Source organism: Pogoniulus pusillus, unplaced genomic scaffold (assembly GCF_015220805.1).
Source record: "Pogoniulus pusillus isolate bPogPus1 unplaced genomic scaffold, bPogPus1.pri scaffold_64_arrow_ctg1, whole genome shotgun sequence".
Classification (NCBI taxonomy): Eukaryota; Metazoa; Chordata; class Aves; order Piciformes; family Lybiidae; genus Pogoniulus; species Pogoniulus pusillus.
Window position 1 is genome coordinate 20,525 of NW_026974714.1, and position 66,432 is coordinate 86,956.

Genomic DNA, 66,432 nt, shown 5'->3' on the forward strand with positions numbered 1-66,432 from the left:
TGCAAATGCCTGTGAATGCAGCTGGGGCTGCTCCAGAACTGTGTTTAGCACAAGCTCATGAATTCTTAGGTATAAAGACTTTAGGCATTGTACATTGTCTGGAGCCCTCTCTCTACAAAAGCTCTAAGCTCTACCAAATCCTTTTATTATCTTTCCCTCCCTTGGTTGGTTTTGGGTTTTGTTCATTTGATAGCGTTCACCTTAATAGAAAATACTGCATCACTGTAACTGCTTCCCTACGTTTCCCAAGCTGTGTTTCTCTGAGTGCTACCTGTGTGCCAGCCAAAGTCATCGACTACATGATCTGCAGACCATAACCCTGAGACTCAGTTCACGTTTGTGTGCACTGCTGCTGCCCTGGGAGCAGGATGCCACTGGATACCACCACCCTGTCAGACACATTCAGTGGCCTCTGGAAACAAAGTGCTGCAGCAGAATGGGTGTAATGCTGGCTAACAGCCCTGGGCTGGCATGTGGTGGGAGAAAGTCCTGCAGAGGCCGAAGAGCTGAGCCCAAGCCCTGGGCTCATTTCTTGTGCCCAGAGGCTGTGGCTTCGCAAGGCTCAGGTCCAGCTCTGGGGCTGCGAGAGAGCAGCTTTCCTCTGGGCCCTGCGCTGCCTCTGCCAAGGCCAGCTCCGAGCTGCAGCCAGCAGCTTCTGCTCCTTCTGGAGGAAGGTGCCCATGGGAGCCTGGTGCCAACCCTTGAGCGATGGCCCTGGCAGAGCAGCCTGGCTTTTCCCTCTGCCTCTGGAGCTCTGCAGCTGTCTGCTGGCCAGAGCACACCGGGGAGCTGTGCTGAGGACACGCAGAGGGGGCCCTGAGGGGAGGCTGCTGTGGAGGGGCTGTGTGAGACCTGCTGCTCCTGTCCCTAGGCTGGATGGGCAGAGCCAGGCCCCAATGCTGGTCCAGCAGATCTTTGGGGGTTCCCTGCGGTCCCGTGGTGAGCGCTGGTGCCAGCTGCTGGGCCTGTGGCTCTCAGGGCTGCCTCCCTTCTGGGAGCACTGCTGAGTGTGTGCAAACCATCCCCAGCTGCAGCTGCTGGCTCTGGTGGTCCCTGCAGACCCTGAGCCCTGCTGTGGGCATGGAAACATCTGTTGGCTGTGGCTCCCCACTTCACTGCCAGCAGCAAAGCCGCCCCTGCTGCCAGCTGCCTAGCAGCACTGCCTGTGCCAGGGCACGGTGGAGTTGGCAGCTTTCCTCCTGGCCAGGCTGTGAACCCTGGTGCTGCTGTCCCAGAGCCCAGATGCAGAGAGGGGGTAGCCTGCAGCCGCCTGGGCTGGGCTGGGCTGGGCTGGGCTGTGCTGGGGTGGGTGCGTGCAGAGGCCATGCCAGGCTGTGGCCACTGCTCTTTCTTTTGCAGTGCTGTGCTTGCAGTGCCAGAACACCTCGGGCACCTACGAGCCTTACCTGGACCTGGCACTGGAGATCGGGGTAGGGCTGGGCAGGGGCTCTGCTCTGCTGGGCTGCTCTTGCAGCTGCACCATGGCTGCTCTCAGGGCTCCTGCAGCTGCCAGTGCCAAGGCACAGCACGGGCGGGAGGGAAGCAGCTGCCGCTGTTGCGCTGCCTTCTCTGCCTGGCAGGCCAGTGGCTGCTGGGGGCCCTGCAGCCGCCCCTCGTGGGGCTGGGCAGTGCCCAGCTGGTGGCACTCAGGGCTTTGCTGTGGTCTGCGGCCCTGTGCCCGTGCTCTGCGTGATCTCTCGGGGCTGTGGCGTGGGCAGGCCGCCGGCCCTGAGCTCTGCTCTGCCCTTGCAGGAGGCCACAAGCGTGGTGCAGGCGCTGGAGCAGTTTGTGCAGCCAGAGCTGCTGTGCGGGGAGAATGCCTACATGTGTGCCAGGTGATGCGGGGCTGCGGGCGCCAGGGGCCCGGCTGTGCTGCTGGCAGGCAGCTGGGTGGTGGCACAGCTTGCAGAGCTGGAGCTCTCCCTGTGCAGGTGCCAGCAGAAGGTGTCTGCCCGCAAAGGCTTCAGCATCCACCAAGCTGCCAACGTCCTCACAGTGGCACTGAAGCGCTTTGCCCCTTTTGGGGAGGGAAGATCACAAAGGTGAGTGCTTGGCAAGCCAGGGCTGAGGCTGTCTCCTGGCCCAAGCTCCTGCTGCCCAGAGCAGGCTGGCAGGGCTCCTGTGCCCAGCCTGAGCTCTGCCACAGTCCTGCAGCCCTTGCCCAGCTCTGCGGTGCAGGGGCAGTTTGGCTTCTCGGCCACCTTCCTCAGCACCACCTCTGCCCAGGGAGGGTGCGTGCCCTTCCCCTGGGAGGTGGCACTGCTAGGCCAGCTGAGCTGCTCTGTCTGCACTGAGGCCATGCCCTGTGCAGGCTCCTGAGCCAGCCTCTCCTGCAGGCCGTGGCGTACCCCATGCTGCTGAACGTCCGCCCCTACCTGTCTGTGCCGCGCGGGGACCCGCGCCAATAAAAAAAATGTGATGGTTTGGGGTTACCCCGCCCCCCACACTTTTGTATTGCCCCAGCTAACTCAGACGGACCCTGGGAATATAGATGAAGCAATTTATTTACAGCTAGCAAAATTTACAAGCAGCTATTTACAATATTTACAGTTATATACAGTTATATACAGAAATATTCAAGGATGAACAATACAAAAGCACAACTCCCCTCCCAGAAACCTGAGTCCCCAGGAGGGGCTCTCAAACCACCCAACACCTCCCCCGGCCCTCTCAACTTACCCAGTTCTCAGGAAGAAAAGAGGTGCAGCCAAGAGGTTAGGGAGCAAGGTTAGTAGGAGCAGGGTTAATGAGATGTGACCAGGTCTAAGGCCAAAGCAAGAGTGAGAAACAAAATGGAGAAAAAGTCTTTCCTTCCCAGAGTTCTCAGCGTAACTGTGAGAGAAGTAGACACAATGTTTTTCATTTCACTGCCATTATCTAGTTATGTTACCAAAACATCCCAGCTTGCTTCAAACTAGCACACGGGGGGTCGGCACCTGCTGGCTCTCAGGGCTTGGTGGCCTGGGCAGCTGTGAGTTGCTGAGCCAGGCTGGGGCAGAGGGCCAGAGCTGCTCGCCAGGTGGCTGCCCTGTGCTGTGGTGTTTGTGAGGGCACAGGGCATGGTGGGCAGGGGAGGCTGTAGAGGTGCCAGCAGGCAGCGCTGCCCAGCACAGCCTGGACCCATCGTGAGCTGTGTTGGTTTGAGGCTAATTGGAATATCTGCATGAGAAAGATTAGATGCTAGGCTGTGAGAAGGAAACAGTGGAGATGTCTGCTGCACTCCTAGGCTTGCTGAGGTGTGTAAGAGCAAGCACACAGGCACAGGGAAGACAGTCAGGGCCTGGCTGTCGGAGTCTGTCGCTGTCTGTGTTTTCTCCTGGGCTTCTGCCGCTCTGCTGGGATCTGTGTAACCCAACCAATCCTTCTGCTTCTAACGCCCCTTGCCCATCCTCCCAACTCACCTTGCACGTAAGGCAGACCCTGGATGAGAGTGGGGGGTGGAAAGAAGGTGGCAGGGTGGTTGGGAGCCCCTCCTGGGCACTCTGGTTTGTGGGAGGGCTGTTGTGTTTCTGTATCACTTTTAACTTGTCTACTTCTGTCTGTAAGTGTTGTAGATCTCTGCTGGTGCACTGTGCCAAGCTGTGGCTATGAAGCTTCATCCCTTGAGTGCCAGCCAGCTGGGTCTAGTCTGGCTGCATTCATTGTGTAGGGGGCAGGTAACTCCCAAAGCATCCCATGAGAGCAGGTGTCGGGGAGGTTGGGCTGGACGAGGGCTGGGAAGAAAGACAGCTCCCTGGGCTTGGGTTCTTAGCCTGCATCGAGGGCAAAGCAGGGGATGGCCTCCAGAAGGGAAAGATGGCCTGGAAAAGGGCAGCATCAGGAGGGGCAGAGAGGAGATGGGGGAGAAGTCAGCAACATCTGCTTCTGCAGTCCAGCTGTGCCCAGCCTGCTGGCTCACACCCTGCAGGAGGCTCGGGGGACAGCAGCCAGGGACAAGCTCCTCGTGCATGCCAGCCCCTTTTCTCCGCCACTAGAGGGAGAGAGCACACTGGGAGATGAGCTGTGCTGTCTTGGCTACCTCCTTCTGCTCAGCTGTCACAGGTTGGAAAAGAGACATTTAGAGCCCAGGTAAGAAGGGTGAAATAACGAGAGCTGCTGTAATTACCCGAGGCCAGGTCAGAGCCATCAGAGCCATCCAGCAGGTGCTGTGTTGAGAGGACAGGACTGAGCAGTTCCTCCTCTCTCTAAAGGCTGCAAACGTTTCCTGTCTAATCAGTAACACAAGCTGGGGAGGAGCTGCCACGAGCCAGAGGAGCTGATGGCTTCATCAGGGTGGCAACAGCTCTGCCTTTGACGTGTGAGCAATTGACTGTGGCTTTGGGAGTTTGGTTTTTCTTCATGCTGTCTTCCATGCAGTCACCTTCAGGCCTGTTCTGGTCTTGTTTCAGGCTGTGCTGAGGCAGAGCACAATGCTGGTACTGCGGACAGCCCCCAGCTGCTGCTCTGGCAATCAAGACAAATGTAAAGCAATCACTGCAGGCTCCAGCAGCTTTTACTCTTGTGAGTGGCTCTGAGCGAAAACTTGAGGCAGCTGAGTCCTCGTGGCTGGATGGTTGGGTTGTGCCTGGTGAATGTGGGGCAGGCTGTGGATGGAGACTGCCTGGACTTCAGCAAAGCCTTTGCCACCGTCTGCCACAAGCTCCTGGCCAAGCTGGCAGCTCCTGGCTTGGACAGCTTCACTCTGTCTCTGGGTCAAGAACTGTCTGGAAGGCAGGGCCCAGGGAGTGGTGGTGAATGGTGCCACATGCAGTTGGCAGCTGGCACTGGTGGTGTCCCCCAGGAATCAGTGCTGGGCCCAGTCCTGTTCAGTATCTTTTTTGATGATCTGGACGAGGGGATTGAGTCCAGCATCAGTAAGTTTGCAGAGGACAGCAAGCTAGGAGCAGGTGTTGATCCGTAGGAGGGTAGCAGAGCCTGCAGAGGGACCTGGCCAGGCTGGATGGGTGGGCAGAGGCCAATGGGATGGGACTGAACCAGGCCAAGTGCACAGGGTTCTGCGCTTCGGCCACAGCAACCCCAAGCAGCTACAGGCTGGGGACAGAGTGTCTGAGAGCAGCCAGGAAGAAGGGAGCTGGGGTACTGGTAGAGAGTAGCTGCAGATGAGGCAGCAGTGTGCCCAGGTGGCCAAGAGAGCCAGTGGCATCCTGGGCTGGCTCAGGAACAGTGTGGCCAACAGGACGAGGGAGGTTCTTCTGCCCCTGTGCTCAGCACTGCTCAGGCCACCCCTTGAGTGCTGTGTCCAGTTCTGGGCCCCTCAATTCAAGAGAGATGTTGAGGTGCTGGAAGGTGCCCAGAAAGGGTGACAAAGGTGGGGAGGTGCCGGAGCACAGACCCTGAGGGGAGGCTGAGGGAGCTGGGGGTGTGCAGCCTGGAGAAGAGGAGGCTCAGGGGTGAGCTCATTGCTGTCTACAACTACCTGAAGGGAGGCTGTAGCCAGGTGGGGTTGGTCTCTTCTCCCAGGCAGGCAGCAACAGATCAAGGGACACAGCCTCAAGCTGTGCCAGGGGAGGTCTAGGCTGGATGTTAGGAGGAAGTTGTGATTGGCATTGGAATGGGCTGCCCAGGGAGGTGGTGGAGTGGCCGTGCCTGGAGGTGTTCAAGAAAAGACTGGCTGGGCACTTAGTGCCATGGTCTGGTTGACTGGAAAGGGCTGGGTGCTAGGTTGGACTGGCTGAGCTTGGAGGTCTCTTGCAACCTGGTTGATTCCAGGGTTCTATGAACAGCAAGAACTGCTGGAAAACTGAAGCAAAGAGTTCCTCCTGTCTGCCCACCGTCAGAGTGGCTCTTCCTGCATGGGGAAAGCACAGAGGTGAGCAGCAGAGCTGCAAGAGAACTGCTGCAGATGGAAAGCAGGTGGGAAGCAACCCTTGTGCAAGGGCGTTCTGATTGTCACTGACTGCAGCCCTCTGTAAAAATAGGCTTCAGCAAAAAGCTTGTGGCATTTGCATGGCTGTTGAGGTCTGTCAGAGTGCAGGGCACAGAGGGGTTTGTGTCCTGTCTTACTGTGCTGGACTGTAGCTTGCACTGAAATTGCATCTCTAGAAACAGGTAAGCTCTTGGCTGCACAAGTGAGGTGCCCAGAGCGCAGAGAAGCTGAGGCTCCCTCTGCAGTGGTATTTCAGTGCGCTCCACTGCTTGCAGTGTACCTGCAGTCTGGGTGCCTGTTCCTTCCCTAGCGGACAGGCCTGAGCTCACAGCTGCACCCTCACCCCACAGCAGCCTGGGCAGTGCCTGGGGGAGGCCCAGCAGAAGCTCCTGGCACCCCTGGCTGCACCCTGGCAGTGTGGCAGACGGAGCAGGCCGCTTGCCCCAAGACCACAAGCAGCACCATGCTGGAGAGAAAAGGGAGCTCTGCCCTTGCAGAGGAGCTGCTGTGCTGCACAGGTGGCCCAAGAGCCCAAGCACCCCTCCAGGGAGTGCAGAGTGCCAGCTGAGAAGAGCAGGCCACTGCCAGGGCTGTCCAGATCACTGTGCCAGTGCCATCTTTATTTGCATCAGCACCTACTCCACAAGAAACCAATCCCCGCTCTGGGCTGCGCATCCAGGCTTGCACTCAGCCTGCTGCTAAGGCTGGACAGTTCCCCTCTGCTCAGCAGCCTGCAGGCCACGGGGCCCTGCCCCTTGGTCTAGCTCTGCTCTGGGCACTTCCTGCCTCTCTCCACACCAACTGCTCACTGTCAGACAGGCTCCTGCCTCTCCACACCCCAGCACCCTGCGTGCTTAGCAGGATGTAGCAAAGGGTCACAGCTGGGAGTCCAGCCTTGGAGAAGGTGTTGGACCTTGCAGCCATGTAAGGCCCTGACTGAGAGCAATGCCCACCCAAGGGACTTTCAAGAGCAAACCTAAACCAGGGGTGTCCGTCATAGCAAATTCCAATGTCTGCTCAGTAAAACTTCCACACCTTTAAACAATAGTTTGTATTTGCTTTATTTGACTATGCCAAAAAACCAACTTTCCCCCCCCCCAAACAGTGAGTCTGCAACTAGGTTGATGCAGGTCTGCTCAGCACCACTGACAACATCACTGCAGCACAGCAGCCATTTATGTGTTTAGACAGAAGAATAAATAACCTAGAGCTAAGCCACACAAGGATCAGAAACACCTTTTTGTCCAAGGTTGCCAAATCTAGCCCAGAATATGCCCAACTGCCTCGTAGCAGAGCGCAACACACCGCAGCCATCCCGTTCCTTACGCCGGGTCAGAGAGTGGCAGGGCCTGTGGTTCAGAGCCACCTCTCCTGCAGAGCAGGCACCATCGAGAGGTCTCCACCTGTCTGTGTTCCTTCAGAACAAGAAGCTGAGCCTGGCAGTAAGGGCATAACCTCACAGCCGCAGGAACCACTCCGCAGCGAGAGGACATCAGCTCCTGCTGCCAGCTGCTGCTGCTGCTTGGCTGCCTGCTTCCGCCTGGCACTGCTCAGGGCCTCCCTGATGGAGCCTTCTCGGTTTAGGAGGTGGGTGAAAGGGGAGACAAACTTCTCACTCTCCTCTTGAGTGCTCTCCTCTGCAGTCCCTGCGCAGGGTGGGCAGGTGGCGGCTGTGCCTCAGCAGGCTGCTCGCTGCCTCTTGCTCTCCTTCCTCTCTGCCCTGTGCTTCTGCCTGCACGGAGCTCATCTCTCCTGCCTGAGCAGCAGCAAGAGCAGAGGCAGGGATCGTTGTGAGGGGAAGCTCAGAAGAAACCCCGACAAATCCCCCTGCTTTGGCCTCCATTTGCAGTGGCAGCTCTCAAGGCTTTTTCCGTTGGCAAATGCTGCCCAAGCTCCCCAGCTGGACTGGGCCTTGCTCCAGGCCTGGCACAGCTCTGCTGCCCTGACAGCAGCACCAAGTGATGCTGGCAGCACCAGGACACCTAAGGACTGCCCCACAGAAGCTGAGCCCCACCAGAGCAGGGTCCCCACCTGTCCTATCTCACCAGCTGTGCTCCAGCCTGCTCCAGCTCGGACAGCTTCTGCCGAAGCTCCAGCACCTGCTTCTCCTTCACAAGCAGTAGCTGCCTCAGCAGCTGCTCCTGGCCTCGGCGCCTGGGGCATTGCAGCAGCAGCTGCAGCTGAGGCACCAGAGGTGGCAGAGGGAGCTGCACTGGACTCCTCTGGCTGCAAACAGAACAAAACCTCTTACGCTGCAACTCGTGATGGAGTCAGGGAACCAGGGAACTCTTTTGGGCTGCAAAGAGCCCCCAGGGCAGCAATGCCCAACCCTCAGCCTAACACCTGTGGCCATGGAGCAGCCAGCAAACTGACCCAGGCAGCTGCAGGCTGAGGACTGCCAGGGCTGCCAGAAGACCTCCCATCTGCAGGCAGAGGTCTCACTGGCCAAGCTGGATCAGTGCCTGCACTCTGACATCCAGTGCATGCAGCTCCTCCAGAGGGAAAATCCTGTGCCATGTCGAGCGCAGGAGGAACAACTCTGCCGAGTGTCTCTGTCACCTGAAACACCAAAAGAGCCCCAGGGGCTCCTTCAGCTCACTCCAGCAGTGCCTGAAGCTCTGCTGGCAGCAGGAAGGTTTCCTTTCTTTCCTGTCTCTCTCAGCACTTGGCCATTCGCACAGCCTGGCCTGGCTCTGCAGCCTGTAGCAGCAGTGCAGCTCACACCCCCGCGCCCCTGGCATCAGACAGAGAGGCTCAGCTCTGCAACTGCTCTTCCCAGGCCCTTGCCAGGCTCTACCACTCTCCATCAGCACCCGAGGAGCACTTCCTGACCCCTTGCCCATGACCAAATTCTCCTCTCCCTTGCCCGGTTTCCCTGGAGAAAGTACAGCGACAAAGCTCTTGCGAAGCCACAGCTTCTGGGCACAAGAACTGAGCCCAGGGCTTGTTGGCTCAGCTCTTCGGCCCCTGCAGGACTTTCTCCCCACCACATGCCAGCCCAGGGCTGTTAGCCAGCATTACACCCACTCTGCTGCAGCAGCAGAGCCATCTGTGAGCCACAAGACCAAAGCTCCTCATAGGGCCAGTGCCCACTTTGTTTGCTCACACCAGCAGCAGGGACACTCTCCCACAGCCCAGAGCCAGGGCAGGGATTTAGCAAAGGCAACCAATGGGGATGGTTCAGCAGCCAAGAGCACCCAGCCCTGGGCACAGAGTTCATTCCCCAGGCACAGACTCTCTTCACCCAACTCCCCTGGGCAGTGCAGAGACCTTCTGGAAGGCAGACACAAAGGTTTCCACAGCTTTGGGGCAAAGGCCTTCAGGTATTCTCCTCCCACGTCTTGAGGATGGAATCCATCAGGTAGAGAGCAGGGAGCTTCTGTGCTGGGGGAGGCCTGCAGGGAGGAGAAGAAAGGGAGAGGTTTAGCACAGCAGAGGCACAGCTGAAGAATTTTAAAGAGAGAGAGTGGCAGGCCCAGAGCCCTCTTTTGGGTTCCACTACAAACAGCAAGTCGCTGGCCTTGGGTTTCCTGCTGGTGCCAAAAGGCAATCTGGCAGAGGGCTGCTGAGCTCAGAGCAGAAGGGGACCCTGGAGCAGCCAAGGCTCTGTGCCAGGAGTCACTGCCACTGTGCCTCAGCCTGCGCAGGCAGTCGGGCAGGGAAGCAGCAGAGCCTGGGAAGGAAGCTGCTGGCAGCCACGGCACAGGAAGGGAGCTCAGCACTGCTCCCTGCTGCAGAGCACCAGCTCCTCAGGGCAGCACAGAGTCAGCAGTGCAGTGGGGCTGGACCGTTGAGGTTTTCTCTTGCAGGCAGAGCCAGCCCCTGGGACAGGCTTGCAGACAGCTCTGACACCGCAGAGCTCAGGGCAGGCTGGAAGCCACCCCTCAGCCACTGCTGCCCTGCTCTGCCACCGCTCTGCCCTCAGCACGACATCTCCCCAGCCCCTGCTAGCCCCCGAGGCCACCCCAGGCTGCTGTCCCAGCGCTCCCCCAGCAGCACAGGCAGCAGCAGCAGGCAGTGGAAGGTGCAAAACCTTGGCCACTCGTGCTTCCACCAGGGACACGATGCTGCTGCCAAGGCCACTTTCTGCTGTGCCAGGAGGGTCAGCCTGGCGATGGAGGATTTGCTGCTGCGTGTCAGGCCCTGCAGCTGTGCCCAGTAGTCCTGGCACACAGCTGCTGAGCCCTCTCTGCTGGGTGCTGGCGACCCAGCAGGGCAGCTTTGGCAAGGGTGGGGGCTTCCACTGCACAGCTCTGGCTCCATCCCAAACAGGCTGTGGGCCACAGGGACTCCAGCCTCCTCCAGCCCAGGCGGCTTCTCCCCTGGCAGCAGCCCTGGGCCCTAGACAAAGGAAGAGGTTGATGGAGAAGTGCAGGAGCCAAGGGCATGGCAACCCTGCCCTGCCCAGCCCCTCCCTGGCACAGCAGGCTAGAGGGGCAGCAGGTGCCAGCACCCGGGGGCGCTGGCCAAGAGCAGCCTTCAGGACTCACCTGGCCCATCCCTGCTGAGGACAGGGGCTCCTTGGTGACAGATTTCCTGTCCTCGCTGTGGGACACCGCCAGTGCAGCCGGGCAGGCTGGAGGCAGCCTTGGCATTGGGCCCCTGCCAGCCTCTCCTGGGGCTGGGCACCCTGGGGAAGGCAGAGAAGGGCTGGCGTTAAGTGCCAGGGCTTGAGCCACTGCCAGAGACGCGCAGGAGAAAGAGGAGCCAGAAGCTGCAGGGGTGAGGTGGTCCTGGTGCAGAGTAAAGCCATGCAAGGGGCTGGCCCTCTCCCTGCCACCCTCCTCTGAGCCAGGGCATGCAGAGGGCGTTGGGGCTACCTGGGCCAAGCTCTTTCCCGCAGGCAGCCCTGTGCTGCCAGCCCTGTCCCAGCTGCTGGCAGCAGAGACAGAGGGCAGCAGGCAGAGGCACTCTCACCTCTGGTAGAAGAGCAGGTAGGGCTGCTGCCCCAGGACCTCTTGGATGCCCGCGGGGCACACCCGCTCGTCGTCATCAGGTACCACTGCCCACTGCTGGCCTGCAGGAGGAGCAGAGAGAAGGGGGCTGGGCTGTGCCCGGGGACCTTCGTGGCAGCAAGCACGGGCAGAGCTCCTCTGCCCAGAGCCCAGAGGAGGCCCAGGCCAGGCAAGGGGGCTCCGCCAGAGCGGCACCTCCACGCTTCCTGCGGCAGGGCACGGCCTGTGTCCCCCCCACGCACCTCTGCTGAGCAGCCTCCTTGCTGTGGCCCTCCAGGGACCCACCAGCACCCCTTAGCCCTGAGGGGTGCCACGACAGCAGCCTGGGCTCACCTTCACGTAGCAGTAGTAGTGCCCTGCGTGGCAGCTGTGCCCAGAGTGCACCAGCACCGCATAGAGGCTGTAGAGGACGGGGTCCCCGCGCGGCACAGACAGGTAGGGGCGGGACGTTCAGCAGCATGGGTACGCCACGGCCTGCAGGGAGAGGCTGGCTCAGGAGCCTGGCACGGGGCATGGCCTCAGTGCAGACAGAGCAGCTCAGCTGGCCTAGCAGTGCCACCTCCCAGGGGAAGGGCACGCACCCTCCCTGGGCAGAGGTGGTGCTGAGGAATGTGGCCGGAGAAGCCAAACTGCCCCTGCACCGCAGAGCTGGGCAAGGGCTGCAGGACTGTGGCAGAGCTCAGGCTGGGCACAGGAGCCCTGCCAGCCTGCTCTGGGCAGCAGGAGCTTGGGCCAGGAGACAGCCTCAGCCCTGGCTTGCCAAGCACTCACCTTTGTGATCTTCCCTCCCCCAAAAGGGGCAAAGCGCTTCAGTGCCACTGTGAGGACGTTGGCAGCTTGGTGGATGCTGAAGCCTTTGCGGGCAGACACCTTCTGCTGGCACCTGCACAGGGAGAGCTCCAGCTCTGCAAGCTGTGCCACCACCCAGCTGCCTGCCAGCAGCACAGCCGGGCCCCTGGCGCCCGCAGCCCCGCACTCACCTGGCACACATGTAGGCATTTCTCCCCGCACAGCAGCTCTGGCTGCACAAACTGCTCCAGCGCCTGCACCACGCTTGTGGCCTCCTGCAAGGGCAGAGCAGAGCTCAGGGCACCGGCGGCCTGCCCACGCCACAGCCCCGAGAGATCACGCAGAGCACGGGCACAGGGCCGCAGACCACAGCAAAGCCCTGAGTGCCACCAGCTGGGCACTGCCCAGCCCCACGAGGGGCGGCTGCAGGGCCCCCAGCAGCCACTGGCCTGCCAGCAGAGAAGGCAGCGCAACAGCGGCAGCTGCTTCCCTCCCGCCCGTGCTGTGCCTTGGCACTGGCAGCTGCAGGAGCCCTGAGAGCAGCCATGGTGCAGCTGCAAGAGCAGCCCCAGCAGAGCAGAGCCCCTGCCCAGCCCTACCGCGATCTCCAGTGCCAGGTCCAGGTAAGGCTCGTAGGTGCCCGAGGTGTTCTGGCACTGCAAGCACAGCACTGCAAAAGAAAGAGCAGTGGCCACAGCCTGGCATGGCCTCTGCACGCACCCACCCCAGCACAGCCCAGCCCAGCCCAGCCCAGCCCAGCCCAGCCCAGGCGGCTGCAGGCTACCCCCTCTCTGCATCTGGGGCTCTGGGGACAGCAGCACCAGGGTTCACAGCCTGGCCAGGAGGAAAGCTGCCAACTCCACCGTGCCCTGGCACAGGCAGTGCTGCTAGGCAGCTGGGCAGCAGGGGCGGCTTTGCTGCTGGCAGTGAAGTGGGGAGCCACAGCCAACAGATGTTTCCATGCCCACAGCAGGGCTCAGGGTCTGCAGGGACCACCAGAGCCAGCAGCTGTAGCTGGGGATGGTTTGCACACACTCAGCAGTGCTCCCAGAAGGGAGGCAGCCCTGAGAGCCACAGGCCCAGCAGCTGGCACCAGCACTCACCACGGGACCGCAGGGAACCCCCAAAGATCTGCTGGACCAGCGTTGGGGCCTGGCTCTGCCATCCAGCCTAGGGACAGGAGCAGCAGGTCTCACACAGCCCCTCCACAGCAGCCTCCCCTCAGGGCCCCCTCTGCGTGTCCTCAGCACAGCTCCCCGGTGTGCTCTGGCCAGCAGACAGCTGCAGAGCTCCAGAGGCAGAGGGAAAAGCCAGGCTGCTCTGCCAGGGCCATCGCTCAAGGGTTGGCAACCAGGCTCCCATGGGCACCTTCCTCCAGAAGGAGCAGAAGCTGCTGGCTGCAGCTCGGAGCTGCCTTGGCAGAGGCAGCGCTGGGCCCAGAGGAAAGCTGCTCTCTCGCAGCCCCAGAGCTGGACCTGAGCCTTGCGAAGCCACAGCCTCTGGGCACAAGAAATGAGCCCAGGGCTTGGGCTCAGCTCTCGGCCTCTGCAGGACTTTCTCCCACCACATGCCAGCCCAGGGCTGTTAGCCAGCATTACACCCTTCTGCTGCAGCACTTTGTTTCCAAAGGCCACTGAATGTGTCTGGACAGGGTGGTGGTATCCAGTGGCATCCTGCTCCCAGGGCAGCAGCAGTGCACACAAACGTGAACTGAGTCTCAGGGTTATGGTCTGCAGATCATGTAGTCGATGACTTTGGCTGGCACAACAGGTAGCACTCAGAGAAACACAGCTTGGGAAACGTAGGGAAGCAGTTACAGTGATGCAGTATTTTCTATTAAGGTGAACCGCTATCAATGAACAAAACCCAACAACCAACCAAGGGAGGGAAAGATAATAAAAGGATTTGGTAGAGCTTAGAGCTTTTGTAGAGAGAGGGCTCCAGACAATGTACAATGCCTAAAAGTCTTTATACCTAAGAATTCATGAGCTTGTGCTAACACAGTTCTGGAGCACCCCAGCTGCATTCACAGGCATTTGCAAGAGGGAAATAGATTCAAGCATGCCACGTGGTGGTCTGAAACAAAAGCAACCAGTCCACACTTCTGCACACAGCATCACTCAGTACCTGCTCAAATGATGCAACAGGATCTGACACCTCTCACTACAGACCTTTGTCTGTCTGCAGTGACCAATAGAGGCAGCAAACAAGACTCTTAGAACAGTTCCGCTTCCAACTGACCTGCAAAAGCCTTTTGCGTAGGAAGTAAACGAGGGGTGCACAAACAGTGGCAGCAAAATGCTCCACCAAACAGCTCAGGTTGGGCAACACAGCTCCAGGCAGCTACAGCAAGATGGACCTTGAAAAGCCTCTGGTGCTCTCTGCAAGTGGCAAAGCTGTGCAAACACTGCACAGCAAAATCTGGGACAGGAAGCATTAGAAGGGAGAACAGGAAACAAAACCCAAACGTAGGGTTCAAGAAAAACTGAGTACAGAAGAAACAACCTGGGAGCTGTGGCACAACACAAACGTTCCTGAGGGAACTGTCTGCTGTGAGAGCTGAAAGCTTTGGTTGCTGTCCAAGTGCTGCTGCACAACCAAGGCTTCCTGCTGACACGGCTGAGGCGCCTCTGGCCGTGGACCCTTTTCCTGATGACGCTGGAGCTGGAAACCATTTCTCACTCGTGTCATCTTCTCCGCAGCTGCACTGTAACACAAACAATGCTCTTGATCCACAACAGCACCCAGGGGAGAGGCTGTTTGGCAGGACAGCTGAAAATGCCAGCCCCCAGGGGACTCCCCACGCTGCCACTGCCTGCCCTGGGATGCTCCACTGCAGCTCCTCCCGATGTGCAATGCTGGCATTTGCTGCTGCAGGAAACCCTTTCTGGGGAAAGGCTGCTGGGAACTCTGGCCAAGGCCCCGTGCTCATCTTTTAGCCTCTGGCTGCCTGCCTGCAGCGCTGGTGGCACCTGTGGGCAGCGAACCGTCGTCGTTACCGACTGTGACAGCACGAGTCAAAGCAGCAAGGCTGCACAGGCACTGGGGGTGAAAAACCATCTTGAGCCAATGCAGCAGCTGAGTCAGCTCTCCCCCTTCCTACTGGCCATGCGGCACCACCTCACCTTGCAGCAGGCCAAAGTGAAGGGGTACAGCTGAGGAGGCTCCTGTTGCAGGGGCTCAAACTTGGGTGCTCAGCAAAAGCATTTACAGCAGCACGAGAAGGCACTAAAAGCTTCCATCTCAGTGACAAAACCAACACCTCTCCTGCCTCCTGCTGCTTTCAATGGACTTCACACCCAAGGTGCGGGATGAAAGCTCAACAGCCATGCACAAGGAAGCAAGGGAGTCTCATTTGCTTCGTTTCCCAACCCATGTTGCCATGTCTGCCTTCCAAGGAGACCTCAAAGCAGCTCCGGCAACATCGCAGAGCCCTTTCAACTCACTGCCTAGGCAGCTGCAGCAGCCTACAGCTCTCAGCTGTGGACAAGCAGCCCCACAGAGCGGCGTCTTTTCTGCTAACCAGGGCCACAGAAAAGCTGTCCTTGCAGCTTAGAGCTTTAGCACAGCCCAGTCTGCACACCTCTGCAGAGAAGGTTGCAGGCCAGAGTACACTAACAGGTAGGAGAGGCAGCAAGAGAAGCTTTGAGAACCGTGGACCCACCGAAGTGTCAGGGCTGGAAGGGGACCCCAAGGGTCACCCAGTGCCGACCGCCCTGCCACGGGCAGGGACCCCTCACACTAGATCAGGCTGCTCACAGCCACATGCAGCCTGGCCCTCACACACTGGCACAGCTGCACAAGGCTTGCACTCGATGCTCTCCAAGGGCATCTCCAAGCCAAACGCCTCGGTGCTGCTGGGGCAGCGCTGCAGCACATGGCGGCCGCCTCCGGGCACCTCCGCTGGCTGCTTCTCGCCCCGGAGCCGCAGCAGGGCAGCTGAGGGGGCCGCCCGGAGCGGGGCTCTGGCCGGCCACGGCGGCTCCCGACGGCGCCTCCCGCCTGCGGCACCTGCGGCTGCAGCCTCCCGCGGCGGCGCCGGGGCGCGCAGGGGCCAGCCCCGCTCGCCGCTGGGCTCCGCAGAGCGGCGCTGGGAGCCTGGCAGGAAGGGCGGAAGTGGCGCAGTGACGCCGCGCCCACGGGCGCCATCTTTGCTTTGGGCGGCACCTGGCTCCCGCCCGGCGGCGAGGGCGGGAGGCAGCGGCCAAGCTCCAGCTGCAAGCCCTTTGCTCTCCTCACTCTCTCTGTGGCAGCGTTCAGGACAGGAGCTCACTTTGCCCAGCTCAGCTCTGCTCCAACAGGGCGCTGCCCATGGGGGCAGATCTGGCGCAGCTGCAGGGGCTCTCTGCTACCACCTGCCCCTGGGCAACAGCCACTGCAGGCACAGAGCCTGCACCTGCCAGGGGGGCACAGATGGCTGCAGAACCTTTGCCCCCTTCCTTTCCCCCCAGGGGAAAGCTTCGGAACAGCCTCCTCCTGCTGACCTTTCCCTGGAGCTCCTCTGCTCAGCTCAGCCCAAGCCCTTCCTGCTCTGCCGGTGCAGCCTTCAGCCCACCAAGGCCACTCGGCAGCACTGGCAGCTGCCAGGGCACAAGAGCATGCTGCTGGCCCACGCTCGCTCTGCACCTCTGGCCGGCATCACTGCTGGGCTCCACTGGGTGGCGTCTGTCAGCTTTGGGGAGCATTCCCTCCTGTGCCAGCTGAATGCAAGCACCGCAGGGCTGCCCAGGGCCCGGGGCTCTTCTCAGGCCACCATCCCTGACGGCACTCAGCTGCCCTCTGCCCCTGGGCACCAACCAACTCAGCTACAGCCAGCTGGAAAGGTCCAACTCTTAGCAAAGGCTTCTTCAAGAGCAGCAACCCCTGTCCTGAAACTCTGCACCAGCTGGGCAGGGAGGAGGACTTGTCTGAGCTGCCAGCTGGCTCCCAGCCTGCCAGCTCTGCAGGAGAATCTCTGCTCTGCACGGCAACAAAAGCAGCTCCTGCTGCACACCCAAATGTTGCTGCACAGCAAACTGTTGGGCACGACCAGCTCTTACCTGCTGACTCCGAGCAGAATTGCTGCCAGCTGCTGCTGCTGCTGCTGCTTGGCTGCCTGCTTCCGCCTGGCACTGCTCAGGGCCTCCCTGATGGAGCCTTCTGGTTGTAGGAGGGTGGTGAAAGAGGAGACAAACTTCTCGCTCTCCTCTCGAGTGCTCTCCTCTGCAGTCCCTGCGCAGGGCAGGCAGGTGTCGGCTGTGCCTCAGCAGGCTGCTCGCTGCCCCTTGCTCTCCCTTCCTCTCTGCCCTGTGCTTCTGCCTGCACGGAGCTCATCTCTCCTGCCTGAGCAGCAGCAAGAGCAGAGGCAGGGATCGTTGTGAGGGAAGCTCAGACACAGCTCACCTTTGGCTCCTGGGCCTGCTCTGGGAACCAGCTCGACCTCCAGAACCAGATGGGCACTGGGCACCTGATGGACTTGCTGGGGAGCGTGGAGTGGCAGGAGCTGGCTGTGCTGGCCCTGAGGGGCATCATCTCCTACAGCTGCTGCTCCCAGCCTGCCCTGCTGCCACTGCCACCTTGGAGAGCCACCTGCCTCCTGCAACTTCAGCCTCCTCCTGCCCCCGTCATGCTCTCCTTCGTGGCACCTCCTGGCTCCTCTGGGCCGGCCAGCTCGGGGGAGACGGTCTTGATGGGGGGAGGGGGGGGGTGTGCTGCTGGGCCTCAGCACCATCCAGCTGCTGCTGGTGGAGAGCATGCCAGCCTTGGAGAGTGCCCCACTGGTGGGTGACCTTGATGGCAGCCAGGCCCCTGCGGTGCCCAGGGTGCCTACAGCAGGCTGATGGGCAGCACCCACGCAGACAGGGAGGGGGAGATGTGGCTCTCTGCCGCCACCAGCACCGGCTGCTCACGCAGGGCAGTGCCACACTGCCGCCCTGCCATGGGTGGGCAGACAGGCAGGGGCACACTGTGGGAGAGGGGGAGAGGCTCGGGGATGGGGAAGTGGGGACCAAGGCAGGGGCTGCCCCCAGGCCCACTGCCAGTGCCAGCAGCAATGGGCTGCTGGGGAACAGCAGCTGCATTGTGGTTGCCCCCGAGGTGAATGGAGCCTGCCGCAGCGGTGAGGGGCAGAGGTGGCCACGGAGATGGAGCTCTGCTCCCTGGGGCTCTGCTCTGCTGGGGAGGAGCAACAGCAGGCAGCAGTACAGCCTGGGCTTGGGCTGCTGCAAGGCAGCTGCACAGGAAAGAACTGGGAGCCCAAGTGGGCAGCACATTCCCCGTGGGACAGCAGTGTGCCCTTGTGGGGCCAGTGGCAGCTCTAGGCAGGTGTGCTGGTTTGAGCCTAGCTAGAATGTTTTGGTGAGAAGAACGAGATTACAGGCTGGGGAAAGGCAACAGTGGTGATGTCTGCTTCACTCCTAGGCTTGCTGCAATGCAGAAGAACAAGAACACAAGCACAGAGAAGAGAGTTGCTGTCTGGGTGTTGGGCTGAGCTTCTCTCTCTCTCTGCCTAACTTGCCGTCTGTGTGACTAACCCCTCTGCTTCTAACGCCCCTGCCCGACCCTCCATACTGCCTTCAACATCAGGCAAGATCTGGGCTGAGATTGAGGAGTGGGAGGGAGGTGGAAGGGTGGTTGAGAGCCCCTGCTGGGGACTCAGGTTTCTGGGAGGGCTGTTGTGTTTCTGCAGTGCCTTTTAACTTGTCGATTCCTGCCTGTAGCTGCAGCTGTTGTAAATACCTGCTTGTAGCTTGTGCTAAGCTGTAACTATAAAGCCTCATGCAGCTCCCAGAGCCGCTGAGCCCAGTCTGGGCGATTTCCAAAGGGGGGGGCGGTAGGGGGGGCGTGGGGAAGACCCAAACCATCACAGGAGGTTCTCCTGCCCCTCTGCTCTGCCCACCCCTGCTGAGAGCACCCCTGCACTACTGTGTCCAGGTCTGAGCTCCCCCACTCAAGAGAGACAGGGAGCTGCTGGGGAGAGCCCCATGGGGGCTGCGAGGAGAGGATGCTGCAGGGACGGGACCATCTCTGCTCTGAAGAAAGGCTGAGAGCCCTGGAGTTGCTTAGTCTGGAGAGGAGAAGGCTGAGAGGGGACCTCAGGAATGTCTGTAACGGCTGAGGGGTGGGTGCCAAGCAGGCCCAGGCTCTGGTTGTGGTGCCCTGTGACAGGAGAAGGAGGCACAGGTACAAGCCAGAACCCAGGAGGTTCCACCTCAACAGCAGGAGGAACTTCTTTGGGGTGAGGGTGCTGGAGGCCTGGAGCAGGCTGCCCAGAGGCTGTGGAGTCTCCTGCTCTGGAGCCAGTCAGGAGCTGCCTGGATGTGCTCCTGGGTGCCCTGGCCTGGCTGCTCCTGCTCTGGCAGGGGGGTTGGGCTGGGTGGTCTCTGAGGTCCCCTTCCAAGCCCTGATTCTTTGCTTCTGGGACTCTTCCTCATGGTCTTCCTCATGAGCTGCTGCTGCTGCTGCTGCTGCTGCTGCTGGGCCAGAGCTGCCTGCTGGCCCCATGGCCCCAGTGCCCTGCTGCTGCTCTCTGCTGCTGGGCCCCCCTCCAGCACGGGGCCCTGCTCCACCTGCCCCTGCTGCGGAGGTGCCCTTGGGGCTGTGGGGAGCTGTGCCCTGCTGTCTGCCCTGGCCTGGCTCTGGGGGCTGTTGGCTGCTTGGGTTGCTGGAGGTGCCAAGGTGCCCAGAGGCAAGGGGAAGGCAGAGCAGGGCAGGCTGGGCTGGGCTGAGGCCCACATGAGCTCTGGGCCACTGCTCTGGGGGGTGCCCAGGCTCTGAACCGTGGGGGGGTGCAGTCCTGAGCTGGTTCTCTGTGGGTAGCGACCCCCCCAGCCCCTCCCTCCCCCCCCCCCCCCCCCCGTAACCAGGGCTCTGTGTATCCAAGGCCTGGGTGACCTCATAGAGCTGAGCTGAGGCTGGGCTGGTGAGGAGGTGAGAGTGGAGCTTGGGAGCCTGTGGCAGGGGGAGAGCCTCTGCTAAGGTGTCTGTGTCTCACCCGAGTTCTTCGGCAGCAGGAGCTGCCTTGAGCAATCCCCAGGTGAGTGATGTGGGCAGAGCAGAGGCAAACCCAAGGGGAACAGTGACAAGGAGGGGGGGGGGGGGGGGTGAGTTGCAAAGGGAGTTGAGAGCACCAAGAGTGACCAAGGAGCAAAACCTGCCTGGGCACTTTGTGCCTGGCTTAGGTGAGCCTGGTCTGGTGATTGAGAATAGTCCCTAGCAGGAGAGAGGTGCCCTGAGATGGGTGTGCTGGCAGCAGGTGTTGGGGTCCAGTTTGACTGGAAAATACACAGGTGGCATTTTCCAGGTGCTTTGGTAGGTGGTGTCGGGGGGGGCACAGGGTGAGGCTTGGGGTGCTGGGGGTGTGGAAGTGCTTGGAAGCCACAGAGAGTGGAGGAGAAGCACAGAGGTTGGATGTGGAGAGGAAGCAGCAGGCGGCTCTGTGTGAGCCAAAGGCAGCTCTGCTGGCAAGCCAAGGCGCCTTGGCATGGTAAAGAGAGGGAGCTGAGGAGAGCTGGGGGATGTGTGGGGGGGATGTGTGGGAGCAGGCACCTGGGTGGGCTTGGAATCTGCAGAGAAGGAGCCTGCAGCACCTGTCTGGGCAGCCTGCTGCAGGCCTCCAGCACCCTCACTGCTGGAATTTTCTAATCCTCTTCAGCTGGAGCCTCCAGTCTCTGGCCTCTGCCCCTTGTCCTGTCCCTGGGCACCAGTGACAAGAGTCTGGCCCCAGCCTCTTGCCCCCCACAGACCCTTCAGCTCCTGCTGAGCACTGCTCAGATGCCCTCTGGGGCTGCTCTTCCGCAGGCTCTCAGCCCCAGGGCTCTCAGCCTTTGCTCCTCACAGAGCTGCTCCAAGCCCCTCAGCATCTTCCAAACCCACCCTGGACTCTCTCCAGCAGTTCCCAATCTCTCCTGAGCTGGGAGCCCAGAAGCAGAGGCAGGATTCCAGCTGTGGCCTGCCTAGAGCACAGCAGAGGGGTGCAGGCCCCCCTCTCTTCATGCCCCCAGGAGAGCATTGGCCTGCTTGGCCATGAGGGCACACTGCTGGCCCATGGGCAACTCCAGGCCTCCAGATGTGGCCTCGCTGGGGCAGAGTTGAGTTTGCTGAGTTCCTGGAGCAGGACAGAGCCAGGCCCCCCCAGCCGTGCTGCCAGCACACGATGGACACCACAGAGCCCAAGGGCCATGCCCTGGCAGGTCCTGCCCACCTCGGGCACTGCTGCCAACCAGCAGGTGCAGCTCTGCCTCAGCTGACACAGAGTGCAAGGAGAAGAAGAGCAGGAGGAGAAGAAGCCGGAGAAGGGAGGAGGAGGAGGAAGAGGAGGAGGAGGGAGCTGAGTGGCCTGGGACGGCTGAGTCGAAGCCACCGAGTGCAGCCGCAGCATGCGGAGAGGGAAGAAGCTGGAGCAGGAGCTGGGGCTGGCAGCGAAGAGGCAGTGTCTGGAGCTGGGTGAGGAGGGGGCACTGGGATGGAGCTGGGTGAGGAGGGGGTACTGGGCTGGAGCTGGGTGAGGGAAGGAGCAGCAAGCTGGAGATGGGCAAGGAGGGGTCACCAGGCTGGAGCCGGGTGAGGAAGGGCATTGGGCTGGCCCCTGCCTGCCTCGCCCAGCAAGCTGTGGCAGCAGAAGGCAGGGTCTGAGCCTGGCAGCGGTGGCCTCTGATGCCAGGGGCAGCAGCCGTGGGGGCAGCAGCCTCTGCTGAGGCCCTGGGTCGAGGCTGGCAGGCAGCACTGCAGCCCCGAGGAGGAGCCGAGCAGCAAGCAGGGGAGGCAGAGAGGGCCCAGGGGGCTGCTGGTGCTCCTGAGCCCTGTGACTCACCGCCCCTCTCCCCTCCCTGCAGGCAGTGACCAAGCCCAGGCAGCACAAGAGATTGGGGTGCCCGTGCCCCAGCAGGTGCCCTTGCCCGGGGGGTGCCTCTGCATGCAGTGGCCGCGGCTGTGCGGGGGTGGGCGCTGGGCTGCGCAACCTGGGGCGCAGCTGCTTCCTCAACGCCACGCTGCAGTGCCTGACCCACACGGCGCCGCTCGCCAGCTACCTGCTCTGCGGGGAGCACGGCCGCAGCTGTGAGTGGGGCTCAGTGGGGGGCACTGCTGGGCTGGCAGTGCCGGGGTGGTAGTGCCCGTGGGCAGCAGGAGCCGCCTGCCCGCCCTGCTGCCCGCGCTGTGCTCGGCACCCTGTGCGCGTGGCCCTGGCAGGGGCTGCGAGCGTTGGGCTGTGCCCTGTCTGCTCCCTGCTGACCCCAACAGAGGCTGTTGCTGTGTTCTCCTGGCCCTAGCAGTGCTGCTGAGTTGGGGCCAAGGGCAGCACACAGGGCTCACAACCCTGTCTGCAGGGCTCTGCTGGCATCTGCCCTCCGGGCCAACCTCTGGGCTCCTCCAGGGAGTGCCTGTGGCCTGCTTCCCATCCACATGGCTGCTGTCTCCTCTGGGGGGTTGCAGTGGTGCTGTGAGTGGGATGGCATCTGGCAGGGTGATGTGTGTTGGTCCCTGTGTACCCAGGGTGCCCCAGAGCTGTGCTGCAGCACAGAGCTCATAGGAAGCACTGAGCGTGGCGGAGCTGTGTGGGAGCAGAGATCCCTCCCGTGCTCTGTCCTGCTTCCACCTCTCCTGGCCTTGTCCCCGACCTCCTGTCCTCTGCTCTTCTGCTCCAGGTCACCGAGAAGGCTTCTGCATGCTCTGCACTATGCAGACCCACGTGGGGCAGGCCTTTGCCAGCAGCGGCCAGGCCATAAAGCCAGAGGCCATCATCCGGAACCTCAAGAGTAAGGGTGGCTGCCCTGCTCTGCCCTGCCTTGCCCAGGCTTGCCCTGCTTTGCCCTGCTCTGCCCTGCCTTGCCCTGGCTTGCCCTGCTTTGCCCTGCTCTGCCCTGCCTTGCCCTGCTCCTGCTCTGCCCTGCCTTGCCCTGCCTTGCCCAGCCATGCCCTGCTCTGCCCAGCCTTGCTCTGCTCTGCCCTGCCCTGCAGCAGCCATGCAGGGGCCCAGGGGCTGCTGCTGGAGCAGACCCTTTGGGATGGGGCAGGCCTTGGCAGAGAGCTCTGCTGAGGTGACTCAGAGCCCGCCAGGGGCTGGGGGCTCCATGGGCTGTGGGAGGGCTTCTCCCGCAGCCAGCATGGGCCTGAGCCCAGGGTTGGGCTGAGGGGGCTCAGAGCCTGGAGCCCTGCTTGCTGGGGCAGGAGCTGCATCTGTGCAGCAGCTGCTGAGGCTGCCTCTCCTGCAGACATTGCCCAGCACTTCAGCCTCCGGAGGCAGGAGGATGCCCACGAGTTCCTGCGCTGCGCCATTGACGCCATGCAGCAGGCCTGCGGGAACGGCTGTGCCCAGTATGTGGGGCCCTGCTGCCCTGTGCCCTCACCAGTGCCCTGTGCCCGTGGGAGGGATGAAGGTGTCCCCCAGGCTGAACTGCTAGGGGGAGGCACTGGCTGTCAGGGGCCTCATTGCACGGCCCAGCTCTCTGCCCCTCTGTGCCACAGGCCACCTTCTCCCTTCTGCTGGCCCCTGCGCCCCAGCAGAGCTGTGGTGCTGTCCCCATGTCCTGAGGCTGCTCTGGCTCTGGCTCCTGTGCCAGCTGCCCAGGAAGCCAGGGCTGCAGCTGGCTCAGGTCCAGCTCTGGGGCTGCGAGAGAGCAGCTTTCCTCTGGGCCCTGCGCTGCCTCTGCCAAGGCCAGCTCCGAGCTGCAGCCAGCAGCTTCTGCTCCTTCTGGAGGAAGGTGCCCATGGGAGCCTGGTGCCAACCCTTGAGCGATGGCCCTGGCAGAGCAGCCTGGCTTTTCCCTCTGCCTCTGGAGCTCTGCAGCTGTCTGCTGGCCAGAGCACACCGGGGAGCTGTGCTGAGGACACGCAGAGGGGGCCCTGAGGGGAGGCTGCTGTGGAGGGGCTGTGTGAGACCTGCTGCTCCTGTCCCTAGGCTGGATGGGCAGAGCCAGGCCCCAACGCTGGTCCAGCAGATCTTTGGGGGTTCCCTGCGGTCCCGTGGTGAGTGCTGGTGCCAGCTGCTGGGCCTGTGGCTCTCAGGGCTGCCTCCCTTCTGGGAGCACTGCTGAGTGTGTGCAAACCATCCCCAGCTGCAGCTGCTGGCTCTGGTGGTCCCTGCAGACCCTGAGCCCTGCTGTGGGCATGGAAACATCTGTTGGCTGTGGCTCCCCACTTCACTGCCAGCAGCAAAGCCGCCCCTGCTGCCAGCTGCCTAGCAGCACTGCCTGTGCCAGGGCACGGTGGAGTTGGCAGCTTTCCTCCTGGCCAGGCTGTGAACCCTGGTGCTGCTGTCCCAGAGCCCAGATGCAGAGAGGGGGTAGCCTGCAGCCGCCTGGGCTGGGCTGGGCTGGGCTGGGCTGGGCTGTGCTGGGGTGGGTGCGTGCAGAGGCCATGCCAGGCTGTGGCCACTGCTCTTTCTTTTGCAGTGCTGTGCTTGCAGTGCCAGAACACCTCGGACACCTACGAGCCTTACCTGGACTGGCACTGGAGATCGGGGTAGGGCTGGGCAGGGCTCTGCTCTGCTGGGGCTGCTCTTGCAGCTGCACCATGGCTGCTCTCAGGGCTCCTGCAGCTGCCAGTGCCAAGGCACAGCACGGGCGGGAGGGAAGCAGCTGCCGCTGTTGCGCTGCCTTCTCTGCCTGGCAGGCCAGTGGCTGCTGGGGGCCCTGCAGCCGCCCCTCGTGGGGCTGGGCAGTGCCCAGCTGGTGGCACTCAGGGCTTTGCTGTGGTCTGCGGCCCTGTGCCCGTGCTCTGCGTGATCTCTCGGGGCTGTGGCGTGGGCAGGCCGCCGGTGCCCTGAGCTCTGCTCTGCCCTTGCAGGAGGCCACAAGCGTGGTGCAGGCGCTGGAGCAGTTTGTGCAGCCAGAGCTGCTGTGCGGGGAGAATGCCTACATGTGTGCCAGGTGAGTGCGGGGCTGCGGGCGCCAGGGGCCCGGCTGTGCTGCTGGCAGGCAGCTGGGTGGTGGCACAGCTTGCAGAGCTGGAGCTCTCCCTGTGCAGGTGCCAGCAGAAGGTGTCTGCCCGCAAAGGCTTCAGCATCCACCAAGCTGCCAACGTCCTCACAGTGGCACTGAAGCGCTTTGCCCCTTTTGGGGGAGGGAAGATCACAAAGGTGAGTGCTTGGCAAACCAGGGCTGAGGCTGTCTCCTGGCCCAAGCTCCTGCTGCCCAGAGCAGGCTGGCAGGGCTCCTGTGCCCAGCCTGAGCTCTGCCACAGTCCTGCAGCCCTTGCCCAGCTCTGCGGTGCAGGGGCAGTTTGGCTTCTCCGGCCACCTTCCTCAGCACCACCTCTGCCCAGGGAGGGTGCGTGCCCTTCCCCTGGGAGGTGGCACTGCTAGGCCAGCTGAGCTGCTCTGTCTGCACTGAGGCCATGCCCTGTGCAGGCTCCTGAGCCAGCCTCTCCCTGCAGGCCGTGGCGTACCCCATGCTGCTGAACGTCCGCCCCTACCTGTCTGTGCCGCGCGGGGACCCCCGTCCTCTACAGCCTCTATGCGGTGCTGGTGCACTCTGGGCACAGCTGCCACGCAGGGCACTACTACTGCTACGTGAAGGTGAGCCCAGGCTGCTGTCGTGGCACCCCTCAGGGCTAAGGGGTGCTGGTGGGTCCCTGGAGGGCACAGCAAGGAGGCTGCTCAGCAGAGGTGCGTGGGGGGGGGACACAGGCCGTGCCCTGCCGCAGGAAGCGTGGAGGTGCCGCTCTGGCGGAGCCCCCTTGCCTGGCCTGGGCCTCCTCTGGGCTCTGGGCAGAGGAGCTCTGCCCGTGCTTGCTGCCACGAAGGTCCCCGGGCACAGCCCAGCCCCCTTCTCTCTGCTCCTCCTGCAGGCCAGCAGTGGGCAGTTGTACCTGATGAACGACGAGCGGGTGTGCCCTGCGGGCATCCAAGAGGTCCTGGGGCAGCAGCCCTACCTGCTCTTCTACCAGAGGTGAGAGTGCCTCTGCCTGCTGCCCCTCTGTCTCCTGCTGCCAGCAGCTGGGACAGGGCTGGCAGCACAGGGCTGCCTGCGGGAAAGAGCTTGGCCCAGGTAGCCCCAACGCCCTCTGCATGCCCTGGCTCAGAGGAGGGTGGCAGGGAGAGGGCCAGCCCCTTGGCATGGCTTTACTCTGCACCAGGACCACCTCACCCCTGCAGCTTCTGGCTCCTCTTTCTCCTGCGCGTCTCTGGCAGTGGCTCAAGCCCTGGCACTTAACGCCAGCCCTTCTCTGCCTTCCCCAGGGTGCCCAGCCCCAGGAGGAGCTGGCAGGGGCCCACTGCCAAGGCTGCCTCCAGCCTGCCCGGCTGCACTGGCGGTGTCCACAGCGAGGACAGGAAATCTGTCACCAAGGAGCCCCTGTCCTCAGCAGGGATGGGCCAGGTGAGTCCTGAAGGCTGCTCTTGGCCAGCGCCCCCGGGTGCTGGCACCTGCTGCCCCTCTGCCTGCTGTGCCAGGGAGGGGCTGGGCAGGGCAGGGTTGCCATGCCCTTGGCTCCTGCACTTCTCCATCAACCTCTTCCTTTGTCTAGGGCCCAGGGCTGCTGCCAGGGGAGAAGCCGCCTGGGCTGGAGGAGGCTGGAGTCCCTGTGGCCCACAGCCTGTTTGGGATGGAGCCAGAGCTGTGCAGTGGAAGCCCCACCCTGCCAAAGCTGCCTGCTGGGTCGCCAGCACCCAGCAGAGAGGGCTCAGCAGCTGTGTGCCAGGACTACTGGGCACAGCTGCAGGGCCTGACACGCAGCAGCAAATCCTCCATCGCCAGGCTGACCCTCCTGGCACAGCAGAACGTGGCCTTGGCCAGCAGCATCGTGTCCCTGGTGGAAGCACGAGTGGCCAAGGTTTGCACCTTCCACTGCCTGCTGCTGCTGCCTGTGCTGCTGGGGGAGCAGCTGGACAGCAGCCTGGGGTGGCCTCGGGGGCTAGCAGGGGCTGGGGAGATGTCGTGCTGAGGGCAGAGCGGGGCAGAGCAGGGCAGCAGTGGCTGAGGGGTGGCTTCCAGCCTGCCCTGAGCTCTGCGGTGTCAGAGCTGTCTGCAAGCCTGTCCCAGGGGCTGGCTCTGCCTGCAAGAGAAAACCTCAACGGTCCAGCCCCACTGCACTGCTGACTCTGTGCTGCCCTGAGGAGCTGAGCTCTGCAGCAGGGAGCAGTGCTGAGCTCCCCTTCCTGTGCCGTGGCTGCCAGCAGCTTCCTTCCCAGGCTCTGCTGCTTCCCTGCCCGACTGCTGCGCAGGCTGAGGCACAGTGGCAGTGACTCCTGGCACAGAGCCTTGGCTGCTCCAGGGTCCCCTTCTGCTCTGAGCTCAGCAGCCCTCTGCCAGATTGCCTTTTGGCACCAGCAGGAAACCCAAGGCCAGCGACTTGCTGTTTGTAGTGGAACCCAAAAGAGGGCTCTGGGCCTGCCACTCTCTCTCTTTAAAATTCTTCAGCTGTGCCTCTGCTGTGCTAAACCTCTCCCTTTCTTCTCCTCCCTGCAGGCTCCCCCAGCACAGAAGCTCCCTGCTCTCTACCTGATGGATTCCATCCTCAAGAACGTGGGAGGAGAATACCTGAAGGCCTTTGCCCCAAAGCTGGTGGAAACCTTTGTGTCTGCCTTCCAGAAGGTCTCTGCACTGCCAGGGGAGTTGGGTGAAGAGAGTCTGTGCCTGGGGAATGAACTCTGTGCCCAGGGCTGGGTGCTCTTGGCTGCTGAACCATCCCCATTGGTTGCCTTTGCTAAATCCCTGCCCTGGCTCTGGGCTGTGGGAGATTGTCCCTGCTGCTGGTGTGAGCAAACAAAGTGGGCACTGACCCTATGAGGAGCTTTGGTCTGTGGCTCACAGATGGCTCTGCTGCTGCAGCAGAGTGGGTGTAATGCTGGCTAACAGCCCTGGGCTGGCATGTGGTGGGAGAAAGTCCTGCAGGGGCCGAAGAGCTGAGCCCAAGCCCTGGGCTCAGTTCTTGTGCCCAGAGGCTGTGGCTTCGCAAGAGCTTTGTCGCTGTACTTTCTCCAGGGAAACCGGGCAAGGGAGAGGAGAATTTGGTCATGGGCAAGGGGTCAGGAAGTGCTCCTCGGGTGCTGATGGAGAGTGGTAGAGCCTGGCAAGGGCCTGGGAAGAGCAGTTGCAGAGCTGAGCCTCTCTGTCTGATGCCAGGGGCGCGGGGGTGTGAGCTGCACTGCTGCTACAGGCTGCAGAGCCAGGCCAGGCTGTGCGAATGGCCAAGTGCTGAGAGAGACAGGAAAGAAAGGAAACCTTCCTGCTGCCAGCAGAGCTTCAGGCACTGCTGGAGTGAGCTGAAGGAGCCCTGGGGCTCTTTTGGTGTTTCAGGTGGACAGAGACACTCGGCAGAGTTTGTTCCTCCTGCGCTCGACATGGCACAGGATTTTCCCTCTGGAGGAGCTGCATGCACTGGATGTCAGAGTGCAGGCACTGGATCCTGCTTGGCCAGTGAGACCTCTGCCTGCAGATGGGAGTGCTTCTGGCAGCCCTGGCAGTCCTCAGCCTGCAGCTGCCTGGGTCAGTTTGCTGGCTGCTCCATGGCCACAGGTGTTAGGCTGAGGGTTGGGCTTGCTGCCCTGGGGGCTCTTTGCAGCCCAAAGAGTTCCCTGGTTCCCTGACTCCATCACGAGTTGCAGCGTAAGAGGTTTTGTTCTGTTTGCAGCCAGAGGAGTCCAGTGCAGCTCCCTCTGCCACCTCTGGTGCCTCTGCTGCAGCTGCTGCTGCAATGCCCCAGGCGCCGAGCCAGGAGCAGCTGCTGAGGCAGCAACTGCTTGTGAAGGAGAAGCAGGTGCTGGAGCTTCGGCAGAAGCTGTCTGAGCTGGAGCAGGCTGGAGCACAGCTGGTGAGTAGGACAGGTGGGGACCCTGCTCTGGTGGGGCTCAGCTTCTGTGGGGCAGTCCTTAGGTGTCCTGGTGACTGCCAGCATCACTTGGTGCTGCTGTCAGGGCAGCAGAGCTGTGCCAGGCCTGGAGCAAGGCCAGTCCAGCTGGGGAGCTTGGGCAGCATTTGCCAACGGAAAAGCCTTGAGAGCTGCACTGCAAATGGAGGCCAAAGCAGGGGGATTTGTCGGGGTTTTCTTCTGAGCTTCCCTCACAACGATCCCTGCCTCTGCTCTTGCTGCTGCTCAGGCAGGAGAGATGAGCTCCGTGCAGGCAGAAGCACAGGGCAGAGAGGAAGGGAGAGCAAGAGGCAGCGAGCAGCCTGCTGAGGCACAGCCGCCACCTGCCCACCCTGCGCAGGGACTGCAGAGGAGAGCACTCAAGAGGAGAGTGAGAAGTTTGTCTCCCCTTTCACCACCTCCTAAACCGAGAAGGCTCCATCAGGGAGGCCCTGAGCAGTGCCAGGCGGAAGCAGGCAGCCAAGCAGCAGGAGCTGATGTCCTCTCGCTGCGGAGTGGTTCCTGCGGCTGTGAGGTTATGCCCTTACTGCCAGGCTCAGCATTCTTGTTCTGAAGGAACACAGACAGGTGGAGACCTCTCGATGGTGCCTGCTCTGCAGGAGAGGTGGCTCTGAACCACAGGCCCTGCCACTCTCTGACCCCGGCGTAAGGAACGGGATGGCTGCGGTGTGTTGCGCTCTGCTACGAGGCAGTTGGGCATATTCTGGCTAGATTTGGCAACCTTTGGACAAAAAGGTGTTTCTGATCCTTGAGTGGCTTAGCTCTAGGTTATTTATTCTTTCTGTCTAAACACATGAATGGCTGCTGTGCTGCAGTGATGTTGTCAGTGGTGCTGAGCAGACCTGCATCAACCTAGTTGCAGACTCACTGTTTGGGGGGGGGGGAAGTTGTTTTTTTGGCATAGTCAAATAAAGCAAATACAAACTATGTTAAAGGTGTGGAAGTTTTACTGAGCAGACATTGGAATTTGCTATGACGGACACCCCTGGTTTAGGTTTGCTCTTGAAGTCCCTTGGGTGGGCATTGCTCTCAGTCAGGGCCTTACTTGGCTGCAAGGTCCAACACCTTCTCCAAGGCTGGACTCCAGCTGTGACCCTTTGCACATCCTCCTAAGCACGCAGGGTGCTGGGTGTGGAGAGGCAGGAGCCTGTCTGACAGTGAGCAGTTGGTGTGGAGAGAGGCAGGGAAGTGCCCAGAGCAGAGCTAGACCAAGGGCAGGGCCCCGTGGCCTGCAGGCTGCTGAGCAGAGGGGAACTGTCCAGCCTTAGCAGCAGGCTGAGTGCAAGCCTGGATGCGCAGCCCAGAGCGGGGATTGGTTTCTTGTGGAGTTGGTGCTGATGCAAATAAAGATGGCACTGGCACTTGATCTGGACAGCCCTGGCAGTGGCCTGGCTCTTCACAGCTGGCACTCTGCACTCCCTGGAGGGGTGCTTTGGGCTCTTGGCCACCTGTGCAGCACAGCAGCTCCTCTGCAAGGGCAGAGCTCCCTTTTCTCTCCAGCATGGTGCTGCTTGTGGTCTTGGGGCAAGCGGCGCTCCGTCTGCCACACTGCCATGGGTGCAGCCAGGGGTGCCAGGAGCTTCTGCTGGGCCTCCCCAGGCACTGCCCAGGTCTGCTGTGGGGTGAGGGGTGCAGCTGTGAGCTCAGGCCTGTCCGCTAGGGAAGGAACAGGCACCCAGACTGCAGTTACACTGCAAGCAGTGGAGCGCCACTGAAATACCACTGCAGAGGGAGCCTCAGCTTCTCCTGCGCTCTGGGCACCTCACTTGTGCAGCCAAGAGCTTACCTGTTTCTAGAGATGCAATTTCAGTGCAAGCTACAGTCCAGCACAGCAAGACAGGACACAAACCCCTCTGTGCCCTGCACTCTGACAGACCTCACAGCCATGCAAATGCCACAGAGCTTTTGCTGAAGCCTATTTTTACAGAGGGCTGCAGTCAGTGACAATCTGAACGCCCTTGCACAAGGGTTGCTTTCCCACCTGCTTTCCATCTTGCAGCAGTTCTCTTGCAGCTCTGCTGCTCACCTCTGTGCTTTCCCCATGCAGGAGGAGCCACTCTGACGGTGGGCAGACAGGAGGAACTCTTTGCTTCAGTTTTCCAGCAGTTCTTGCTGTTCATAGAACCCTGGAATCAACCAGGTTGCAAGAGACCTCCAAGCTCAGCCAGTCCAACCTAGCACCCAGCCCTTTCCAGTCAACCAGACCATGGCACTAAGTGCCCCAGCCAGTCTTTTCTTGAACACCTCCAGGCACGGCCACTCCACCACCTCCCTGGGCAGCCCATTCCAATGCCAATCACAACTTCCTCCTAACATCCAGCCTAGACCTCCCCTGGCACAGCTTGAGGCTGTGTCCCCTTGATCTGTTGCTGCCTGCCTGGGAGAAGAGACCAACCCCACCTGGCTACAGCCTCCCTTCAGGTAGTTGTAGACAGCAATGAGCTCACCCCTGAGCCTCCTCTTCTCCAGGCTGCACACCCCCAGCTCCCTCAGCCTCCCCTCAGAGGGTCTGTGCTCCAGGCACCTCCCCACCTTTGTCACCCTTCTCTGGGCACCTTCCAGCACCTCAACATCTCTCTTGAATTGAGGGGCCCAGAACTGGACACAGCACTCAAGGGGTGGCCTGAGCAGTGCTGAGCACAGGGGCAGAAGAACCTCCCTCGTCCTGTTGGCCACACTGTTCCTGAGCCAGCCCAGGATGCCACTGGCTCTCTTGGCCACCTGGGCACACTGCTGCCTCATCTGCAGCTACTCTCTACCAGTACCCCCCAGCTCCCTTTCTTCCTGGCTGCTCTCAGACACTCTGTCCCCAGCCTGTAGCTGCTTGGGGTTGCTGTGGCCGAAGCGCAGAACCCTGTGCACTTGGCCTGGTTCAGTCCCATCCCATTGGCCTCTGCCCACCCATCCAGCCTGGCCAGGTCCCTCTGCAGGGCTCTGCTACCCTCCTACGGATCAACACCTGCTCCTAGCTTGCTGTCCTCTGCAAACTTACTGATGCTGGACTCAATCCCCTCGTCCAGATCATCAAAAAAGATACTGAACAGGACTGGGCCCAGCACTGATTCCTGGGGGGACACCACCAGTGCCAGCTGCCAACTGCATGTGGCACCATTCACCACCACTCCCTGGGCCCTGCCTTCCAGACAGTTCTTGACCCAGAGACAGAGTGAAGCTGTCCAAGCCAGGAGCTGCCAGCTTGGCCAGGAGCTGCTTGTGGCAGACGGTGGCAAAGGCTTTGCTGAAGTCCAGGCAGTCTCCATCCACAGCCTGCCCCACATTCACCAGGCACAACCCAACCATCCAGCCACGAGGACTCAGCTGCCTCAAGTTCTTCGCTCAGAGCCACTCACAAGAGTAAAAGCTGCTGGAGCCTGCAGTGATTGGCTTTACATTTGTCTTGATTGCCAGAGCAGCAGCTGGGGGCTGTCCGCAGTACCAGCATTGTGCTCTGCCTCAGCACAGCCTGAAACAAGACCAGAACAGGCCTGAAGGTGACTGCATGGAAGACAGCATGAAGAAAAACCCAAACTCCCAAAGCCACAGTCAATTGCTCACACGTCAAAGGCAGAGCTGTTGCCACCCTGATGAAGCCATCAGCTCCTCTGGCTCGTGGCAGCTCCTCCCCAGCTTGTGTTACTGATTAGACAGGAAACGTTTGCAGCCTTTAGAGAGAGGAGGAACTGCTCAGTCCTGTCCTCTCAACACAGCACCTGCTGGATGGCTCTGATGGCTCTGACCTGGCCTCGGGGTAATTACAGCAGCTCTCGTTATTTCACCCTTCTTACCTGGGCTCTAAATGTCTCTTTTCCAACCCTGTGACAGCTGAGCAGAAGGAGGTAGCCAAGACAGCACAGCTCATCTCCCAGTGTGCTCTCTCCCCTCTATGTGGCGGAGAAAAGAGGGGCTGGCATGCACGAGGAGCTTGTCCCTGGCTGCTGTCCCCCGAGCCTCCTGCAGGGTGTGAGCCAGCAGGCTGGGCACAGCTGGACTGCAGAAGCAGATGTTGCTGACTTCTCCCCCATCTCCTCTCTGCCCCCTCCTGATGCTGCCCTTTTCCAGGCCATCTTTCCCTTCTGGAGGCCATCCCCTGCTTTGCCCTCGATGCAGGCTAAGAACCCAAGCCCAGGGAGCTGTCTTTCTTCCCAGCCCTCGTCCAGCCCAACCTCCCCGACACCTGCTCTCATGGGATGCTTTGGGAGTTACCTGCCCCCTACACAATGAATGCAGCCAGACTAGACCCAGCTGGCTGGCACTCAAGGGATGAAGCTTCATAGCCACAGCTTGGCACAGTGCACCAGCAGAGATCTACAACACTTACAGACAGAAGTAGACAAGTTAAAAGTGATACAGAAACACAACAGCCCTCCCACAAACCAGAGTGCCCAGGAGGGGCTCCCAACCACCCTGCCACCTTCTTTCCACCCCCCACTCTCATCCCAGGGTCTGCCTTACGTGCAAGGTGAGTTGGGAGGATGGGCAAGGGGCGTTAGAAGCAGAAGGATTGGTTGGGTTACACAGATCCCAGCAGAGCGGCAGAAGCCCAGGGAGAAAACACAGACAGCGACAGACTCCGACAGCCAGGCCCTGACTGTCTTCCCTGTGCCTGTGTGCTTGCTCTTACACACCTCAGCAAGCCTAGGAGTGCAGCAGACATCTCCACTGTTTCCTTCTCACAGCCTAGCATCTAATCTTTCTCATGCAGATATTCCAATTAGCCTCAAACCAACACAGCTCACGATGGGTCCAGGCTGTGCTGGGGCAGCGCTGCCTGCTGGCACCTCTACAGCCTCCCCTGCCCACCCATGCCCTGTGCCCTCACAAACACCACAGCACAGGGCAGCCACGCCTGGCGAGCAGCTCTGGCCCTCTGCCCCAGCCTGGCTCAGCAACTCACAGCTGCCCCAGGCCACCAAGCCCTGAGAGCCAGCAGGTGCCGACCCCCCGGCAGGACAGGCCTCTGCGCCTGTGCTCGTGGCTGTGCTCTCCCTGCTTGCGCCAAGCAGTGCACATTGCCCCGGCCGAGAGAGCAACCTCTGCTCCAGCGCTTGCAGGGACACTGCTGCAGCAGCGGCTCCCTGGACAGCCCCTGGGGGGCTCAGCTCATCCACTCCAACCCAGGGCAGACAAGGAGCAACAGCTGCACTGCCAGCACGGAACAGAAGGAGGGAGAAGTGGAGCAGCAAATCAGAGCAGCTGCAATTAAGTCAGGGGTGCGCCAGCAGCAGAGTTCTCCCTGGGAGACAGCTCTCAAAAACAACCTGACCCACACGGCCCCGAGAAAAGCAAAGCAAAGCAAAGTGAAGCAAAGGCAAACAAAGGAAGCCAAGTAAAGCTAGCAAAGCAGAGCAAAGCAAAAGCAACAAGCAAAGCAAAGGCAAAAAGCTTGGCAAAAAGCTCAGCAAAAGCAAAGCAAAATCAGAAAGCAAAGCAACAGCAAAGAAAGCAAAAGAAAAAAAGCAAAGCAAAAAGCAAAATCAACAAGCAAAGCAAGCCTAAATAAAAGCAGAGCAAAGGCACAAAGGAGAGCAAAAGCAAACAAAAGGCAAAGTCAAAAAGCTACTCAAAAGCACAGCAAAGCAATAACAAAGCAAAGCAACAGCAAAAGCAAAGCAAAGAAAATATGGAAAGCAAACCAAAAGAAAAGCAAAAGCAAAGCGAAAAGGGAAGGGAAGGGAAGGGAAGGGAAGGGAAGGGAAGGGAAGGGAAGGGAAGGGAAGGGAAGGGAAGGGAAGGGAAGGGAAGGGAAGGGAAGGGAAGGGAAGGGAAGGGAAGGGAAGGGAAGGGAAGGGAAGGGAAGGGAAGGGAAGGGAAGGGAAGGGAAGGGAAGGGAAGCAAAAGCAGAATAAAAGCAAAGAAGAAAAAAAAAAACCAAAGAAAAAGAAAACAAAAACAAACAAACAAACAAAAAACCCAAAGCAAAAGTTAACCAAAAGTAAATTCAAAGCAAAATCAACAAGCCAACCATAGCCAAAGCAAAGCAAAAGTAAAGAAAAAGCAACGCAAATACAAAACAAAGCAACAGCAAACAAAGCAAAAACAAAAGACAAAGCAAAGTCAAAAAGCTAAGCAAAAGCACAGCAAAGGAAAAACAAAGCAAAGCAACAGCAATGCAAAGCAAAGCAAAAGGAAGAAGCAAAGCAAAGCAAAAGGAAGAAGTAAAGCAAAAGGAAGAAGAGAAGCCAAAGGAAGAAGAGAAGCAAAAGCAAGAAGCAAAGCAAAAGGAAGAAGCAAAGCAAAAGGAAGAAGAGAAGCCAAAGGAGTAAGAGAAGCAAAAGGAAGAAGCAAAGCAAAAGGAAGAAGCGAAGCAAAAGGAGTAAGAGAAGCAAAAGGAAGAAGTGAAGCAAAGCAAAAGGAAGAAGCAAAGCTTTTGCTTCCCTTCCCTTCCCTTCCCTTCCCTTCCCTTCCCTTCCCTTCCCTTCCCTTCCCTTCCCTTCCCTTCCCTTCCCTTCCCTTCCCTTCCCTTCCCTTCCCTTCCCTTCCCTTCCCTTCCCTTCCCTTCCCTTCCCTTCCCTTCCCTTCCCTTCCCTTCCCTTCCCTTCCCTTCCCTTCCCTTCCCTTCCCTTCCCTTCCCTTCCCTTCCCTTCCCTTCCCTTCCCTTCCCTTCCCTTCCCTTCCCTTCCCTTCCCTTCCCTTCCCTTCCCTTTTCGCTTTGCTTTTGCTTTTCTTTTGGTTTGCTTTCCATATTTTCTTTGCTTTGCTTTTGCTGTTGCTTTGCTTTGTTATTGCTTTGCTGTGCTTTTGAGTAGCTTTTTGACTTTGCCTTTTGTTTGCTTTTGCTCTCCTTTGTGCCTTTGCTCTGCTTTTATTTAGGCTTGCTTTGCTTGTTGATTTTGCTTTTTGCTTTGCTTTTTTTCTTTTGCTTTCTTTGCTGTTGCTTTGCTTTCTGATTTTGCTTTGCTTTTGCTGAGCTTTTTGCCAAGCTTTTTGCCTTTGCTTTGCTTGTTGCTTTTGCTTTGCTCTGCTTTGCTAGCTTTACTTGGCTTCCTTTGTTTGCCTTTGCTTCACTTTGCTTTGCTTTGCTTTTCTCGGGGCCGTGTGGGTCAGGTTGTTTTTGAGAGCTGTCTCCCAGGGAGAACTCTGCTGCTGGCGCACCCCTGACTTAATTGCAGCTGCTCTGATTTGCTGCTCCACTTCTCCCTCCTTCTGTTCCGTGCTGGCAGTGCAGCTGTTGCTCCTTGTCTGCCCTGGGTTGGAGTGGATGAGCTGAGCCCCCCAGGGGCTGTCCAGGGAGCCGCTGCTGCAGCAGTGTCCCTGCAAGCGCTGGAGCAGAGGTTGCTCTCTCGGCCGGGGCAATGTGCACTGCTTGGCGCAAGCAGGGAGAGCACAGCCACGAGCACAGGCGCAGAGGCCTGTCCTGCCGGGGGGTCGGCACCTGCTGGCTCTCAGGGCTTGGTGGCCTGGGGCAGCTGTGAGTTGCTGAGCCAGGCTGGGGCAGAGGGCCAGAGCTGCTCGCCAGGCGTGGCTGCCCTGTGCTGTGGTGTTTGTGAGGGCACAGGGCATGGGTGGGCAGGGGAGGCTGTAGAGGTGCCAGCAGGCAGCGCTGCCCCAGCACAGCCTGGACCCATCGTGAGCTGTGTTGGTTTGAGGCTAATTGGAATATCTGCATGAGAAAGATTAGATGCTAGGCTGTGAGAAGGAAACAGTGGAGATGTCTGCTGCACTCCTAGGCTTGCTGAGGTGTGTAAGAGCAAGCACACGGGCACAGGGAAGACAGTCAGGGCCTGGCTGTCGGAGTCTGTCGCTGTCTGTGTTTTCTCCCTGGGCTTCTGCCGCTCTGCTGGGATCTGTGTAACCCAACCAATCCTTCTGCTTCTAACGCCCCTTGCCCATCCTCCCAACTCACCTTGCACGTAAGGCAGACCCTGGGATGAGAGTGGGGGGTGGAAAGAAGGTGGCAGGGTGGTTGGGAGCCCCTCCTGGGCACTCTGGTTTGTGGGAGGGCTGTTGTGTTTCTGTATCACTTTAACTTGTCTACTTCTGTCTGTAAGTGTTGTAGATCTCTGCTGGTGCACTGTGCCAAGCTGTGGCTATGAAGCTTCATCCCTTGAGTGCCAGCCAGCTGGGTCTAGTCTGGCTGCATTCATTGTGTAGGGGGCAGGTAACTCCCAAAGCATCCCATGAGAGCAGGTGTCGGGGAGGTTGGGCTGGACGAGGGCTGGGAAGAAAGACAGCTCCCTGGGCTTGGGTTCTTAGCCTGCATCGAGGGCAAAGCAGGGGATGGCCTCCAGAAGGGAAAGATGGCCTGGAAAAGGGCAGCATCAGGAGGGGGCAGAGAGGAGATGGGGGAGAAGTCAGCAACATCTGCTTCTGCAGTCCAGCTGTGCCCAGCCTGCTGGCTCACACCCTGCAGGAGGCTCGGGGGACAGCAGCCAGGGACAAGCTCCTCGTGCATGCCAGCCCCTCTTTTCTCCGCCACATAGAGGGGAGAGAGCACACTGGGAGATGAGCTGTGCTGTCTTGGCTACCTCCTTCTGCTCAGCTGTCACAGGGTTGGAAAAGAGACATTTAGAGCCCAGGTAAGAAGGGTGAAATAACGAGAGCTGCTGTAATTACCCCGAGGCCAGGTCAGAGCCATCAGAGCCATCCAGCAGGTGCTGTGTTGAGAGGACAGGACTGAGCAGTTCCTCCTCTCTCTAAAGGCTGCAAACGTTTCCTGTCTAATCAGTAACACAAGCTGGGGAGGAGCTGCCACGAGCCAGAGGAGCTGATGGCTTCATCAGGGTGGCAACAGCTCTGCCTTTGACGTGTGAGCAATTGACTGTGGCTTTGGGAGTTTGGGTTTTTCTTCATGCTGTCTTCCATGCAGTCACCTTCAGGCCTGTTCTGGTCTTGTTTCAGGCTGTGCTGAGGCAGAGCACAATGCTGGTACTGCGGACAGCCCCCAGCTGCTGCTCTGGCAATCAAGACAAATGTAAAGCCAATCACTGCAGGCTCCAGCAGCTTTTACTCTTGTGAGTGGCTCTGAGCGAAGAACTTGAGGCAGCTGAGTCCTCGTGGCTGGATGGTTGGGTTGTGCCTGGTGAATGTGGGGCAGGCTGTGGATGGAGACTGCCTGGACTTCAGCAAAGCCTTTGCCACCGTCTGCCACAAGCAGCTCCTGGCCAAGCTGGCAGCTCCTGGCTTGGACAGCTTCACTCTGTCTCTGGGTCAAGAACTGTCTGGAAGGCAGGGCCCAGGGAGTGGTGGTGAATGGTGCCACATGCAGTTGGCAGCTGGCACTGGTGGTGTCCCCCAGGAATCAGTGCTGGGCCCAGTCCTGTTCAGTATCTTTTTTGATGATCTGGACGAGGGGATTGAGTCCAGCATCAGTAAGTTTGCAGAGGACAGCAAGCTAGGAGCAGGTGTTGATCCGTAGGAGGGTAGCAGAGCCCTGCAGAGGGACCTGGCCAGGCTGGATGGGTGGGCAGAGGCCAATGGGATGGGACTGAACCAGGCCAAGTGCACAGGGTTCTGCGCTTCGGCCACAGCAACCCCAAGCAGCTACAGGCTGGGGACAGAGTGTCTGAGAGCAGCCAGGAAGAAAGGGAGCTGGGGGTACTGGTAGAGAGTAGCTGCAGATGAGGCAGCAGTGTGCCCAGGTGGCCAAGAGAGCCAGTGGCATCCTGGGCTGGCTCAGGAACAGTGTGGCCAACAGGACGAGGGAGGTTCTTCTGCCCCTGTGCTCAGCACTGCTCAGGCCACCCCTTGAGTGCTGTGTCCAGTTCTGGGCCCCTCAATTCAAGAGAGATGTTGAGGTGCTGGAAGGTGCCCAGAGAAGGGTGACAAAGGTGGGGAGGTGCCTGGAGCACAGACCCTCTGAGGGGAGGCTGAGGGAGCTGGGGGTGTGCAGCCTGGAGAAGAGGAGGCTCAGGGGTGAGCTCATTGCTGTCTACAACTACCTGAAGGGAGGCTGTAGCCAGGTGGGGTTGGTCTCTTCTCCCAGGCAGGCAGCAACAGATCAAGGGGACACAGCCTCAAGCTGTGCCAGGGGAGGTCTAGGCTGGATGTTAGGAGGAAGTTGTGATTGGCATTGGAATGGGCTGCCCAGGGAGGTGGTGGAGTGGCCGTGCCTGGAGGTGTTCAAGAAAAGACTGGCTGGGGCACTTAGTGCCATGGTCTGGTTGACTGGAAAGGGCTGGGTGCTAGGTTGGACTGGCTGAGCTTGGAGGTCTCTTGCAACCTGGTTGATTCCAGGGTTCTATGAACAGCAAGAACTGCTGGAAAACTGAAGCAAAGAGTTCCTCCTGTCTGCCCACCGTCAGAGTGGCTCTTCCTGCATGGGGAAAGCACAGAGGTGAGCAGCAGAGCTGCAAGAGAACTGCTGCAAGATGGAAAGCAGGTGGGAAAGCAACCCTTGTGCAAGGGCGTTCAGATTGTCACTGACTGCAGCCCTCTGTAAAAATAGGCTTCAGCAAAAGCTCTGTGGCATTTGCATGGCTGTGAGGTCTGTCAGAGTGCAGGGCACAGAGGGGTTTGTGTCCTGTCTTACTGTGCTGGACTGTAGCTTGCACTGAAATTGCATCTCTAGAAACAGGTAAGCTCTTGGCTGCACAAGTGAGGTGCCCAGAGCGCAGGAGAAGCTGAGGCTCCCTCTGCAGTGGTATTTCAGTGGCGCTCCACTGCTTGCAGTGTAACTGCAGTCTGGGTGCCTGTTCCTTCCCTAGCGGACAGGCCTGAGCTCACAGCTGCACCCCTCACCCCACAGCAGACCTGGGCAGTGCCTGGGGAGGCCCAGCAGAAGCTCCTGGCACCCCTGGCTGCACCCATGGCAGTGTGGCAGACGGAGCGCCGCTTGCCCCAAGACCACAAGCAGCACCATGCTGGAGAGAAAAGGGAGCTCTGCCCTTGCAGAGGAGCTGCTGTGCTGCACAGGTGGCCAAGAGCCCAAAGCACCCCTCCAGGGAGTGCAGAGTGCCAGCTGTGAAGAGCCAGGCCACTGCCAGGGCTGTCCAGATCAAGTGCCAGTGCCATCTTTATTTGCATCAGCACCAACTCCACAAGAAACCAATCCCCGCTCTGGGCTGCGCATCCAGGCTTGCACTCAGCCTGCTGCTAAGGCTGGACAGTTCCCCTCTGCTCAGCAGCCTGCAGGCCACGGGGCCCTGCCCTTGGTCTAGCTCTGCTCTGGGCACTTCCCTGCCTCTCTCCACACCAACTGCTCACTGTCAGACAGGCTCCTGCCTCTCCACACCCAGCACCCTGCGTGCTTAGCAGGATGTGCAAAGGGTCACAGCTGGAGTCCAGCCTTGGAGAAGGTGTTGGACCTTGCAGCCAAGTAAGGCCCTGACTGAGAGCAATGCCCACCCAAGGGACTTCAAGAGCAAACCTAAACCAGGGGTGTCCTTCATAGCAAATTCCAATGTCTGCTCAGTAAAACTTCCACACCTTTAACATAGTTTGTATTTGCTTTATTTGACTATGCCAAAAAACAACTTCCCCCCCCCCCAAACAGTGAGTCTGCAACTAGGTTGATGCAGGTCTGCTCAGCACCACTGACAACATCACTGCAGCACAGCAGCCATTCATGTGTTTAGACAGAAAGAATAAATAACCTAGAGCTAAGCCACTCAAGGATCAGAAACACCTTTTTGTCCAAAGGTTGCCAAATCTAGCCCAGAATATGCCCAACTGCCTCGTAGCAGAGCGCAACACGCCGCAGCCATCCCGTTCCTTACGCCGGGGTCAGAGAGTGGCAGGGCCTGTGGTTCAGAGCCACCTCTCCTGCAGAGCAGGCACCATCGAGAGGTCTCCACCTGTCTGTGTTCCTTCAGAACAAGAATGCTGAGCCTGGCAGTAAGGGCATAACCTCACAGCCGCAGGAACCACTCCGCAGCGAGAGGACATCAGCTCCTGCTGCCAGCTGCTGCTGCTGCTTGGCTGCCTGCTTCCGCCTGGCACTGCTCAGGGCCTCCCTGATGGAGCCTTCTCGTTTTAGGAGGTGGTGAAAGGGGAGACAAACTTCTCACTCTCCTCTTGAGTGCTCTCCTCTGCAGTCCCTGCGCAGGGTGGGCAGGTGGCGGCTGTGCCTCAGCAGGCTGCTCGCTGCCTCTTGCTCTCCCTTCCTCTCTGCCCTGTGCTTCTGCCTGCACGGAGCTCATCTCTCCTGCCTGAGCAGCAGCAAGAGCAGAGGCAGGGATCGTTGTGAGGGAAGCTCAGAAGAAAACCCCGACAAATCCCCCTGCTTTGGCCTCCATTTGCAGTGCAGCTCTCAAGGCTTTTCCGTTGGCAAATGCTGCCCAAGCTCCCCAGCTGGACTGGCCTTGCTCCAGGCCTGGCACAGCTCTGCTGCCCTGACAGCAGCACCAAGTGATGCTGGCAGTCACCAGGACACCTAAGGACTGCCCCACAGAAGCTGAGCCCCACCAGAGCAGGGTCCCCACCTGTCCTACTCACCAGCTGTGCTCCAGCCTGCTCCAGCTCGGACAGCTTCTGCCGAAGCTCCAGCACCTGCTTCTCCTTCACAAGCAGTTGCTGCCTCAGCAGCTGCTCCTGGCTCGGCGCCTGGGGCATTGCAGCAGCAGCTGCAGCAGAGGCACCAGAGGTGGCAGAGGGAGCTGCACTGGACTCCTCTGGCTGCAAACAGAACAAAACCTCTTACGCTGCAACTCGTGATGGAGTCAGGGAACCAGGGAACTCTTTGGGCTGCAAAGAGCCCCCAGGGCAGCAAGCCCAACCCTCAGCCTAACACCTGTGGCCATGGAGCAGCCAGCAAACTGACCCAGGCAGCTGCAGGCTGAGGACTGCCAGGGCTGCCAGAAGCACTCCCATCTGCAGGCAGAGGTCTCACTGGCCAAGCAGGATCCAGTGCCTGCACTCTGACATCCAGTGCATGCAGCTCCTCCAGAGGGAAAATCCTGTGCCATGTCGAGCGCAGGAGGAACAAACTCTGCCGAGTGTCTCTGTCCACCTGAAACACCAAAAGAGCCCCAGGGCTCCTTCAGCTCACTCCAGCAGTGCCTGAAGCTCTGCTGGCAGCAGGAAGGTTTCCTTTCTTTCCTGTCTCTCTCAGCACTTGGCCATTCGCACAGCCTGGCCTGGCTCTGCAGCCTGTAGCAGCAGTGCAGCTCACACCCCCGCGCCCCTGGCATCAGACAGAGAGGCTCAGCTCTGCAACTGCTCTTCCCAGGCCCTTGCCAGGCTCTACCACTCTCCATCAGCACCCGAGGAGCACTTCCTGACCCCTTGCCCATGACCAAATTCTCCTCTCCCTTGCCCGGTTTCCCTGGAGAAAGTACAGCGACAAAGCTCTTGCGAAGCCACAGCTTCTGGGCACAAGAACTGAGCCCAGGGCTTGGGCTCAGCTCTTCGGCCCCTGCAGGACTTTCTCCCACCACATGCCAGCCCAGGGCTGTTAGCCAGCATTACACCCACTCTGCTGCAGCAGCAGAGCCATCTGTGAGCCACAGACCAAAGCTCCTCATAGGGCCAGTGCCCACTTTGTTTGCTCACACCAGCAGCAGGGACAATCTCCCACAGCCCAGAGCCAGGGCAGGGATTTAGCAAAGGCAACCAATGGGGATGGTTCAGCAGCCAAGAGCACCCAGCCCTGGGCACAGAGTTCATTCCCCAGGCACAGACTCTCTTCACCCAACTCCCCTGGCAGTGCAGAGACCTTCTGGAAGGCAGACACAAAGGTTTCCACCAGCTTTGGGGCAAAGGCCTTCAGGTATTCTCCTCCCACGTTCTTGAGGATGGAATCCATCAGGTAGAGAGCAGGGAGCTTCTGTGCTGGGGGAGCCTGCAGGGAGGAGAAGAAAGGGAGAGGTTTAGCACAGCAGAGGCACAGCTGAAGAATTTTAAAGAGAGAGAGTGGCAGGCCCAGAGCCCTCTTTTGGGTTCCACTACAAACAGCAAGTCGCTGGCCTTGGGTTTCCTGCTGGTGCCAAAAGGCAATCTGGCAGAGGGCTGCTGAGCTCAGAGCAGAAGGGGACCCTGGAGCAGCCAAGGCTCTGTGCCAGGAGTCACTGCCACTGTGCCTCAGCCTGCGCAGCAGTCGGGCAGGGAAGCAGCAGAGCCTGGGAAGGAAGCTGCTGGCAGCCACGGCACAGGAAGGGGAGCTCAGCACTGCTCCCTGCTGCAGAGCTCAGCTCCTCAGGGCAGCACAGAGTCAGCAGTGCAGTGGGGCTGGACCGTTGAGGTTTTCTCTTGCAGGCAGAGCCAGCCCCTGGGACAGGCTTGCAGACAGCTCTGACACCGCAGAGCTCAGGGCAGGCTGGAAGCCACCCCTCAGCCACTGCTGCCCTGCTCTGCCCCGCTCTGCCCTCAGCACGACATCTCCCCAGCCCCTGCTAGCCCCCGAGGCCACCCCAGGCTGCTGTCCAGCTGCTCCCCCAGCAGCACAGGCAGCAGCAGCAGGCAGTGGAAGGTGCAAACCTTGGCCACTCGTGCTTCCACCAGGGACACGATGCTGCTGGCCAAGGCCACGTTCTGCTGTGCCAGGAGGGTCAGCCTGGCGATGGAGGATTTGCTGCTGCGTGTCAGGCCCTGCAGCTGTGCCCAGTAGTCCTGGCACACAGCTGCTGAGCCCTCTCTGCTGGGTGCTGGCGACCCAGCAGGCAGCTTTGGCAGGGTGGGGCTTCCACTGCACAGCTCTGGCTCCATCCCAAACAGGCTGTGGGCCACAGGGACTCCAGCCTCCTCCAGCCCAGGCGGCTTCTCCCCTGGCAGCAGCCCTGGGCCCTAGACAAAGGAAGAGGTTGATGGAGAAGTGCAGGAGCCAAGGGCATGGCAACCCTGCCCTGCCCAGCCCCTCCCTGGCACAGCAGGCAGAGGGGCAGCAGGTGCCAGCACCCGGGGGCGCTGGCCAAGAGCAGCCTTCAGGACTCACCTGGCCCATCCCTGCTGAGGACAGGGGCTCCTTGGTGACAGATTTCCTGTCCTCGCTGTGGACACCGCCAGTGCAGCCGGGCAGGCTGGAGGCAGCCTTGGCAGTGGGCCCCTGCCAGCTCCTCCTGGGGCTGGGCACCCTGGGGAAGGCAGAGAAGGGCTGGCGTTAAGTGCCAGGGCTTGAGCCACTGCCAGAGACGCGCAGGAGAAAGAGGAGCCAGAAGCTGCAGGGGTGAGGTGGTCCTGGTGCAGAGTAAAGCCATGCCAAGGGGCTGGCCCTCTCCCTGCCACCCTCCTCTGAGCCAGGGCATGCAGAGGGCGTTGGGGCTACCTGGGCCAAGCTCTTTCCCACAGGCAGCCCTGTGCTGCCAGCCCTGTCCCAGCTGCTGGCAGCAGGAGACAGAGGGGCAGCAGGCAGAGGCACTCTCACCTCTGGTAGAAGAGCAGGTAGGGCTGCTGCCCCAGGACCTCTTGGATGCCCGCGGGGCACACCCGCTCGTCGTTCATCAGGTACCACTGCCCACTGCTGGCCTGCAGGAGGAGCAGAGAGAAGGGGGCTGGGCTGTGCCCGGGGACCTTCGTGGCAGCAAGCACGGGCAGAGCTCCTCTGCCCAGAGCCCAGAGGAGGCCCAGGCCAGGCAAGGGGGCTCCGCCAGAGCGGCACCTCCACGCTTCCTGCGGCAGGGCACGGCCTGTGTCCCCCCCCACGCACCTCTGCTGAGCAGCCTCCTTGCTGTGCCCTCCAGGGACCCACCAGCACCCCTTAGCCCTGAGGGGTGCCACGACAGCAGCCTGGGCTCACCTTCACGTAGCAGTAGTAGTGCCCTGCGTGGCAGCTGTGCCCAGAGTGCACCAGCACCGCATAGAGGCTGTAGAGGACGGGGTCCCCGCGCGGCACAGACAGGTAGGGGCGGACGTTCAGCAGCATGGGGTACGCCACGGCCTGCAGGGAGAGGCTGGCTCAGGAGCCTGCACAGGGCATGGCCTCAGTGCAGACAGAGCAGCTCAGCTGGCCTAGCAGTGCCACCTCCCAGGGGAAGGGCACGCACCCTCCCTGGGCAGAGGTGGTGCTGAGGAAGGTGGCCGGAGAAGCCAAACTGCCCCTGCACCGCAGAGCTGGGCAAGGGCTGCAGGACTGTGGCAGAGCTCAGGCTGGGCACAGGAGCCCTGCCAGCCTGCTCTGGGCAGCAGGAGCTTGGGCCAGGAGACAGCCTCAGCCCTGGTTTGCCAAGCACTCACCTTTGTGATCTTCCCTCCCCCAAAAGGGGCAAAGCGCTTCAGTGCCACTGTGAGGACGTTGGCAGCTTGGTGGATGCTGAAGCCTTTGCGGGCAGACACCTTCTGCTGGCACCTGCACAGGGAGAGCTCCAGCTCTGCAAGCTGTGCCACCACCCAGCTGCCTGCCAGCAGCACAGCCGGGCCCCTGGCGCCCGCAGCCCCGCACTCACCTGGCACACATGTAGGCATTCTCCCCGCACAGCAGCTCTGGCTGCACAAACTGCTCCAGCGCCTGCACCACGCTTGTGGCCTCCTGCAAGGGCAGAGCAGAGCTCAGGGCACCGGCGGCCTGCCCACGCCACAGCCCCGAGAGATCACGCAGAGCACGGGCACAGGGCCGCAGACCACAGCAAAGCCCTGAGTGCCACCAGCTGGGCACTGCCCAGCCCCACGAGGGGCGGCTGCAGGGCCCCCAGCAGCCACTGGCCTGCCAGGCAGAGAAGGCAGCGCAACAGCGGCAGCTGCTTCCCTCCCGCCCGTGCTGTGCCTTGGCACTGGCAGCTGCAGGAGCCCTGAGAGCAGCCATGGTGCAGCTGCAAGAGCAGCCCCAGCAGAGCAGAGCCCCTGCCCAGCCCTACCCCGATCTCCAGTGCCAGGTCCAGGTAAGGCTCGTAGGTGTCCGAGGTGTTCTGGCACTGCAAGCACAGCACTGCAAAAGAAAGAGCAGTGGCCACAGCCTGGCATGGCCTCTGCACGCACCCACCCCAGCACAGCCCAGCCCAGCCCAGCCCAGCCCAGCCCAGGCGGCTGCAGGCTACCCCCTCTCTGCATCTGGGCTCTGGGACAGCAGCACCAGGGTTCACAGCCTGGCCAGGAGGAAAGCTGCCAACTCCACCGTGCCCTGGCACAGGCAGTGCTGCTAGGCAGCTGGCAGCAGGGGCGGCTTTGCTGCTGGCAGTGAAGTGGGGAGCCACAGCCAACAGATGTTTCCATGCCCACAGCAGGGCTCAGGGTCTGCAGGGACCACCAGAGCCAGCAGCTGCAGCTGGGGATGGTTTGCACACACTCAGCAGTGCTCCCAGAAGGGAGGCAGCCCTGAGAGCCACAGGCCCAGCAGCTGGCACCAGCACTCACCACGGGACCGCAGGGAACCCCCAAAGATCTGCTGGACCAGCGTTGGGGCCTGGCTCTGCCCATCCAGCCTAGGGACAGGAGCAGCAGGTCTCACACAGCCCCTCCACAGCAGCCTCCCCTCAGGGCCCCCTCTGCGTGTCCTCAGCACAGCTCCCCGGTGTGCTCTGGCCAGCAGACAGCTGCAGAGCTCCAGAGGCAGAGGGAAAAGCCAGGCTGCTCTGCCAGGGCCATCGCTCAAGGGTTGGCACCAGGCTCCCATGGGCACCTTCCTCCAGAAGGAGCAGAAGCTGCTGGCTGCAGCTCGGAGCTGGCCTTGGCAGAGGCAGCGCAGGGCCCAGAGGAAAGCTGCTCTCTCGCAGCCCCAGAGCTGGACCTGAGCCAGCTGCAGCCCTGGCTTCCTGGGCAGCTGGCACAGGAGCCAGAGCCAGAGCAGCCTCAGGACATGGGGACAGCACCACAGCTCTGCTGGGGCGCAGGGGCCAGCAGAAGGGAGAAGGTGGCCTGTGGCACAGAGGGGCAGAGAGCTGGGCCGTGCAATGAGGTCCCTGACAGCCAGTGCCTCCCCTAGCAGATCAGCCTGGGGGACACCTTCATCCCTCCCACGGGCACAGGGCACTGGTGAGGGCACAGGGCAGCAGGGCCCCACATACTGGGCACAGCCGTTCCCGCAGGCCTGCTGCATGGCGTCAATGGCGCAGCGCAGGAACTCGTGGGCATCCTCCTGCCTCCGGAGGCTGAAGTGCTGGGCAATGTCTGCAGGAGAGGCAGCCTCAGCAGCTGCTGCAACAGATGCAGCTCCTGCCCCAGCAAGCAGGGCTCCAGGCTCTGAGCCCCCTCAGCCCAACCCTGGGCTCAGGCCCACGCTGGCTGCGGGAGAAGCCCTCCCACAGCCCATGGAGCCCCCAGCCCCTGGCGGGCTCTGAGTCACCTCAGCAGAGCTCTCTGCCAAGGCCTGCCCCATCCCAAAGGGTCTGCTCCAGCAGCAGCCCCTGGGCCCCTGCATGGCTGCTGCAGGGCAGGGCAGAGCAGAGCAAGGCAGGGCAGAGCAGGGCATGGCTGGGCAAGGCAGGGCAAGACAGGGCAGAGCAGGAGCAGGGCAAGGCAGGGCAGAGCAGGGCAAAGCAGGGCAAGCCAGGGCAAGGCAGGGCAAGGCAGTGCAAAGCAGGGCAAGCCAGGGCAAGGCAGGGCAGAGCAGGGCAGCCACCCTTACTCTTGAGGTTCCGGATGATGGCCTCTGGCTTTATGGCCTGGCCGCTGCTGGCAAAGGCCTGCCCCACGTGGGTCTGCATAGTGCAGAGCATGCAGAAGCCTTCTCGGTGACCTGGAGCAGAAGAGCAGAGGACAGGAGGTCGGGGACAAGGCCAGGAGAGGTGGAAGCAGGACAGAGCACGGGAGGGATCTCTGCTCCCACACAGCTCCGCCACGCTCAGTGCTTCCTATGAGCTCTGTGCTGCAGCACAGCTCTGGGGCACCCTGGGTACACAGGGACCAACACACATCACCCTGCCGGATGCCATCCCACTCACAGCACCACTGCAACCCCCCAGAGGAGACAGCAGCCATGTGGATGGGAAGCAGGCCACAGGCACTCCCTGGAGGAGCCCAGAGGTTGGCCCGGAGGGCAGATGCCAGCAGAGCCCTGCAGACAGGGTTGTGAGCCCTGTGTGCTGCCCTTGGCCCCAACTCAGCAGCACTGCTAGGGCCAGGAGAACACAGCAACAGCCTCTGCTGGGGTCAGCAGGGAGCAGACAGGGCACAGCCCAACGCTCGCAGCCCCTGCCAGGGCCACGCGCACAGGTGTCGAGCACAGCGCGGGCAGCAGGGCGGGCAGGCGGCTCCTGCTGCCCACGGGCACTGCCACCCCGGCACTGCCAGCCCAGCAGTGCCCCCCACTGAGCCCCACTCACAGCTGCGGCCGTGCTCCCCGCAGAGCAGGTAGCTGGCGAGCGGCGCCGTGTGGGTCAGGCACTGCAGCGTGGCGTTGAGGAAGCAGCTGCGCCCCAGGTTGCGCAGCCCAGCGCCCACCCCGCACAGCCGCGGCCACTGCATGCAGAGGCACCCCCCGGGCAAGGGCACCTGCTGGGGCACGGGCACCCCAATCTCTTGTGCTGCCTGGGCTTGGTCACTGCCTGCAGGGAGGGGAGAAGGGCGGTGAGTCACAGGGCTCAGGAGCACCAGCAGCCCCCTGGGCCCTCTCTGCCTCCCCTGCTTGCTGCTCGGCTCCTCCTCAGGGCTGCAGTGCTGCCTGCCAGCCTCGACCCAGGGCCTCAGCAGAGGCTGCTGCCCCCACGGCTGCTGCCCCTGGCATCAGAGGCCACCGCTGCCAGGCTCAGACCCTGCCTTCTGCTGCCACAGCTTGCTGGGCGAGGCAGGCAGGGGCCAGCCCAATGCCCTTCCTCACCCGGCTCCAGCCTGGTGACCCCTCCTTGCCCATCTCCAGCTTGCTGCTCCTTCCCTCACCCAGCTCCAGCCCAGTACCCCCTCCTCACCCAGCTCCATCCCAGTGCCCCCTCCTCACCCAGCTCCAGACACTGCCTCTTCGCTGCCAGCCCCAGCTCCTGCTCCAGCTTCTTCCCTCTCCGCATGCTGCGGCTGCACTCGGTGGCTTCGACTCAGCCGTCCCAGGCCACTCAGCTCCCTCCTCCTCCTCTTCCTCCTCCTCCTCCTTCTCCGGCTCCTGCTCCTCCTGCTCTTCTTCCTCCTTGCACTCTGTGTCAGCTGAGGCAGAGCTGCACCTGCTGGTTGGCAGCAGTGCCCGAGGTGGGCAGGACCTGCCAGGGCATGGCCCTTGGGCTCTGTGGTGTCCATCGTGTGCTGGCAGCACGGCTGGGGGGGCCTGGCTCTGTCCTGCTCCAGGAACTCAGCAAACTCAACTCTGCCCCAGCGAGGCCACATCTGGAGGCCTGGAGTTGCCCATGGGCCAGCAGTGTGCCCTCATGGCCAAGCAGGCCAATGCTCTCCTGGGGGCATGAAGAGAGGGGGGCCTGCACCCCTCTGCTGTGCTCTAGGCAGGCCACAGCTGGAATCCTGCCTCTGCTTCTGGGCTCCCCAGCTCAGGAGAGATTGGGAACTGCTGGAGAGAGTCCAGGGTGGGTTTGGAAGATGCTGAGGGGCTTGGAGCAGCTCTGTGAGGAGCAAAGGCTGAGAGCCCTGGGGCTGAGAGCCTGCGGAAGAGCAGCCCCAGAGGGCATCTGAGCAGTGCTCAGCAGGAGCTGAAGGGTCTGTGGGGGGCAAGAGGCTGGGGCCAGACTCTTGTCACTGGTGCCCAGGGACAGGACAAGGGGCAGAGGCCAGAGACTGGAGGCTCCAGCTGAAGAGGATTAGAAAATTCCAGCAGTGAGGGTGCTGGAGGCCTGCAGCAGGCTGCCCAGACAGGTGCTGCAGGCTCCTTCTCTGCAGATTCCAAGCCCACCCAGGTGCCTGCTCCCACACATCCCCCCCACACATCCCCCCAGCTCTTCCTCAGCTCCCTCTCTTAACCATGCCAAGGCGCCTTGGCTTGCCAGCAGAGCTGCCTTTGGCTCACACAGAGCCGCCTGCTGCTTCCTCTCCACATCCAACCTCTGTGCTTCTCCTCCACTCTCTGTGGCTTCCAAGCACATCCACACCCCCAGCACCCCAAGCCTCACCCTGTGCCCCCCCCGACACCACCTACCAAAGCACCTGGAAAATGCCAACTGTGTATTTTCCAGTCAAACTGGACCCCAACACCTGCTGCCAGCACACCCATCTCAGGGCACCTCTCTCCTGCTAGGGACTATTCTCAGTCACCAGACCAGGCTCACCTAAGCCAGGCACAAAGTGCCCAGGCAGGTTTTGCTCCTTGGTCACTCTTGGTGCTCTCAACTCCCTTTGCAACTCACCCCCCCCCCCCCCCCCCCCCTTGTCACTGTTCCCCTTGGGTTTGCCTCTGCTCTGCCCACATCACTCACCTGGGGATTGCTCAAGGGCAGCTCCTGCTGCCGAAGAACTCGGGTGAGACACAGACACCTTAGCAGAGGCTCTCCCCCTGCCACAGGCTCCCAAGCTCCACTCTCACCTCCTCACCAGCCCAGCCTCAGCTCAGCTCTATGAGGTCACCCAGGCCTTGGATACACAGAGCCCTGGTTACGGGGGGGGGGGGGGGGGAGGGAGGGGCTGGGGGGGGCGCTACCCACAGAGAACCAGCTCAGGACTGCACCCCCCACGGTTCAGAGCCTGGGCACCCCCCAGAGCAGTGCCCAGAGCTCATGTGGGCCTCAGCCCAGCCCAGCCTGCCCTGCTCTGCCTTCCCCTTGCCTCTGGGCACCTTGGCACCTCCAGCAACCCAAGCAGCCAACAGCCCCCAGAGCCAGGCCAGGGCAGACAGCAGGGCACAGCTCCCCACAGCCCCAAGGGCACCTCCGCAGCAGGGGCAGGTGGAGCAGGGCCCCGTGCTGGAGGGGGGCCCAGCAGCAGAGAGCAGCAGCAGGGCACTGGGGCCATGGGGCCAGCAGGCAGCTCTGGCCCAGCAGCAGCAGCAGCAGCAGCTCATGAGGAAGACCATGAGGAAGAGTCCCAGAAGCAAAGAATCAGGGCTTGGAAGGGACCTCCAGAGACCACCCAGCCCAACCCCCCTGCCAGAGCAGGAGCAGCCAGGCCAGGTGTGATGGTTTGGGGGTTACCCCGCCCCCCCACACTTTTTGTTTTTCATTTCACTGCCTGTTATCTAGTTCTTCTACCAAAACATTCCAGCTTGCTTCAAACTAGCACACCAGGGCACCCAGGAGCACATCCAGGCAGCTCCTGACTGGCTCCAGAGCAGGAGACTCCACAGCCTCTGGGCAGCCTGCTCCAGGCCTCCAGCACCCTCACCCCAAAGAAGTTCCTCCTGCTGTTGAGGTGGAACCTCCTGGGTTCTGGCTTGTACCTGTGCCTCCTTCTCCTGTCACTGGGCACCACAAACAGAGCCTGGGCCCTGCTTGGCACCCACCCCTCAGCCGTTACAGACATTCCTGAGTTCCCCTCTCAGCCTTCTCCTCTCCAGACTAAGCAACTCCAGGGCTCTCAGCCTTTCTTCAGAGCAGAGATGGTCCCGTCCCTGCAGCATCCTCTCCTCGCAGCCCCCATGGGGCTCTCCCCAGCAGCTCCCTGTCTCTCTTGAGTGGGGGAGCTCAGACCTGGACACAGTAGTGCAGGGGTGCTCTCAGCAGGGGTGGGCAGAGCAGAGGGGCAGGAGAACCTCCTGTGATGGTTTGGGTCTTCCCCACGCCCCCCCCACCGCCCCCCCCTTTGGAAATCGCCCAGACTGGGCTCAGCGGCTCTGGGAGCTGCATGAGGCTTTATAGTTACAGCTTAGCACAAGCTACAAGCAGGTATTTACAACAGCTGCAGCTACAGGCAGGAATCGACAAGTTAAAAGGCACTGCAGAAACACAACAGCCCTCCCAGAAACCTGAGTCCCCAGCAGGGGCTCTCAACCACCCTTCCACCTCCCTCCCACTCCTCAATCTCAGCCCAGATCTTGCCTGATGTTGAAGGCAGTATGGAGAGTCGGGCAGGGGCGTTAGGAAGCAGAGGGGTTAGTCACACAGACGGCAAGTTAGGGCAGAGAGAGAGAGAAGCTCAGCCCAACACCCAGACAGCAACTCTCTTCTCTGTGCTTGTGTTCTTGTTCTTCTGCATTGCAGCAAGCCTAGGAGTGAAGCAGACATCACCACTGTTGCCTTTCCCCAGCCTGTAATCTCGTTCTTCTCACCAAAACATTCTAGCTAGGCTCAAACCAGCACACCTGCCTAGAGCTGCTGGCCACACTGCTCCTGATGCAGCCCAGGCTGCCACTGGCCCCACAAGGGCACACTGCTGTCCCACGGGGAATGTGCTGCCCACTTGGGCTCCCAGTTCTTTCCTGTGCAGCTGCCTTGCAGCAGCCCAAGCCCAGGCTGTACTGCTGCCTGCTGTTGCTCCTCCCCAGCAGAGCAGAGCCCCAGGGAGCAGAGCTCCATCTCCGTGGCCACCTCTGCCCCTCACCGCTGCGGCAGGCTCCATCACCTCGGGGGCAACCACAATGCAGCTGCTGTTCCCCAGCAGCCCATGCTGCTGGCACTGGCAGTGGGCCTGGGGGCAGCCCCTGCCTTGGTCCCCACTTCCCCATCCCCGAGCCTCTCCCCCTCTCCCACAGTGTGCCCCTGCCTGTCTGCCCACCCATGGCAGGGCGGCAGTGTGGCACTGCCCTGCGTGAGCAGCCGGTGCTGGTGGCGGCAGAGAGCCACATCTCCCCCTCCCTGTCTGCGTGGGTGCTGCCCATCAGCCTGCTGTAGGCACCCTGGGCACCGCAGGGGCCTGGCTGCCATCAAGGTCACCCACCAGTGGGGCACTCTCCAAGGCTGGCATGCTCTCCACCAGCAGCAGCTGGATGGTGCTGAGGCCCAGCAGCACACCCCCCCCCTCCCCCCATCAAGACCTTCTCCCCCGAGCTGGCCGGCCCAGAGGAGCCAGGAGGTGCCACGAAGGAGAGCATGACGGGGGCAGGAGGAGGCTGAAGTTGCAGGAGGCAGGTGGCTCTCCAAGGTGGCAGTGGCAGCAGGGCAGGCTGGGAGCAGCAGCTGTAGGAGATGATGCCCTCAGGGCCAGCACAGCCAGCTCCTGCCACTCCACGCTCCCCAGCAAGTCCATCAGGTGCCCAGTGCCCATCTGGTTCTGGAGGTCGAGCTGGTTCCCAGAGCAGGCCCAGGAGCCAAAGGTGAGCTGTGTCTGAGCTTCCCTCACAACGATCCCTGCCTCTGCTCTTGCTGCTGCTCAGGCAGGAGAGATGAGCTCCGTGCAGGCAGAAGCACAGGGCAGAGAGGAAGGGAGAGCAAGGGGCAGCGAGCAGCCTGCTGAGGCACAGCCGACACCTGCCTGCCCTGCGCAGGGACTGCAGAGGAGAGCACTCGAGAGGAGAGCGAGAAGTTTGTCTCCTCTTTCACCACCTCCTACAACCAGAAGGCTCCATCAGGGAGGCCCTGAGCAGTGCCAGGCGGAAGCAGGCAGCCAAGCAGCAGCAGCAGCAGCAGCTGGCAGCAATTCTGCTCAGAGTCAGCAGGTAAGAGCTGGTCGTGCCCAACAGTTTGCTGTGCAGCAACATTTGGGTGTGCAGCAGGAGCTGCTTTTGTTGCCGTGCAGAGCAGAGATTCTCCTGCAGAGCTGGCAGGCTGGGAGCCAGCTGGCAGCTCAGACAAGTCCTCCTCCCTGCCCAGCTGGTGCAGAGTTTCAGGACAGGGATTGCTGCTCTTGAAGAAGCCTTTGCTAAGAGTTGGACCTTTCCAGCTGGCTGTAGCTGAGTTGGTTGGTGCCCAGGGGCAGAGGGCAGCTGAGTGCCATCAGGGTTGGTGGCCTGAGAAGAGCCCCGGGCCCTGGGCAGCCCTGCGGTGCTTGCATTCAGCTGGCACAGGAGGGAATGCTCCCCAAAGCTGACAGACGCCACCAGTGGAGCCCCAGCAGTGATGCCGGCCAGAGGTGCAGAGCGAGCGTGGGCCAGCAGCATGCTCTTGTGCCCTGGCAGCTGCCAGTGCTGCCGAGTGGCCTTGGTGGGCTGAAGGCTGCACCGGCAGAGCAGAAGGGCTTGGGCTGAGCTGAGCAGAGGAGCTCCAGGGAAAGGTCAGCAGGAGGAGGCTGTTCCGAAGCTTTCCCCTGGGGGGAAAGGAAGGGGGCAAAGGTTCTGCAGCCATCTGTGCCCCCCTGGCAGGTGCAGGCTCTGTGCCTGCAGTGGCTGTTGCCCAGGGGCAGGTGGTAGCAGAGAGCCCCTGCAGCTGCGCCAGATCTGCCCCCATGGGCAGCGCCCTGTTGGAGCAGAGCTGAGCTGGGCAAAGTGAGCTCCTGTCCTGAACGCTGCCACGGAGAGAGTGAGGAGAGCAAAGGGCTTGCAGCTGGAGCTTGGCCGCTGCCTCCCGCCCTCGCCGCCGGGCGGGAGCCAGGTGCCGCCCAAAGCAAAGATGGCGCCCGTGGGCGCGGCGTCACTGCGCCACTTCCGCCCTTCCTGCCAGGCTCCCAGCGCCGCTCTGCGGAGCCCAGCGGCGAGCGGGGCTGGCCCTGCGCGCCCCAGCGCCGCCGCGGGAGGCTGCAGCCGCAGGTGCCGCAGGCGGGAGGCGCCGTCGGGAGCCGCCGTGGCCGGCCAGAGCCCCGCTCCGGGTGGCCCCTCAGCTGCCCTGCTGCGGCTCCGGGGCGAGAAGCAGCCAGCGGAGGTGCCCGGAGCGCCGCCATGTGCTGCAGCGCTGCCCCAGCAGCACCGAGGCGTTTGGCTTGGAGATGCCCTTGGAGAGCATCGAGTGCAAGCCTTGTGCAGCTGTGCCAAGTGTGTGAGGCCAGGCTGCATGTGGCTGTGAGCAGCCTGATCTAGTGTGAGGGGTCCCTGCCCGTGGCAGGGCGGTCGGCACTGGGTGACCCTTGGGGTCCCTTCCAGCCCTGACACTTCGGTGGGTCCACGGTTCTCAAAGCTTCTCTTGCTGCCTCTCCTACCTGTTAGTGTACTCTGGCTGCCACCTTCTCTGCAGAGGTGTGCAGACTGGGCTGTGCTAAAGCTCTAAGCTGCAAGGACAGCTTTTCTGTGGCCCTGGTTAGCAGAAAAGACGCCGCTCTGTGGGGCTGCTTGTCCACAGCTGAGAGCTGTAGGCTGCTGCAGCTGCCTAGGCAGTGAGTTGAAAGGGCACTGCGATGTTGCCGGAGCTGCTTTGAGGTCTCCTTGGAAGGCAGACATGGCAACATGGGTTGGGAAACAAAGCAAATGAGACTCCCTTGCTTCCTTGTGCATGGCTGTTGAGCTTTCATCCCGCACCTTGGGTGTGAAGTCCATTGAAAAGCAGCAGGAGGCAGGAGAGGTGTTGGTTTTGTCACTGAGATGGGAAGCTTTTAGTGCCTTCTCGTGCTGCTGTAAATGCTTTTGCTGAGCACCAAGTTTGAGCCCCTGCAACGGGAGCCTCCTCAGCTGTACCCCTTCACTTTGGCCTGCTGCAAGGTGAGGTGGTGCCGCATGGCCAGTAGGAAGGGGGAGAGCTGCTCAGCTGCTGCCATTGGCTCAAGATGGTTTTTCACCCCCAGTGCCTGTGCAGCCTTGCTGCTTTGACTCGTGCTGTCACAGTCGGTAACGACGACGGTTCGCTGCCCACAGGTGCCACCAGCGCTGCAGGCAGGCAGCCAGAGGCTAAAAGATGAGCACGGGGCCTTGGCCAGAGTTCCCAGCAGCCTTTCCCCAGAAAGGGTTTCCTGCAGCAGCAAATGCCAGCATTGCACATCGGGAGGAGCTGCAGTGGAGCATCCCAGGGCAGGCAGTGGCAGCGTGGGGAGATCCCCTGGGGGCTGGCATTTTCAGCTGTCCTGCCAAACAGCCTCTCCCCTGGGTGCTGTTGTGGATCAAGAGCATTGTTTGTGTTACAGTGCAGCTGCGGAGAAGATGACACGAGTGAGAAATGGTTTCCAGCTCCAGCGTCATCAGGAAAGGGTCCACGGCCAGAGGCGCCTCAGCCGTGTCAGCAGGAAGCCTTGGTTGTGCAGCAGCACTTGGACAGCAACCAAAGCTTTCAGCTCTCACAGCAGACAGTTCCTCAGGAACGTTTGTGTTGTGCCACAGCTCCCAGGTTGTTTCTTCTGTACTCAGTTTTTCTTGGAACCCTACGTTTGGGTTTTGTTTCCTGTTCTCCCTTCTAATGCTTCCTGTCCCAGATTTTGCTGTGCAGTGTTTGCACAGCTTTGCCACTTGCAGAGAGCACCAGAGGCTTTTCAAGGTCCATCTTGCTGTAGCTGCCTGGAGCTGTGTTGCCCAACCTGAGCTGTTTGGTGGAGCATTTTGCTGCCACTGTTTGTGCACCCCTCGTTTACTTCCTACGCAAAAGGCTTTTGCAGGTCAGTTGGAAGCGGAACTGTTCTAAGAGTCTTGTTTGCTGCCTCTATTGGTCACTGCAGACAGACAAAGGTCTGTAGTGAGAGGTGTCAGATCCTGTCGCATCCATTTGAGCAGGTACTGAGTGATGCTGTGTGCAGAAGTGTGGACTGGTTGGCTTTTGTTTCAGACCACCACGTGGCATGCTTGAATCTATTTCCCTCTTGCAAATGCCTGTGAATGCAGCTGGGGCTGCTCCAGAACTGTGTTTAGCACAAGCTCATGAATTCTTAGGTATAAAGACTTTAGGCATTGTACATTGTCTGGAGCCCTCTCTCTACAAAAGCTCTAAGCTCTACCAAATCCTTTTATTATCTTTCCCTCCCTTGGTTGGTTGTTGGGTTTTGTTCATTTGATAGCGTTCACCTTAATAGAAAATACTGCATCACTGTAACTGCTTCCCTACGTTTCCCAAGCTGTGTTTCTCTGAGTGCTACCTGTTGTGCCAGCCAAAGTCATCGACTACATGATCTGCAGACCATAACCCTGAGACTCAGTTCACGTTTGTGTGCACTGCTGCTGCCCTGGGAGCAGGATGCCACTGGATACCACCACCCTGTCAGACACATTCAGTGGCCTCTGGAAACAAAGTGCTGCAGCAGAATGGGTGTAATGCTGGCTAACAGCCCTGGGCTGGCATGTGGTGGGAGAAAGTCCTGCAGAGGCCGAAGAGCTGAGCCCAAGCCCTGGGCTCATTTCTTGTGCCCAGAGGCTGTGGCTTCGCAAGGCTCAGGTCCAGCTCTGGGGCTGCGAGAGAGCAGCTTTCCTCTGGGCCCTGCGCTGCCTCTGCCAAGGCCAGCTCCGAGCTGCAGCCAGCAGCTTCTGCTCCTTCTGGAGGAAGGTGCCCATGGGAGCCTGGTGCCAACCCTTGAGCGATGGCCCTGGCAGAGCAGCCTGGCTTTTCCCTCTGCCTCTGGAGCTCTGCAGCTGTCTGCTGGCCAGAGCACACCGGGGAGCTGTGCTGAGGACACGCAGAGGGGGCCCTGAGGGGAGGCTGCTGTGGAGGGGCTGTGTGAGACCTGCTGCTCCTGTCCCTAGGCTGGATGGGCAGAGCCAGGCCCCAACGCTGGTCCAGCAGATCTTTGGGGGTTCCCTGCGGTCCCGTGGTGAGCGCTGGTGCCAGCTGCTGGGCCTGTGGCTCTCAGGGCTGCCTCCCTTCTGGGAGCACTGCTGAGTGTGTGCAAACCATCCCCAGCTGCAGCTGCTGGCTCTGGTGGTCCCTGCAGACCCTGAGCCCTGCTGTGGGCATGGAAACATCTGTTGGCTGTGGCTCCCCACTTCACTGCCAGCAGCAAAGCCGCCCCTGCTGCCAGCTGCCTAGCAGCACTGCCTGTGCCAGGGCACGGTGGAGTTGGCAGCTTTCCTCCTGGCCAGGCTGTGAACCCTGGTGCTGCTGTCCCAGAGCCCAGATGCAGAGAGGGGGTAGCCTGCAGCCGCCTGGGCTGGGCTGGGCTGGGCTGGGCTGGGCTGTGCTGGGGTGGGTGCGTGCAGAGGCCATGCCAGGCTGTGGCCACTGCTCTTTCTTTTGCAGTGCTGTGCTTGCAGTGCCAGAACACCTCGGGCACCTACGAGCCTTACCTGGACCTGGCACTGGAGATCGGGGTAGGGCTGGGCAGGGGCTCTGCTCTGCTGGGGCTGCTCTTGCAGCTGCACCATGGCTGCTCTCAGGGCTCCTGCAGCTGCCAGTGCCAAGGCACAGCACGGGCGGGAGGGAAGCAGCTGCCGCTGTTGCGCTGCCTTCTCTGCCTGGCAGGCCAGTGGCTGCTGGGGGCCCTGCAGCCGCCCCTCGTGGGGCTGGGCAGTGCCCAGCTGGTGGCACTCAGGGCTTTGCTGTGGTCTGCGGCCCTGTGCCCGTGCTCTGCGTGATCTCTCGGGGCTGTGGCGTGGGCAGGCCGCCGGTGCCCTGAGCTCTGCTCTGCCCTTGCAGGAGGCCACAAGCGTGGTGCAGGCGCTGGAGCAGTTTGTGCAGCCAGAGCTGCTGTGCGGGGAGAATGCCTACATGTGTGCCAGGTGAGTGCGGGGCTGCGGGCGCCAGGGGCCCGGCTGTGCTGCTGGCAGGCAGCTGGGTGGTGGCACAGCTTGCAGAGCTGGAGCTCTCCCTGTGCAGGTGCCAGCAGAAGGTGTCTGCCCGCAAAGGCTTCAGCATCCACCAAGCTGCCAACGTCCTCACAGTGGCACTGAAGCGCTTTGCCCCTTTTGGGGGAGGGAAGATCACAAAGGTGAGTGCTTGGAAAACCAGGGCTGAGGCTGTCTCCTGGCCCAAGCTCCTGCTGCCCAGAGCAGGCTGGCAGGGCTCCTGTGCCCAGCCTGAGCTCTGCCACAGTCCTGCAGCCCTTGCCCAGCTCTGCGGTGCAGGGGCAGTTTGGCTTCTCCGGCCACCTTCCTCAGCACCACCTCTGCCCAGGGAGGGTGCGTGCCCTTCCCCTGGGAGGTGGCACTGCTAGGCCAGCTGAGCTGCTCTGTCTGCACTGAGGCCATGCCCTGTGCAGGCTCCTGAGCCAGCCTCTCCCTGCAGGCCGTGGCGTACCCCATGCTGCTGAACGTCCGCCCCTACCTGTCTGTGCCGCGCGGGGACCCGCGCCAATAAAAAAAATGTGATGGTTTGGGGGTTACCCCGCCCCCCCACACTTTTGTATTTGCCCCAGCTAACTCAGACGGACCCTGGGAATATAGATGAAGCAATTTATTTACAGCTAGCAAAATTTACAAGCAGCTATTTACAATATTTACAGTTATATACAGTTATATACAGAAATATTCAAAGGATGAACAATACAAAAGCACAACTCCCCTCCCAGAAACCTGAGTCCCCAGGAGGGGCTCTCAAACCACCCCAACACCTCCCCCCGGCCCTCTCAACCTTACCCCAGTTCTCAGGAAGAAAAGAGGTGCAGCCAAGAGGTTAGGGAGCAAGGTTAGTAGGAGCAGGGTTAATGAGATGTGACCAGGTCTAAGGCCAAAGCAAGAGTGAGAAACAAAATGGAGAAAAAGTCTTTCTTCTTCCCAGAGTTCTCAGCGTAACTGTGAGAGAAGTAGACACAATTGTTTTTCATTTCACTGCCCATTATCTAGTTATGTTACCAAAACATCCCAGCTTGCTTCAAACTAGCACACGGGGGGTCGGCACCTGCTGGCTCTCAGGGCTTGGTGGCCTGGGGCAGCTGTGAGTTGCTGAGCCAGGCTGGGGCAGAGGGCCAGAGCTGCTCGCCAGGCGTGGGTGCCCTGTGCTGTGGTGTTTGTGAGGGCACAGGGCATGGGTGGGCAGGGGAGGCTGTAGAGGTGCCAGCAGGCAGCGCTGCCCCAGCACAGCCTGGACCCATCGTGAGCTGTGTTGGTTTGAGGCTAATTGGAATATCTGCATGAGAAAGATTAGATGCTAGGCTGTGAGAAGGAAACAGTGGAGATGTCTGCTGCACTCCTAGGCTTGCTGAGGTGTGTAAGAGCAAGCACACAGGCACAGGGAAGACAGTCAGGGCCTGGCTGTCAGAGTCTGTCGCTGTCTGTGTTTTCTCCCTGGGCTTCTGCCGCTCTGCTGGGATCTGTGTAACCCAACCAATCCTTCTGCTTCTAACGCCCCTTGCCCATCCTCCCAACTCACCTTGCACGTAAGGCAGACCCTGGGATGAGAGTGGGGGGTGGAAAGAAGGTGGCAGGGTGGTTGGGAGCCCCTCCTGGGCACTCTGGTTTGTGGGAGGGCTGTTGTGTTTCTGTATCACTTTTAACTTGTCTACTTCTGTCTGTAAGTGTTGTAGATCTCTGCTGGTGCACTGTGCCAAGCTGTGGCTATGAAGCTTCATCCCTTGAGTGCCAGCCAGCTGGGTCTAGTCTGGCTGCATTCATTGTGTAGGGGGCAGGTAACTCCCAAAGCATCCCATGAGAGCAGGTGTGGGGGAGGTTGGGCTGGACGAGGGCTGGGAAGAAAGACAGCTCCCTGGGCTTGGGTTCTTAGCCTGCATCGAGGGCAAAGCAGGGGATGGCCTCCAGAAGGGAAAGATGGCCTGGAAAAGGGCAGCATCAGGAGGGGGCAGAGAGGAGATGGGGGAGAAGTCAGCAACATCTGCTTCTGCAGTCCAGCTGTGCCCAGCCTGCTGGCTCACACCCTGCAGGAGGCTCGGGGGACAGCAGCCAGGGACAAGCTCCTCGTGCATGCCAGCCCCTCTTTTCTCCGCCACATAGAGGGGAGAGAGCACACTGGGAGATGAGCTGTGCTGTCTTGGCTACCTCCTTCTGCTCAGCTGTCACAGGGTTGGAAAAGAGACATTTAGAGCCCAGGTAAGAAGGGTGAAATAACGAGAGCTGCTGTAATTACCCCGAGGCCAGGTCAGAGCCATCAGAGCCATCCAGCAGGTGCTGTGTTGAGAGGACAGGACTGAGCAGTTCCTCCTCTCTCTAAAGGCTGCAAACGTTTCCTGTCTAATCAGTAACACAAGCTGGGGAGGAGCTGCCACGAGCCAGAGGAGCTGATGGCTTCATCAGGGTGGCAACAGCTCTGCCTTTGACGTGTGAGCAATTGACTGTGGCTTTGGGAGTTTGGGTTTTTCTTCATGCTGTCTTCCATGCAGTCACCTTCAGGCCTGTTCTGGTCTTGTTTCAGGCTGTGCTGAGGCAGAGCACAATGCTGGTACTGCGGACAGCCCCCAGCTGCTGCTCTGGCAATCAAGACAAATGTAAAGCCAATCACTGCAGGCTCCAGCAGCTTTTACTCTTGTGAGTGGCTCTGAGCGAAGAACTTGAGGCAGCTGAGTCCTCGTGGCTGGATGGTTGGGTTGTGCCTGGTGAATGTGGGGCAGGCTGTGGATGGAGACTGCCTGGACTTCAGCAAAGCCTTTGCCACCGTCTGCCACAAGCAGCTCCTGGCCAAGCTGGCAGCTCCTGGCTTGGACAGCTTCACTCTGTCTCTGGGTCAAGAACTGTCTGGAAGGCAGGGCCCAGGGAGTGGTGGTGAATGGTGCCACATGCAGTTGGCAGCTGGCACTGGTGGTGTCCCCCCAGGAATCAGTGCTGGGCCCAGTCCTGTTCAGTATCTTTTTTGATGATCTGGACGAGGGGATTGAGTCCAGCATCAGTAAGTTTGCAGAGGACAGCAAGCTAGGAGCAGGTGTTGATCCGTAGGAGGGTAGCAGAGCCCTGCAGAGGGACCTGGCCAGGCTGGATGGGTGGGCAGAGGCCAATGGGATGGGACTGAACCAGGCCAAGTGCACAGGGTTCTGCGCTTCGGCCACAGCAACCCCAAGCAGCTACAGGCTGGGGACAGAGTGTCTGAGAGCAGCCAGGAAGAAAGGGAGCTGGGGGTACTGGTAGAGAGTAGCTGCAGATGAGGCAGCAGTGTGCCCAGGTGGCCAAGAGAGCCAGTGGCATCCTGGGCTGGCTCAGGAACAGTGTGGCCAACAGGACGAGGGAGGTTCTTCTGCCCCTGTGCTCAGCACTGCTCAGGCCACCCCTTGAGTGCTGTGTCCAGTTCTGGGCCCCTCAATTCAAGAGAGATGTTGAGGTGCTGGAAGGTGCCCAGAGAAGGGTGACAAAGGTGGGGAGGTGCCTGGAGCACAGACCCTCTGAGGGGAGGCTGAGGGAGCTGGGGGTGTGCAGCCTGGAGAAGAGGAGGCTCAGGGGTGAGCTCATTGCTGTCTACAACTACCTGAAGGGAGGCTGTAGCCAGGTGGGGTTGGTCTCTTCTCCCAGGCAGGCAGCAACAGATCAAGGGGACACAGCCTCAAGCTGTGCCAGGGGAGGTCTAGGCTGGATGTTAGGAGGAAGTTGTGATTGGCATTGGAATGGGCTGCCCAGGGAGGTGGTGGAGTGGCCGTGCCTGGAGGTGTTCAAGAAAAGACTGGCTGGGGCACTTAGTGCCATGGTCTGGTTGACTGGAAAGGGCTGGGTGCTAGGTTGGACTGGCTGAGCTTGGAGGTCTCTTGCAACCTGGTTGATTCCAGGGTTCTATGAACAGCAAGAACTGCTGGAAAACTGAAGCAAAGAGTTCCTCCTGTCTGCCCACCGTCAGAGTGGCTCCTCCTGCATGGGGAAAGCACAGAGGTGAGCAGCAGAGCTGCAAGAGAACTGCTGCAAGATGGAAAGCAGGTGGGAAAGCAACCCTTGTGCAAGGGCGTTCAGATTGTCACTGACTGCAGCCCTCTGTAAAAATAGGCTTCAGCAAAAGCTCTGTGGCATTTGCATGGCTGTGAGGTCTGTCAGAGTGCAGGGCACAGAGGGGTTTGTGTCCTGTCTTGCTGTGCTGGACTGTAGCTTGCACTGAAATTGCATCTCTAGAAACAGGTAAGCTCTTGGCTGCACAAGTGAGGTGCCCAGAGCGCAGGAGAAGCTGAGGCTCCCTCTGCAGTGGTATTTCAGTGGCGCTCCACTGCTTGCAGTGTAACTGCAGTCTGGGTGCCTGTTCCTTCCCTAGCGGACAGGCCTGAGCTCACAGCTGCACCCCTCACCCCACAGCAGACCTGGGCAGTGCCTGGGGAGGCCCAGCAGAAGCTCCTGGCACCCCTGGCTGCACCCATGGCAGTGTGGCAGACGGAGCGCCGCTTGCCCCAAGACCACAAGCAGCACCATGCTGGAGAGAAAAGGGAGCTCTGCCCTTGCAGAGGAGCTGCTGTGCTGCACAGGTGGCCAAGAGCCCAAAGCACCCCTCCAGGGAGTGCAGAGTGCCAGCTGTGAAGAGCCAGGCCACTGCCAGGGCTGTCCAGATCAAGTGCCAGTGCCATCTTTATTTGCATCAGCACCAACTCCACAAGAAACCAATCCCCGCTCTGGGCTGCGCATCCAGGCTTGCACTCAGCCTGCTGCTAAGGCTGGACAGTTCCCCTCTGCTCAGCAGCCTGCAGGCCACGGGGCCCTGCCCTTGGACTAGCTCTGCTCTGGGCACTTCCCTGCCTCTCTCCACACCAACTGCTCACTGTCAGACAGGCTCCTGCCTCTCCACACCCAGCACCCTGCGTGCTTAGCAGGATGTGCAAAGGGTCACAGCTGGAGTCCAGCCTTGGAGAAGGTGTTGGACCTTGCAGCCAAGTAAGGCCCTGACTGAGAGCAATGCCCACCCAAGGGACTTCAAGAGCAAACCTAAACCAGGGGTGTCCGTCATAGCAAATTCCAATGTCTGCTCAGTAAAACTTCCACACCTTTAACATAGTTTGTATTTGCTTTATTTGACTAAGCCAAAAAACAACTTTCCCCCCCCCCCCACCCAGTGAGTCTGCAACTAGGTTGATGCAGGTCTGCTCAGCACCACTGACAACAGCCCTGCAGCACAGCAGCCATTCATGTGTTTAGACAGAAAGAATAAATAACCTAGAGCTAAGCCACTCAAGGATCAGAAACACCTTTTTGTCCAAAGGTTGCCAAATCTAGCCCAGAATATGCCCAACTGCCTCGTAGCAGAGCGCAACACACCACAGCCATCCCGTTCCTTACGCCGGGGTCAGAGAGTGGCAGGGCCTGTGGTTCAGAGCCACCTCTCCTGCAGAGCAGGCACCATCGAGAGGTCTCCACCTGTCTGTGTTCCTTCAGAACAAGAATGCTGAGCCTGGCAGTAAGGGCATAACCTCACAGCCGCAGGAACCACTCCGCAGCGAGAGGACATCAGCTCCTGCTGCCAGCTGCTGCTGCTGCTTGGCTGCCTGCTTCCGCCTGGCACTGCTCAGGGCCTCCCTGATGGAGCCTTCTCATTTTAGGAGGTGGTGAAAGGGGAGACAAACTTCTCACTCTCCTCTTGAGTGCTCTCCTCTGCAGTCCCTGCGCAGGGTGGGCAGGTGGCGGCTGTGCCTCAGCAAGCTGCTCGCTGCCTCTTGCTCTCCCTTCCTCTCTGCCCTGTGCTTCTGCCTGCACGGAGCTCATCTCTCCTGCCTGAGCAGCAGCAAGAGCAGAGGCAGGGATCGTTGTGAGGGAAGCTCAGAAGAAAACCCCGACAAATCCCCCTGCTTTGGCCTCCATTTGCAGTGCAGCTCTCAAGGCTTTTCCGTTGGCAAATGCTGCCCAAGCTCCCCAGCTGGACTGGCCTTGCTCCAGGCCTGGCACAGCTCTGCTGCCCTGACAGCAGCACCAAGTGATGCTGGCAGTCACCAGGACACCTAAGGACTGCCCCACAGAAGCTGAGCCCCACCAGAGCAGGGTCCCCACCTGTCCTACTCACCAGCTGTGCTCCAGCCTGCTCCAGCTCGGACAGCTTCTGCCGAAGCTCCAGCACCTGCTTCTCCTTCACAAGCAGTTGCTGCCTCAGCAGCTGCTCCTGGCTCGGCGCCTGGGGCATTGCAGCAGCAGCTGCAGCAGAGGCACCAGAGGTGGCAGAGGGAGCTGCACTGGACTCCTCTGGCTGCAAACAGAACAAAACCTCTTACGCTGCAACTCGTGATGGAGTCAGGGAACCAGGGAACTCTTTGGGCTGCAAAGAGCCCCCAGGGCAGCAAGCCCAACCCTCAGCCTAACACCTGTGGCCATGGAGCAGCCAGCAAACTGACCCAGGCAGCTGCAGGCTGAGGACTGCCAGGGCTGCCAGAAGCACTCCCATCTGCAGGCAGAGGTCTCACTGGCCAAGCAGGATCCAGTGCCTGCACTCTGACATCCAGTGCATGCAGCTCCTCCAGAGGGAAAATCCTGTGCCATGTCGAGCGCAGGAGGAACAAACTCTGCCGAGTGTCTCTGTCCACCTGAAACACCAAAAGAGCCCCAGGGCTCCTTCAGCTCACTCCAGCAGTGCCTGAAGCTCTGCTGGCAGCAGGAAGGTTTCCTTTCTTTCCTGTCTCTCTCAGCACTTGGCCATTCGCACAGCCTGGCCTGGCTCTGCAGCCTGTAGCAGCAGTGCAGCTCACACCCCCGCGCCCCTGGCATCAGACAGAGAGGCTCAGCTCTGCAACTGCTCTTCCCAGGCCCTTGCCAGGCTCTACTACTCTCCATCAGCACCCGAGGAGCACTTCCTGACCCCTTGCCCATGACCAAATTCTCCTCTCCCTTGCCCGGTTTCCCTGGAGAAAGTACAGCGACAAAGCTCTTGCGAAGCCACAGCCTCTGGGCACAAGAACTGAGCCCAGGGCTTGGGCTCAGCTCTTCGGCCCCTGCAGGACTTTCTCCCACCACATGCCAGCCCAGGGCTGTTAGCCAGCATTACACCCACTCTGCTGCAGCAGCAGAGCCATCTGTGAGCCACAGGCCAAAGCTCCTCATAGGGTCAGTGCCCACTTTGTTTGCTCACACCAGCAGCAGGGACAATCTCCCACAGCCCAGAGCCAGGGCAGGGATTTAGCAAAGGCAACCAATGGGGATGGTTCAGCAGCCAAGAGCACCCAGCCCTGGGCACAGAGTTCATTCCCCAGGCACAGACTCTCTTCACCCAACTCCCCTGGCAGTGCAGAGACCTTCTGGAAGGCAGACACAAAGGTTTCCACCAGCTTTGGGGCAAAGGCCTTCAGGTATTCTCCTCCCACGTTCTTGAGGATGGAATCCATCAGGTAGAGAGCAGGGAGCTTCTGTGCTGGGGGAGCCTGCAGGGAGGAGAAGAAAGGGAGAGGTTTAGCACAGCAGAGGCACAGCTGAAGAATTTTAAAGAGAGAGAGTGGCAGGCCCAGAGCCCTCTTTTGGGTTCCACTACAAACAGCAAGTCGCTGGCCTTGGGTTTCCTGCTGGTGCCAAAAGGCAATCTGGCAGAGGGCTGCTGAGCTCAGAGCAGAAGGGGACCCTGGAGCAGCCAAGGCTCTGTGCCAGGAGTCACTGCCACTGTGCCTCAGCCTGCGCAGCAGTCGGGCAGGGAAGCAGCAGAGCCTGGGAAGGAAGCTGCTGGCAGCCACGGCACAGGAAGGGGAGCTCAGCACTGCTCCCTGCTGCAGAGCTCAGCTCCTCAGGGCAGCACAGAGTCAGCAGTGCAGTGGGGCTGGACCGTTGAGGTTTTCTCTTGCAGGCAGAGCCAGCCCCTGGGACAGGCTTGCAGACAGCTCTGACACCGCAGAGCTCAGGGCAGGCTGGAAGCCACCCCTCAGCCACTGCTGCCCTGCTCTGCCCCGCTCTGCCCTCAGCACGACATCTCCCCAGCCCCTGCTAGCCCCCGAGGCCACCCCAGGCTGCTGTCCAGCTGCTCCCCCAGCAGCACAGGCAGCAGCAGCAGGCAGTGGAAGGTGCAAACCTTGGCCACTCGTGCTTCCACCAGGGACACGATGCTGCTGGCCAAGGCCACGTTCTGCTGTGCCAGGAGGGTCAGCCTGGCGATGGAGGATTTGCTGCTGCGTGTCAGGCCCTGCAGCTGTGCCCAGTAGTCCTGGCACACAGCTGCTGAGCCCTCTCTGCTGGGTGCTGGCGACCCAGCAGGCAGCTTTGGCAGGGTGGGGCTTCCACTGCACAGCTCTGGCTCCATCCCAAACAGGCTGTGGGCCACAGGGACTCCAGCCTCCTCCAGCCCAGGCGGCTTCTCCCCTGGCAGCAGCCCTGGGCCCTAGACAAAGGAAGAGGTTGATGGAGAAGTGCAGGAGCCAAGGGCATGGCAACCCTGCCCTGCCCAGCCCCTCCCTGGCACAGCAGGCAGAGGGGCAGCAGGTGCCAGCACCCGGGGGCGCTGGCCAAGAGCAGCCTTCAGGACTCACCTGGCCCATCCCTGCTGAGGACAGGGGCTCCTTGGTGACAGATTTCCTGTCCTCGCTGTGGACACCGCCAGTGCAGCCGGGCAGGCTGGAGGCAGCCTTGGCAGTGGGCCCCTGCCAGCTCCTCCTGGGGCTGGGCACCCTGGGGAAGGCAGAGAAGGGCTGGCGTTAAGTGCCAGGGCTTGAGCCACTGCCAGAGACGCGCAGGAGAAAGAGGAGCCAGAAGCTGCAGGGGTGAGGTGGTCCTGGTGCAGAGTAAAGCCATGCCAAGGGGCTGGCCCTCTCCCTGCCACCCTCCTCTGAGCCAGGGCATGCAGAGGGCGTTGGGGCTACCTGGGCCAAGCTCTTTCCCGCAGGCAGCCCTGTGCTGCCAGCCCTGTCCCAGCTGCTGGCAGCAGGAGACAGAGGGGCAGCAGGCAGAGGCACTCTCACCTCTGGTAGAAGAGC

General features: G+C 60.7%; 3 protein-coding genes across 3 annotated transcripts in view; 1 reads left to right on the forward strand and 2 right to left on the reverse strand.

Moving 5' to 3' along the window:
• The first annotated feature begins 20,966 nt into the window (after nt 1-20,966).
• LOC135174449 (ubiquitin carboxyl-terminal hydrolase 36-like) lies at nt 20,967-30,457 on the forward strand. Its single transcript, XM_064141718.1, is given in 17 exon segments — nt 20,967-21,033; nt 21,423-21,520; nt 21,522-21,645; nt 22,233-22,343; nt 22,800-22,902; nt 23,486-23,553; nt 23,979-24,033; nt 24,354-24,455; nt 24,553-24,664; nt 24,961-25,020; nt 25,022-25,102; nt 25,375-25,475; nt 25,766-25,904; nt 26,053-26,358; nt 26,994-27,119; nt 28,159-28,338; nt 30,443-30,457. Coding segments are annotated over 17 exon segments (1,848 nt in total).
• An 8,175-nt stretch (nt 30,458-38,632) lies between these two features.
• Nucleotides 38,633-48,137, reverse strand: LOC135174450 (ubiquitin carboxyl-terminal hydrolase 36-like). The gene is made up of 15 exons (XM_064141719.1): nt 48,071-48,137; nt 47,460-47,681; nt 46,763-46,873; nt 46,203-46,305; nt 45,553-45,620; nt 45,057-45,127; nt 44,649-44,731; nt 44,440-44,551; nt 44,003-44,143; nt 43,631-43,731; nt 43,202-43,340; nt 42,748-43,053; nt 41,987-42,112; nt 40,768-40,947; nt 38,633-38,647 (listed from the first exon to the last, which is right to left on the reverse strand). The coding sequence occupies exons 1-15, from the start codon at nt 48,135-48,137 to the stop codon at nt 38,633-38,635; spliced, it is 1,845 nt and encodes a 614-aa protein (XP_063997789.1).
• A 13,280-nt stretch (nt 48,138-61,417) lies between these two features.
• The window catches only part of LOC135174451 (ubiquitin carboxyl-terminal hydrolase 36-like), a 9,578-nt gene continuing 4,563 nt past the window's right edge, over nt 61,418-66,432 (reverse strand). Inside the window, exons 10-15 of the mRNA XM_064141720.1 lie at nt 66,418-66,432; nt 65,989-66,127; nt 65,535-65,840; nt 64,774-64,899; nt 63,555-63,734; nt 61,418-61,432 (exon numbers count right to left, since the gene is read on the reverse strand). The exon at nt 66,418-66,432 is cut by the window's right edge and continues 86 nt beyond it. Of these exons, the coding sequence (XP_063997790.1) occupies nt 61,418-61,432; nt 63,555-63,734; nt 64,774-64,899; nt 65,535-65,840; nt 65,989-66,127; nt 66,418-66,432 (781 nt within the window). The remainder of the gene's footprint in view (nt 61,433-63,554; nt 63,735-64,773; nt 64,900-65,534; nt 65,841-65,988; nt 66,128-66,417) is intronic.

Excerpts from the sequence above, each read along its gene's own strand:
- LOC135174450 (XM_064141719.1), bottom strand. The coding sequence starts at position 48,137 with ATGCGGAGAGGGAAGAAGCTGGAGCAGGAGCTGGGGCTGGCAGCGAAG. Across the intron at positions 43,732-44,002 it reads ACTACTACTGCTACGTGAAG|GCCAGCAGTGGGCAGTGGTA; the intron begins GTGAGCCCAGGC and ends CTCCTCCTGCAG. Across the intron at positions 40,948-41,986 it reads TTGTGTCTGCCTTCCAGAAG|CCAGAGGAGTCCAGTGCAGC; the intron begins GTCTCTGCACTG and ends TTCTGTTTGCAG.